At 32.2% G+C, this 72089-nt stretch overlaps 1 protein-coding gene across 1 annotated transcript; it reads right to left on the reverse strand.

The window, feature by feature from the left end:
- Window positions 1-13150: 13150 nt before the first annotated feature.
- LOC127710153 (uncharacterized) lies at window positions 13151-45659 on the reverse strand. The gene is made up of 10 exons (XM_052215931.1): window positions 45464-45659; window positions 36897-37068; window positions 35083-35228; window positions 34278-34395; window positions 32478-32536; window positions 28347-28463; window positions 27288-27374; window positions 25200-25269; window positions 23435-23521; window positions 13151-17552 (listed from the first exon to the last, which is right to left on the reverse strand). The coding sequence occupies exons 1-10, from the start codon at window positions 45620-45622 to the stop codon at window positions 17491-17493; spliced, it is 1077 nt and encodes a 358-aa protein (XP_052071891.1). The 5' UTR covers window positions 45623-45659; the 3' UTR covers window positions 13151-17490.
- Window positions 45660-72089: the final 26430 nt, after the last annotated feature.

Raw genomic sequence — 72089 nt, forward strand, 5'->3', positions numbered from 1 at the left:
AAGCAAGTAACTTATAAAATATTTGCTCGTTTTTTGTTCTAGCACTTAAAATTTCTTATTTCTCAATTAGTGCTTTCAGTGCTGTCTCCATTCTATATATTTTTCTGAATTCACATTTGGCACTTTTCATGTCGCTATATATCTGGTTATCTTGTGATATTGATTTTCCGATTGTTTTACATATTGCGAAAGCTTCGTTGCACCTTTTATCTGTCTTATGACCTTATTTTGTTTTTTTTACTTTGGGCGCTGCTACTATGACTGCATTTTTCATAACAGTATGTACTTGTGTCATAATTTTAGTAAGATGACCTGTTTGTAACTTAGTTGAAATTTCTGTCAGTAACTTGTTTACAATTTCTCATATAAATTGACATCAACAGTATTCCATTTAATTGTTTTTATTAAAATAGAAAATTTATAAATTTTGGTTTCTATGACTTGTGTCAACTTGATTTTTAGTCTGCAGGATATAGGATAATGATCAGAAACCAGAATCAACACGTGTCAATTTTAAGAAAACTGGCATTGTTTAGAAGACCTCTCAATCTAATAGGATGTAGTCAATGGAACATATTTTTCATGCTTATAATTTGTGAATGTTCCTCCTAAATATACTGCATACAGGCTATGGTCTTCCGTTAATGTTCTGACGGACTCATAGCGCATGTAGCGTTCTGATGTACTTATTTTGATTATGTTTTCTTTCACATCATCAAAATATGATGTGTAAAGTTATATAACGTACATAGTGAGTGCAATTGCAATCTAGAAATTCTATCAATTTCTCTAATCTATTATCCTTGTATATATATATACTACAACTAGTAAAGAATGTCTTTATCACATGTGTTTGTTAGTTCAATACATTGAATTATATTATTTGTACAGTATACTTTGGTAATTATGTGATCAATACCCATAATATATACCTCGGTTAATGGGTAGGTTGCAGCGGATCATCCAAATCAACTGATTTTCCAACACTATTAACATCACTATCATTTTAAAATGGCAATTGAGAGTCAAATAACCAATGTTTCTGCAACAATACATTATCATAACAAATAAGAATTTCAAAAAATAATGGATTACATTTTATTTTTTTTTTCACATTTATAAGATAAAATGTTTAAAACATTAAACACACGATTTATCGTTATTATTTTCTATTGGCACTACCTTTTGTTGTCTATAAGTCCTTTTTGGGAAACATCATTAATTTTGGCAATTCAGCAGGTCTATATACAAGTGGACAGTTTTGTACATGTTTCACTCTGTCTTGTGAAGTTGTAGTACCTGTAGTAGTCATATCTGAGTTATTCGGAGTAAGAGGAGACTGATGTTGGACTTGCTGCATTGCCTCTTGTGTTTTGTGTATAATATAGAGATTGCAGTGGTTGCGAAACATAATATTGAGGACATTGATGTGTGGCATTTATTGTTTAATTAGTATGATACTTTGTATTCATTACCGGAGGAATAGTCACAATATTACAAAACGTGACTCTTTTGTTCTATGTTTGTACTGGTATATACTTGTCCTTTTGTGTAGATCTCACCAGTATTACGGTTTGGGGTTGTATTATTAGTAATTGTTGATTGTACAGTCAAAGGCAGTTGTTCTCCATCACGTTGTGTAAATTTGAGCGTCCAATTCCTTCAAAATTTATTTCGTCATTCTTTCACGCATAGCTATTAATTATAAATTATCTATTTCTGTTACACAGTTATGATGGTAGCAGTTTCTTTCTTGTGAGTTGGTGTCTTCTGTGTATTGGATTCAGATACAGTATCTTCAAGGACAACTATTTTTCTGTTAAGTATTCTTATTGTGTTTTCCATTTCTGATCTTTTAGTTTCTTGCATAAAAATAGTGGATCGAAGGCAAATACTTTCAGCGTTGAGCTTCGGGTTAATTTCTCATTTTCCTTAATCTGATGCCATCTTCTTTTTTCAATTTTAACTCTAGCTGTCTTAAGTCTTTATATTTCAACTGTGTGTCATCAGTAAATTTGTTCTGATTAATACAAGTGTCGTCTGTTTTGTTATTCATTATTGTTCTTTGCTTAAACATTGTGCTGTCTTGGGTCTTGTTCAATGTACGAAACTTTTCTTTTCTTTCTTTTTAGGGTTATTACTGAATTGTGTGTGTGTTTTTTCTACAGGCATATTAGTGCCAGGACTGATTGATGAAGTTTCAGTTTGCTGTCCAAGCAATGTCTTCATGGTTGTATTGGTACTCAATATGCTAGTAAATTATTGATTACAGGTACTATCATTTTGAGGGTGTCTTTTTTGGTTGCTATTAAATTGTAAGTCTTCCTTGTTATATTTCCTTTTGTTCCCAGGTTTACTTTCTGTCTCGTAGTTCGAGTATTTCTTAACCTACTCCTTTTGTATTTTTAATCCATAGCGTGCTTGACATTTTTGCATCAAACAGTTTTAAGCAATGCACGTCAAATGTACTATAATATGTTTTTATTTGTATTGACGGTCCAAATTATATGTGTCGACACGAATGGCTCCGCTCGCAGAAAAAGCTTGAAACCATTTTTAGGAGTCGAAATTTTCAAAGTCCTAAGTTCAGAGCGGAACCAAACGTAATCTCAATCTATAACTCATCCATGTAGACTCACATACTAAAAGTCAGCTCAATATGTGGAGGCGTTTAGAAAATAAAGTCCGTATAACTGTTTGTTGCGGAATGACGGAATGACAGACAAGGGTAAAACTATATGACCCCGACCTAAGTGGGCGGGGCCATAAAATACTCATCAAAGAAACCAGACTTATAATTGTGTACGTCAGACGCGCGTTTCGACCACAAAAGACTCATCAGTGATGCTCGTATCAAAAAAGTTAAAAGGTCAAATCCAAATTTTACATTTACTGCTTTGATTGGATAGTCTTGGTGAGATACCGATCTCTATAGAACTGTCAGTAATCTTTGGACAAGATGTACATGTGTAGGAGCTGTTGCTGTTATTTTCAATATTGCTAATATTAGACTGTGCAAGACCTTCACACCTATAGTGAACCCACAGCTGACAGTTGTTACTCTGTACGGCTGTAGTGACTACAATTTATATTCCCTTTTCTACATTTAGCTTTTATATTGTTATTTGTAAATCTGCTATCCGCTATGTATTGCTGTGTTTTCTTTAAGTAATTTATTCATAGTACAAGTATTTATTATCTGGTTTATATTTTACATAAGTATTGCAAATCATGTGATGAATTGTGGGTACTTCATTTTCAATTTTTCAAAGTGAGGTACAGATTTTCCATTTATTAATAAGGAAGTTTTTGTTGTGTAAGCATGTAAAGTATAGGATTTACTGTTCTTCAGTTGAAAATTAAATGTTTTGTACTAATACACCTCTTCTATTATGTTCAGATTGTAATGTAATTTCTACCACAGTTAATGGATAATTTTGATGATAACTTGATAATGCAGAAACACATAACTCAAAGGTTGCTAAATCTAATGTGATGGTGAGACCATCACCAATCATTGTGTAACATATGTCGGTCCTTCTTGCCGAATCTAGCTTGTTTTGTAGTACTTATCAATATTAAGTGAATATGTTTTAGACTTAATTTGATTTTGTATTTCACCAGTATGATTGTTATTCTGGATAGAATCTAGATCAACAATTATTTGTTCACAGCATTTTGTAATTAAGGCCATTTTGTCATGTGGATGTATATATGGATATGCAGGTCTTATCTTTACAAAACTTTGAATTTTTCGTAATTAAAGAATTTCCTACCGAGGGAATAGATTACCTTGGCTGTATTTGGCAAACCCATTTGGAATTTTGGGTCCTCAATGCTCTGCAACTTCGTACTTTATTTGGCCTTTTAACTTTTTGGATTCGGGAATCACTGAGTCTTTTGTAGACGAAACACTTGTCTAGTTTACATAATTTTAACCCTTGTATCTATGATGAGTTTATTTCTTTGGTGTACCACCTTTAAAGTGTTGCAGTTCAGTGTAGCGAAACCTACAGTTACGGCACTAATGAAGCATAAAACTATGTGCTTCACGTGTGGACCATACAATTTACAAGTACATATATATTGATCATTCACCTTATAGTAATTAGCCACTTTGTACATATAAGTCTTTATATCATATCAAAAATGGTTAGATGTTAAAGTAAGTTGAGTTTTGAACCAGTATAGTGTGACTCAGTCCATGCTTACTATAGTTAGATCAGCATTATTAATGATTGCTTTATGTTATATGTTTTGCAGTATAGTATGGTGAGGCCCATGCGGACTATAGTTAGATCAGCATTATTAATGATTGCTGTGTTATATGTTTTGCAGTAGTGTGGTGAGGCCCATGCGGACTATAGTTATATCAGCATTATTAATGATTGCTGTATGTTATATGTTTTGCAGTATAGTGTGATGAGACCCATGCTTACTATAGTTAGATCAGCATTATTAATGATTGCTTTATGTTATATGTTTTGCAGTATAGTGTGGTGAGGCCCATGCTTACTATAGTTAGATCAGCATTATTAATGATTGCTGTGAATTATATGTTATGCAGTTTAGTGTGGTGAGGCCCATGCTTACTATAGTTAGATCAGCATTATTAAAGATTGCTGTATGTTATATGTTTTGCAGTATAGTATGGTGAGGCCCATGCTATCTATAGTTAGATCTGCATTATTAATGATTGCTGTGTTATATGTTTTGCAGTATAGTGTGGTGAGGCCCATGCTTACTATAGTTAGATCAGCATTATTAATGATTGCTGTATGTTATATGTTTTGCAGTATAGTGTGGTGAGGCCCATGTTTACTATAGTTAGATCAGCATTATTAATGATTGCTTTATGTTATATGTTTTGCAGTATAATGTGGTGAGGCCCATGCTTACTATAGTTAGATCAGCATTATTAATGATTGCTGTATGTTATATGTTTTGCAGTATAGTGTGGTGAGGCCCATGTTTACTATAGTTAGATCAGCATTATTAACGATTGCTGTATGTTATATGTTTTGCAGTATAGTATGGTGAGGCCCATGCGGACTATAGTTAGATCAGCATCATTAATGATTGCTGTGTTATATGTTTTGCAGTATAATGTGGTGAGGCCCATGCTTACTATAGTTAGATCAGCATTTTTAATGATTGCTGTATGTTATATGTTTTGCAGTATAGAGTGGTTAGGCCCATGCTTACTATAGTTAGATTAGCATTATTAAAGATTTCTGTATGTTATATGTTTTGCAGTATATTGTGTTTAGGCCCATGTTTACTTTAGTTAGATCAGCATTATTATTGATTGCTGTGTTATATGATTTGCAGTATAGTGTGGTGAGACCCCTGCTTACTAAAGTTAGATCAGCATTATTAATGATTGCTCTATGTTATATGTTTTGCAGTAGTGTGGCGAGGCCCATGCTTACTGTAGTAAGATCAGCATTATTAATGATTGCTGTACGTTATATGTTTTGCAGTATAGTGTGGTGAGGCCCATGTTTACTATAGTTAGATCAGCATTATTAATGATTGCTGTGTTATATGTTTTGCAGTATAATGTGATGAAACCCATGCTTACTATAGTTAGACCAGCATTATTAATGATTGCTGTATGTAATATGTTTTGCAGTATAGTATGGTGAGGCCCATGCTTACTATAGTTAGATCAGCATTATTAATGATTGCTGTGTTATATGTTATGCAGTTTAGTGTGGTGAGGCCCATGCTTACTATAGTTAGATCAGCATTATTAAAGATTGCTGTATGTTATATGTTTTGCAGTATAGTATGGTGAGGCCCATGCTATCTATAGTTAGATCTGCATTATTAATGATTGCTGTGTTATATGTTTTGCAGTATAGTGTGGTGAGGCCCATGCTTACTATAGTTAGATCAGCATTATTAATGATTGCTGTATGTTATATGTTTTGCAGTATAGTGTGGTGAGGCCCATGCTTACTATAGTTAGATCAGCATTATTAATGATTGCTTTATGTTATATGTTTTGCAGTATAATGTGGTGAGGCCCATGCTTACTATAGTTAGATCAGCATTATTAATGATTGCTGTATGTTATATGTTTTGCAGTATAGTGTGGTGAGGCCCATGTTTACTATAGTTAGATCAGCATTATTAACGATTGCTGTATGTTATATGTTTTGCAGTATAGTATGGTGAGGCCCATGCGGACTATAGTTAGATCAGCATCATTAATGATTGCTGTGTTATATGTTTTGCAGTATAATGTGGTGAGGCCCATGCTTACTATAGTTAGATCAGCATTTTTAATGATTGCTGTATGTTATATGTTTTGCAGTATAGAGTGGTGAGGCCCATGCTTACTATAGTTAGATTAGCATTATTAAAGATTTATGTATGTTATATGTTTTGCAGTATAGTGTGGTGAGGCCAATGCTATCTATAGTTAGATCAGCATTATTAATGATTGCTGTGTTATATGTTTTGAAGTATAGTGTGGTGAGGCCCATGCTTACTATAGTAAGATCAGCATTATTAATGATTTCTGTATGTTATATGTTTTGCAGTATAGTGTGGTGAGGCCCATGCTTACTATAGTTAGATCAGCATTATTAATGGTTGCTGTATGTTATATGTTTTGCAGTATATTGTGTTTAGGCCCATGTTTACTTTAGTTAGATCAGCATTATTATTGATTGCTGTGTTATATGATTTGCAGTATAGTGTGGTGAGACCCCTGCTTACTAAAGTTAGATCAGCATTATTAATGATTGCTCTATGTTATATGTTTTGCAGTAGTGTGGCGAGGCCCATGCTTACTGTAGTAAGATCAGCATTATTAATGATTGCTGTACGTTATATGTTTTGCAGTATAGTGTGGTGAGGCCCATGTTTACTATAGTTAGATCAGCATTATTAATGATTGCTGTGTTATATGTTTTGCAGTATAATGTGATGAGACCCATGCTTACTATAGTTAGACCAGCATTATTAATGATTGCTGTGTTATATGTTTTGCAGTATAGTGTGATGAGACCCATGCTTACTATAGTTAGATCAGCATTATTAATGATTGCTGTATGTAATATGTTTTGCAGTATAGTATGGTGAGGCCCATGCTTACTATAGTAAGATCAGCATTATTAATGATTGCTGTATGCTATATGTTTTGCAGTATAGTGTGGTGAGGCCCATGCTTACTATAGTTAGATCAGCATTATTAATGATTGCTTTATGTTATATGTTTTGCAGTATAATGTGGTGAGGCCCATGCTTACTATAGTTAGATCAGCATTATTAAAGATTGCTGTATGTTATATGTTTTGCAGTATAGTATGGTGAGGCCCATGCGGACTATAGTTAGATCAGCATCATTAATGATTGCTGTGTTATATGTTTTGCAGTATAGTGTGGTGAGGCCCATGTTTACTATAGTTAGATCAGCATTATTAAAGATGGCTGTATGTTATATGTTTTGCAGTATAGTATGGTGAGGCCCATGCGGACTATATTTAGATCAGCATCATTAATGATTGCTGTGTTATATGTTTTGCAGTATAATGTGGTGAGGCCCATGCTTACTATAGTTAGATCAGCATTATTAATGATTGCTGTATGTTATATGTTTTGCAGTATAGTGTGGTGAGGCCCATGCTTACTATAGTTAGATCAGCATTATTAAAGATTGCTGTATGTTATATGTTTTGCAGTATAGTATGGTGAGGCCCATGCTATCTTTAGTTAGATCAGCATTATTAATGATTGCTGTGTTATATGTTTTGCAGTATAGTGTGGTGAGGCCCATGCTTACTATAGTTAGATCAGCATTTTTAATGATTTCTGTATTTTATATGTTTTGCAGTATAGTGTGGTGAGGCCCATGCTTACTATAGTTAGATCAGCCATATTAATGATTGCTGTATGTTATATGTTTTGCAGTATATTGTGTTGAGGCCCATGTTTACTATAGTTAGATCAGCATTATTAATGATTGCTGTATGTTATATGTTTTGCAGTATAGTATGGTGAGGCCCATGCGGACTATATTTAGATCAGCATTATTAATGATTGCTGTGTTATATGTTTTGCAGTGTAGTGTGGTGAGGCCCATGCTTACTATAGTTAGATCAGCATTATTAATGATTGCTGTATGTTATATGTTTTGCAGTATAGTGTGGTGAGACCTATGCTTACTATAGTTAGATCAGCATTATTAATGATTGCTATATGTTATATGTTTTGCAGTAGTGTGGTGAGGCCCATGCTTATTGTAGTTAGATCAGCATTATTAATGATTGCTGTATGTTATATGTTTTGCAGTATATTGTGTTTAGGCCCATGTTTACTTTAGTTAGATCAGCATTATTAATGATTGCTGTATGTTATATGTTTTGCAGTAAAGTATGGTGAGGCCCATGCTTACTATAGTTAGATCAGCATTATTATTGATTGCTGTGTTATATGTTTTGCAGTATAATGTGGTGAGGCCCATGCTTACTATAGTTAGATCATCATTATTAATGATTGCTTTATGTTATATGTTTTGCAGTATAGTGTGGTGAGACCCCTGCTTACTATAGTTAGATCAGCATTATTAATGATTGCTATATGTTATATGTTCTGCAGTAGTGTGGCGAGGCCCATGCTTACTATAGTAAGATCAGCATTATTATTGATTGCTGTGTTATATGTTTTGCAGTATAATGTGGTGAGGCCCATGCTTACTATAGTAAGATCAGCATTATTAATGATTGCTGTACGTTATATGTTTTGCAGTATAGTGTGGTGAGGCCCATGTTTACTATAGTTAGACCAGCATTATTAATGATTGCTGTATGTTATATGTTTTGCAGTAAAGTATGGTGAGGCCCATGCTTACTATAGTTAGATCAGCATTATTATTGATTGCTGTGTTATATGTTTTGCAGTATAATGTGGTGTGGCCCATGCTTACTATAGTAAGATCAGCATTATTAATGATTGCTGTACGTTATATGTTTTGCAGTATAGTGTGGTGAGGCCCATGTTTACTATAGTTAGATCAGCATTATTAATGATTGCTGTATGTTATATGTTTTGCAGTATAGTATGGTGAGGCCCATGCGGACTATAGTTAGATCAGCATCATTAATGATTGCTGTGTTATATGTTTTGCAGTATAATGTGGTGAGGCCCATGCTCACTATAGTTAGATCAGCATTATAATGATTGCTGTGTTATATGTTTAGCAGTATAGTGTGGTGAGGCCCATGCGGACAATAGTTAGATCAGCATTATTAATGATTGCTGTATGCTATATGTTTTGCAGTATAGTGTGGTGAGGCCCATGCTTACTATAGTTAGATCAGCATTATAAATGATTGCTTTATGTTATATGTTTTGCAGTATAATGTGGTGAGGCCCATGTTTACTATAGTTAGATCAGCATTATTAATGATTGCTGTATGTTATATGTTTTGCAGTATAATGTGATGAGGCCCATGCTTACTATAGTTAGATCAGCATTATAAATGATTGCTTTATGTTATATGTTTTGCAGTATAATGTGATGAGACCCATGCTTACTATAGTTAGATCAGCATTATTAATGATTGCTGTATGTTATATGTTTTGCAGTATAATGTGATGAGGCCCATGCTTACTATAGTTAGATCAGCATTATTAAAGATTGCTGTATGTTATATGTTTTGCAGTATAGTATGGTGAGGCCCATGCTTACTATAGTTAGATCAGCATTATTAATGATTTCTGTGTTATATGTTTTGCAGTATAGTATGGTGAGGCCCATGCGGACTATATTTAGATCAGCATTATTAATGATTGCTGTGTTATATGTTTTGCAGTATAGTGTGGTGAGGCCCATGCTTACTATAGTTAGATCAGCATTATTAATGATTGCTTTATGTTATATGTTTTGCAGTATAGTGTGGTGAGACCCCTGCTTACTATAGTTAGATCAGCATTATTAATGATTGCTATATGTTATATGTTTTGCAGTAGTGTGGTGAGGCCCATGCTTATTGTAGTTAGATCAGCATTATTAATGATTGCTGTATGTTATATGTTTTGCAGTATAGTGTGGGGAGGCCCATGCTTACTATAGTTAGATCAGCATTATTAATTATTGCTTTATGTTATATGTTTTTCAGTATAATGTTGTGAGGCCCATGCTTGCTATAGTTAGATCAGCATTATTAATGATTGCTGTATGTTATATGTTTTGCAGTATAGTGTGGGGAGGCCCATGTTTACTATAGTTAGATCAGCATTAATAATGATTGCTGTATGTTATATGTTTTGCAGTATAGTGTGGTGAGGCCCATGCTTACTATAGTTAGATCAGCATTATTAATGATTGCTGTGTTATATGTTTTGCAGTATAGTGTGATGAGACCCATGCTTACTATAGTTAGATCAGCATTATTAATGATTGCTTTATGTTATATGTTTTGCAGTATAGTGTGGTGAGACCCCTGCTTACTATAGTAAGATCAGCATTATTAATGATTGCTATATGTTATATGTTTTGCAGTAGTGTGGTGAGGCCCATGTGGACTATAGTTAGATCAGCATTATTAATGATTGCTGTATGTTATATGTTTTGCAGTATAGTGTGATGAGACCCATGCTTACTATAGTTAGATCAGCATTATTAATGATTGCTGTATGTTATATGTTTTGCAGTATAGTGTGGTGAGGCCCATGCTTACTATAGTTAGATCAGCATTATTAATGATTGCTGTATGTTATATGTTTTGCAGTATAGTGTGGTGAGGCCCATGCTTACTATAGTTAGATCAGCATTATTAATGATTGCTGTATGTTATATGTTTTGCAGTATATTGTGTTGAGGCCCATGTTTACTATAGTTAGATCAGCATTATTAATGATTGCTGTGTTATATGTTTTGCAGTATAATGTGGTGAGGCCCATGCTATTTATAGTTAGATCAGCATTATTAATGATTGCTGTATGTTATATGTTTTGCAGTATAGTGTGGTGAGGCCCATGCTTACTATATTTAGATCAGCATTATTAATGATTGCTGTATGTTATATGTTTTGCAGTATAGTGTGGTGAGGCCCATGCTTACTATATTTAGATCAGCATCATTAATGATTGCTGTGTTATATGTTTTGCAGTATAGTGTGGTGAGGCCCATGTTTACTATAGTTAGATCAGCATTATTAATGATTGCTGTATGTTATATGTTTTGCAGTATAGTATGGTGAGGCCCATGCGGACTATATTTAGATCAGCATTATTAATGATTGCTGTATGTTATATGTTTTGCAGTATAGTGTGATGAGACCCATGCTTACTATAGTTAGATCAGCATTATTAATGATTGCTGTATGTTATATGTTTTGCAGAATAGTATGGTGAGGCCCATGCGGACTATAGTTAGATCAGCATTATTAATGATTGCTGTATGTTATATGTTTTGCAGTATAGTGTGGTGAGGCCCATGTTTACTATAGTTAGATCAGCATTATTAATGATTGCTGTATGTTATATGTTTTGCAGTATAGTATGGTGAGGCCCATGCGGACTATATTTAGATCAGCATTATTAATGATTGCTGTATGTTATATGTTTTGCAGTATAGTGTGATGAGACCCATGCTTACTATAGTTAGATCAGCATTATTAATGATTGCTGTATGTTATATGTTTTGCAGAATAGTATGGTGAGGCCCATGCGGACTATAGTAAGATCAGCATTATTAATGATTGCTGTATGTTATATGTTTTGCAGTATAGTGTGGTGAGACCCATGCTTACTATAGTTAGATCAGCATTATTAATGATTGCTATATGTTATATGTTTTGCAGTAGTGTGGTGAGGCCCATGCTTATTGTAGTTAGATCAGCATTATTAATGATTGCTTTATGTTATATGTTTTGCAGTATAGTGTGGTGAGACCCCTGCTTACTATAGTTAGATCAGCATTATTAATGATTGCTTTATGTTATATGTTTTGCAGTATAGTGTGGTGAGACCCCTGCTTACTATAGTTAGATCAGCATTATTAATGATTGCTTTATGTTATATGTTTTGCAGTATAGTGTGGTGAGACCCCTGCTTACTATAGTTAGATCAGCATTATAAATGATTGCTGTATTTTATATGTTTTGCAGTATAGTGTGGTGAGGCCCATGCTTACTATAGTTAGATCAGCATTATTAATGATTGCTGTATGTTATATGTTTTGCAGTATAATGTGGTGTGGCCCATGCTTACTATAGTTAGATCAGCATTATTAATGATTGCTGTATGTTATATGTTTTGCAGTATAATGTGATGAGACCCATGCTTACTATAGTTAGATCAGCATTATTAATGATTGCTTTATGTTATATGTTTTGCAGAATAGTATGGTGAGGCCCATGCGGACTATAGTAAGATCAGCATTATTAATGACTGCTGTATGTTATATGTTTTGCAGTATAGTGTGGTGAGGCCCATGTTTACTATAGTTAGATCAGCATTATTAATGATTGCTGTATGTTATATGTTTTGCAGTATAATGTGATGAGACCCATGCTTACTATAGTTAGATCAGCATTATTAATGATTGCTGTATGTTATATGTTTTGCAGTATAATGTGATGAAACCCATGCTTACTATCGTTTGATCAGCATTATTAATGATTGCTGTATGTTATATGTTTTGCAGTATAATGTGGTGAGGCCCATGCTATTTATAGTTAGATCAGCATTATTAATGATTGCTGTATGTTATATGTTTTGCAGTATAGTGTGATGAAACCCATGCTTACTGTATCCCAACAGTTGAAAGAATTGTTTCACATTTTGTTATCCATAAGCCTTTTTTATAACTCTTTTCGCTTAATATACGGTATGGGTTTAACTCTTTAAAGGCAGTATCTGAATATGGTGACCTGCCACTGTTCACATCTGTGTCCTTTGGTAATTTTTGCGGATAGTATCATCTTATTTTCATATGAATATCGTCAAAAATTGAACTTGAATTCATATTGAAGTCGGTTCTGATGCGTGACATCGTTTGGACCTGAGCTAGCCATACTTCCCTAAAATAATCACCAGATTTTTCAATAAAAATGGTGAATAAAAGCCCCATTAAAAAGAGAAAATCGTAAAATGAGCTTCTTTTCTACTTGCTTAAAATAAAAATGAAAGGTCTTTTTTAAATGTATTTTATTGTAAAAATATAAAGCATTTAAAATACAATATATAATAAGAATTTCTGTATATCTACAACAGAACATAAACATAATGACATTTTTCATTTGCTTATGATTGTTTTTTAAAAAATTTAAAAATCAAACCATAACCAAAGTCCATTATTATCACAAGAGATGTACAGAAAAAAAATAATCAAGAAAGCGGCTAAAATGGCTGCTGAGACATGTCATCATCATGATGACTAAGTTAAATGATTCCCTAGACATTCAAATAGTTGAATTTTAATGTTATGATACCTTCAAAAACAAATTCTTTATTTCTTATAACATCAACTGTCTAAATTCAAAATTTAATGGATATATTAGAAACACTTCGAAACTATTTATCAACATATATTCATTGATAGAGTTTCACTATCATTTAGTGCTTATGAAAATGTGCTCAGCTGCCATTTTGAAAGGGAACTGAATAGATGATTCAAGACTGAAATATATTGGTTGCAAAGTGATAGCAATACCTTATAAAGGCGTTCAAGACTGGTATTGTAAAAAATCATTCAAGTAAAGTTGTTTGGTACTCCTAATGCAGACAATATCACAGAAGTCAGTTTTATTGGCAAAATGGTATGCTTAGAAACCAATTCTATCACATACTCATAGATCAATGGGATCTCCAAGTCAATGTAATCTTCACAAATGAGATAAGGAAATCATTATCTCGTATTTCTTAATGTAATCTGTACAGGTAGTTGTAGACCAACTGTTTAGAACACTCAGTCACTGAGACCTTTAAAAGACTACTGCGGTGATACCTCAAAATTAATTAAATTATTATGTTAGGGGGCATTCTTCCTGCCTTAAATAACGATTGGTTAATAGACTTATTGTTTCTATATTCCAAATGAAACCAAAGTTCCAGACAGAATGTATCTCAATGACTGTGCCTTGAGACTTTGCCATTTTTGTTTCAAGTACTTTGACTGCGTAGGTATCCAAATATTCAACAATAAAATGTGGAAGAAATAGACAATTTTAATAACGATTCTTCAAAATATATAAATTTATAAAATAAAACAGATTCTACCAAAAATAAAACTTCCAATTTTGCCTACATTCTTCAAGGTTTTTCTCAAATATCATATTTGATTGTCATAGTTTAGGCTTAGTAAACCTCCATTTTTTAATGTTTTAGAATGCTTTAGGAAGATAAAGAACTCAAACAAGCTATTAGATAAAAATAAAAAACATGAAAGAAAATATTTACAACAATCATAATACTTTAGTCTATTAAAGTAAAATTTCTATAGGTTTCATGTACTGTAAATTCAGAAATTATTGCTAGGTTTTTATTAATGCAAATAATGCGACTGCATAAATACCATAATAATAAGAGCTTGCATTTTGATATCTAAAACACGTATCTGTATGCAGCTTTTCCTGAAATCGCAATAATTAATATCACAGTTTTGTCCATGCTTCAAAAATTGCAATAATGAATGCAGGCAATAATTTCTGAATTTACAGTATGCTGCAGACGAGGCTATACATTATCAACATTGACTGTTCAAATTATCAACTACTACAAATATTACTTCCTTGCTTTATATTATGCTTACACTATAGTAAGTACATTTAAATACTTTAGTAATCAACATTATGTAATATAAAATTTATAAACAAGTTACATAAATAATGGTTAGCTAAGGTGTGACAAAAACATTATTTCAGCTTTACTAAAGACAATAACTTAAGAATCCTAATACCTGAAATCTAAAACAGACTGAACCAAAGTTCAGTTGAAATAAAACAAATTAAACTGAAAGCAAATTTGTTTTAAACCATTAGGGATAAAACAATCTTTCTGTCCCTAATGAAATAAATCAATCAGGGTATAGAGTGTTAACACATCTGTGGTATTTGCTGTAGATTTTGCTTAAAAAAAAAATGAAATAAAACATATATCAGAATATTGTCTAAAAACAAATTTGTGCTAAAAAGGACATTATCACAGAATGATTTCTAATATTTATATATAAATAAATTAATCAATAAATAAATAAATGCAGATTAAAAAAAAAATATTAGTTACTTTAATAAATATATAGTAATCAACAGATAATATGTCAGAATTATTCCTTTTCTTAATTAATATATATAAATGTCAGTTCAGAATGAGGAAGAATACATACTGGTAGCATATTTAAGAATCCTTTCACCAATAAAACTTGATTTCAATCAAAATTCTACAAAATCTTTACTACCTGCTAACCTCTTGTTTTATATTTGATTGAAATCATCACTAAGGGTTTCCATTGCAATAAACTGACTTAGTCATATTTACAAAAGGGGGTACCCTCCTAAACTCCTGACTGGATTTTAATAAAATTTATATAGAATCTTTCTTCTATAATGCAAGCACATCTCCAATCTTATTTTCTATTTAATAATTTTTTTGGGTTTAATATAGAAAACATTGACTTAGCTTAATCTATAAAAGTGGCAGGCAATGGGTCAAGGCTTTTATATTCACAAATTTTTTACTAGTTCTATAACTTATTCTCAGTCTGAAAATGCAAGACATATTTGCTAACAGGAAGTAAACAAACAACAATCATTCAGTTATTTAACTATGCAGATACAATATTAAAACAAATTCACTGTTAGTAAAAGTTTTAAATGATAAGAAAATATAAAGAGTAAAACCTCTTTCTGCAATAAGCCTTTCTTCAAAACGTGATTATGTGATTTGCATCCATTTCAATCAAAACTTAGAATCTTCATTCAAATATTGCTGGCAAAGATCCTTAATGCATACATAAAGCACAGATAATATAAAGTATAAATACACATGAGGTGCTAACAAAACAATAATGATATTTGTTTCTATGTAATGTAATAAAATATCATAGATAGCATCTGAAACCTTACTATTCACCCTGCTTGCCAACATAAGTAAAAAGTTTAAAGATGATACATTGTATTTAAAAAAGAAAAAGAAAAAAAAAAGCAATAAGTTATATATATTTATTACAGTCAATTCTATGTAAATGCACTGGTTAATGTTTTCACTTGAAATCACCAAAATACATCATATTTCTAAGTTGTTGTGTTATTACAGTGTATATGGTTTCTAAATAGAAAAGATTTAAAATAAAACTACACAATGTGTACTTACAGAATGTATTAGTGGTATAATACATTTGTAATGGGCAGTCTGGGTGAATATGATTTATTTATTAGCTGATATTGGATTTGACTTAGCTTTCAGTAACTTGAGTATCCTTATTTCGGTGCTTTGTGTCTATTGTTTTTATGTTAGTTGTTTTGTGCCTCTTACCAATCTTTTGAGTTAAGCCAATTACAACTAATTTTTACAGTTTATTCTTACGTTGTGCTGTTACACCACTGTCCCAGCTATGGGGAAGGGTTGGGCGCTCACAAACATGTTTAACCCTGCCACATTCTTTACTATGTGCCTGTCTCAAGTCAGGAGCCTGTAGTTCAGTGGCTGTTGTTTGTTCATGTCTGTTATAATTGATTTTCGTAAATTGTTTTGTTATGAATTAGGCCGTTAGTTTCATATTTTTCCTGTCTGGCCTTTTATAGCCAACTATATGGTATGGGTTTTTCTCATTGTTGAAGACTATATGGTTGCTTTGGTTGATAGTTGACTCATTGGCAACCATACCACAGCTCCTTATTTTTATATAGGGTCATGATTCAAATTGGATTACCTCCCATTTACCAGACTACAACTCAATTAAAAAATAATGCAGTACATGAGTATATTTTTTTTGAGATACGTAAGATACTTGAGTATATATAACATATCAAGTCCTTTATTCCTGATTTGGTGGAGTCCAATCAATTACTAAATTTAATATGTCTTTGTGTCATTATATTTTCAGCATTAATCAAAAATTTAAAAGTTGCAAAATACCAGATTTCTTGTTTCACTGACATTTTCATGCATGGAATCTGCAATTTTTACAACAGATTTTTATTTCAAATTGAAGCTTGGCTACTTCTCCCTATACTTAGCATTGTATATTAAAATGTAATGTTATAAAATTAAACATTTAAAGTATTTAATACAGCTGAAACTCTTATACTACTAAAACAGAGTGCAATGTTCCTATTCAGAGATCAGCATTTTTAGCAATGAGGTAAATGCAACAAGTATTATCATGCATGGTTAACATTTTGTTAGAGTTGGATAATCTGAATATATGGCACATACTAAATAGAACACAGGCTGTATATATGCAATACAACGATTTCTTCAAGATTTAGTTTATTTTCTGTTCCAGACAGAAGCTGTCCCATAATGCAAAGTCTATCTTCTTATTCTTCTTCCTGTGATTAAACTTGTACGTTCTGTTGCTAAAACATCATATGCTAAAATGAGAATAATAGTTTGACAAGTAAAAGTGGAGTGCAATATTAAATTCAGAGAATTCTGTCTTAAGTATAATACATAGAATATAACTTTGATAAATAATCTTTTTCAGAGTTATATTATTAACAAAAAAATGAGTGGTATTATAAAATATCAACAGTTGTGTGAACCTAGAAGAATCAACTAATAAAAGTTTTATGACAACATGATTGAAGACATATGGGGTCATCAACCATAAAATTAAAAGGGATTAAAACAAGAGGCTCTCAAGAGCCTGAATCGCTCACCTGTATTTCAGAGGAGAAAATTTTTAAATGTTAGCAAACTTGATGAACAAATTGTGTAAAATTGTCTTTAAAGGGCAATAACTCCTTAAGGGGTCAATTGACAATTATGGTTATATTAACTTTTTTGTAGATCTTACTTTGCTGAACATTATTGCTGCTTACAGTTTATATATATCTATAATAATATTCAAAATAATAACAAAAAACTTCAAAATTTTGTTAAAACTACCAATTCAATGGCAGCAACCCAACAATGGGTTGTTCGATTCGTCTGAAAATTTCAGGGCCGATAGATCTTGACCAATTAAACAATTTCACCCCATGTCACATTTTCTCTTAAAGATTTAGTTTTTGAGATATAAGATAATAAAATGCTTCGCTGGGGCGCAGCTTGATACGACCGCAGAGGTCGAACCCTGAACAGTTGGGGCAAGTATGGACACAACATTCAAGCTTGATACAGCTCTGAATTTGGATTGTTATTAAATATTTGACACAGCATAGGTTTCTGACACAGAAAGAATGTGGTCTAAGAACTTGAATTTTTTTAATTTACCTATTATGGTCCAATGTCCAAAATCAAAATACATGGTTAGATTCAGCATATCAAAGAACCCCATATATTCAATTTTTGTTAAAATCAAACAAAGTTTAATTTTGGACCCCAACTTGGACAAACTTGAAAACTGGGCCCATAATCAAAAATCTAAACACATGTTTAGATTCAGCATATCAAAGAACCCCAAGAATTCAATTTTTGCTAAAATCAAACTAAGTTTAATTTTGGACCCTTTGGACCTTAATGTAGACCAATTTAAAAAACGGGACTTAAAATTAAAAATCTAAATACACGGTTAGATTTGGAATATCAAAGAACCCCAATAATTCAATTTTTGATGAAATCAAACAAAGTTTAATTTTGGACCCTTTTGACCTCAATACGAACCAATTTGATAGCGGGGCCCACAAATAAAAAAATCTAAATTCATGGTTAGATTCAGCATATCAAAGAACCCCATATATTCAATTTTTGTTGAAATCAAAAAAAGTTTAATTTTGGACCCCAACTTGGACCAACTTGAAAACTGGGCCCATAATCAAAAATCTAAACACATGTTTAGATTCAGCATATCAAAGAACCCCAAGAATTCAAATTTTGTTAAAATCAAACTAAGTTTAATTTTGGACCCTTTGGACCTCAATGACGACCAATTTAAAAAACGGGACCCAAATTAAAAATCTAAAAACACGGTTAGATTTGGCATATCAAAGAACCCCAATAATTCAATTTTCAATGAAATCAAACAAAGTTTAATTTTGGACCCTTTTGACCTCAATATGAACCAATTTGATAGCGGGGCCTACAAATAAAAAATCTAAATACATGGTTAGATTCAGCATATCAAAGAACCTCATATATTCAATTTTTGTTGAAATCAAACAAAGTTTAATTTTGGACCCCAATTTGGACCAACTTGAAAACTGGGCCCATAATCAAAAATCTAAATACATGTTTAGATTCAGCATATCAAAGAACCCCATATATTCAATTTTTGTTAAAATCAAACAAAGTTTAAATACTGGACCCTATCTTGGACCAACTTGTAAACTGGGCCCATAATCAAAAATCTAAACACATGTTTAGATTCAGCAAATCAAAGAACCCCAAGAATTCAATTTTTGTCAAAATCAAACTAAGTTTAATTTTGGACCCTTTGGACCTCAATGTAGACCAATTTAAAAAACAGGCCCCAAAATTAAAAACCTAAATACACGGTTGGATTTGGAATATCAAAGAACCCCAATAATTCAATTTTAGATGAAATCAAACAAAGTTTAATTTTGGACCCTTTTGACCTCAATATGAACCAATTAGATAACGGGGTCCACAAATAAAAAATCTAAATACATGGTTAGATTCAGCATATCAAAGAACCCCATATATTCAATTTTTGTTGAAATCAAACAAAGTTTAATTTTGGACCCCAATTTGGACCAACTTGAAAACTGGGCCAAAAATCAAAAATCTAAATACATGTTTAGATTCAGCATATCAAAGAACCTCATATATTCAATTTTTGCTAAAATCAAACAAAGTTTAATTTTGGACCCTTTGGACATTAATGTAGACCAATTTGAAAACTGGACCCAAAATTAAAAATCTAAATACACTGTTAGATTCGGCATAACAAATAAATAAATGTGATCAAAGATTTTACAAATCTAATGCGCCATACTGTGCAATTAAAGATTACTTCTTGAAATTTTTCAATATTTGAAATTTGAAAAATAAATAATATTTGAAGAATAATTCTTTTTAATTTCTGAAATCTGAAATGAGAAAAAATTGGCCCCCCACAATTTCTTTTTATCCCCCCCCCCCCCTTTTTCCCCCAAAAAAATTCTTTCCCTCAAGATATGGTCATAATCTCAATTCAAATTTCCAATGGAGTTGGCAACCATAATTACCCATTTAAATTTACCATAGTGCTAACTTAATCTATTTTATAATAGAATTAATAAAAATATAGTGTCAAATCTTTCATATGGATTTTTTTGTAAAAAAAAAAGATGAAAACATTTGCAGATATTTTTACTGGTCTTCCTTTATAAATATGCATTTCTTTAAACATAATTTAAAAGAAGTGTAAGGGAAGTAACCAAAACGTTGTATTTGGATTACCTCCCTTACACTGTTTTAGATTATCTTTATTGTTCATTAACCATTACTTTATACATAATTTAAAAGCAGTGTAAGGGAGATAATTTCAATGATGTATTTGATTTATCTCCCTTACACTGCTTTAAATTATGTTTTGTACTAAAGTATTTGTCCATTAACCAGGACAACCTTGTTTTTCCCCCTTTTTTCCCCCTAATTCCTAAACGGTTTGAGCCATAACCCCCCAAAGCAAATCCTAACCATCCCTTTGTGGTATGGAAACTTGTAGTATAATTTCAGAGAGATCCATACACCGTTCCACAGTTATTGTCTGGAAACTAGAAAATGCTCATTTTTGGCCCCTTTTTGGCCCCTAATTCCTTAACTGTTGGTACCATAACCCCCAAAATCAATCCCAACCTTCCTTTTGTGGTATTTAACCTTATGGTCAAATTTCAAAAAGATCCATTTACTTAAACTAAAGTTAGAGTGCGAAAACCAATATGTATTCGGACGACGACGACGACGGACGACGACGACGACGACGACGCCAACGTCATACCAATATACGACCACAAAATTTTTTTGCGGTCGTATAAAAACTGCATTTGACCCTTATGTTCTATTTTTAGCCATGGCAGCCATGTTTGTCGATGGATACAAACTTCGGATATAATTTATAAACAAGATACCCTAAGGAACATTTAGTTAAAGGTTGAAGGTAATTGGCCCAGTAGTTTCAGAGGAGAAGATTTTTAAATGTTAGCAAACTTGAACAAATTATGTAAAATTGTCTTTATAAGGGCAATAACTCCTTAAAGGATCAATGGATAATTATGGTTATATTAACTTTTTTGTAGATCTTACTTTGCTGAACATTATTGCTGCTTACAGTTTATATATATCTATAATAATATTCAAAATAATAACAAAAAAATGCAAAATTTTGTTAAAACTACCAATTCAGTGGCAGCAACCCAACAATGGGTTGTTCGATTCGTCTGAAAATTTCAGGGCCGATAGATCTTGACCAATTAAACAATTTCACCCCATGTCACATTTTCTCTTAAAGATTTAGTTTTTGAGATATAAGATAATAAAATGCTTCGCTGGGGCGCAGCTTGATACGACCGCAGAGGTCGAACCCTGAACAGTTGGGGCAAGTATGGACACAACATTCAAGCTTGATACAGCTCTGAATTTGGATTGTTATTAAATATTTGACACAGCATAGGTTTCTGACACAGAAAGAATGTGGTCTAAGAACTTGAATTTTTTTAATTTACCTATTATGGTCCAATGTCCAAAATCAAAATACATGGTTAGATTCAGCATATCAAAGAACCCCATATATTCAATTTTTGTTAAAATCAAACAAAGTTTAATTTTGGACCCCAACTTGGACAAACTTGAAAACTGGGCCCATAATCAAAAATCTAAACACATGTTTAGATTCAGCATATCAAAGAACCCCAAGAATTCAATTTTTGCTAAAATCAAACTAAGTTTAATTTTGGACCCTTTGGACCTTAATGTAGACCAATTTAAAAAACGGGACTTAAAATTAAAAATCTAAATACACGGTTAGATTTGGAATATCAAAGAACCCCAATAATTCAATTTTTGATGAAATCAAACAAAGTTTAATTTTGGACCCTTTTGACCTCAATACGAACCAATTTGATAGCGGGGCCCACAAATAAAAAAATCTAAATTCATGGTTAGATTCAGCATATCAAAGAACCCCATATATTCAATTTTTGTTGAAATCAAAAAAAGTTTAATTTTGGACCCCAACTTGGACCAACTTGAAAACTGGGCCCATAATCAAAAATCTAAACACATGTTTAGATTCAGCATATCAAAGAACCCCAAGAATTCAAATTTTGTTAAAATCAAACTAAGTTTAATTTTGGACCCTTTGGACCTCAATGACGACCAATTTAAAAAACGGGACCCAAATTAAAAATCTAAAAACACGGTTAGATTTGGCATATCAAAGAACCCCAATAATTCAATTTTCAATGAAATCAAACAAAGTTTAATTTTGGACCCTTTTGACCTCAATATGAACCAATTTGATAGCGGGGCCTACAAATAAAAAATCAGAGCTGATAGATCTTGACCAATTGAACAATTTCACCCCATGTCAGACTTGCTCTAAAAGCTTTAGTTTTTGAGATATAAGCCAAAAACTGCATTTGACCCCTATGTTCTATTTTTAGCCATGGTGGCCATGTTTGTTTATGGATCAAAACTTCGGATACAATTTATAAACTAGATACCCTAAGGAACATTTAGTTAAAGTTTGAAGGTATTTGGCCCAGTAGTTTCAGAGGAGAAGATTTTTTAAATAGTTTACGACGACAGATGACGACGACAGAAGACGGACGAGGACGGACGCCAAGTGATGGCATAAGCTCACATGGGGCCCTTTGGGCCCTGGTGAGCTAAAAATGTAACATTTCCTTAACATTTTATAGCAATTGGTCTCTAACATTATTTGTCAATTTAAAAAAAATTAAATCCCCACCTTTTAATCATTTGCTCTAAAAATGTAAAAAATCTAGAGGCTCTAAAGAGCCTGTGTCAACACCTTGGTCTATGTGCATATTTAACAAAGGACACTCTCCAACATTATAGACGAGAGTAGAATTCATGACAAAAATCTGTTTTTTTTTATCTTGTAATACTGATCATTAAATCTGTTTAGTTTCTCTCTATCTTCTTTAGTTTTTGCTCAAAACACAAAAGAGGGTAAAAACAAATCCTCATTTAAGGGCAATCACTCCTATAAAGAGTGACAGTCTATTAACTATATCGGCAAAATTTGACTTGTTAGTAGATCTTGCCTTGCTGATCATTTTTGGGATTTAAACTGCTTTTTTACTTGTGAAGGTCAGATTTCAATTTAACCAGTAAGTAACATTACCTCTTTCTTTCAAGCCTTTACCAAAATTTTTATACACCTTGTACAGCTCGACCATCAAAACAATCCACACAAATATTGCTAGCAGTGCTACAATGAATAACAAATTGAACATCATTCTTACTGATTTTTTTAAGTGTCTCAAATAATTATTTATACTTTTTCTGTATTAATGATTTATAAATGGCTCTTCTATAATAAGGAAAACAACTTTCTTTACCTTAAATCACTCAATCCAGTTGCAATAGACTCTTTAATGAACAGTCATATAAACCCCTCCATTATGGTTCTTATTGTTAGATGGAAGAAGTCTACAAAAGTCTTACTCATCTTAACAGGAAATGGCTTCATATATTCTTATTCAAATTGAACAAGATTACTATGCCATAGCGAATTTGTTCCCTTTACTGTGGAATATAGCTGCAATGAGTGAGCATACTGCAATAGAGCAATGATAGTCAAAGTCCAATAACTCCAGCAGAAATTGTCAAATCAAATTGACTGTTAATAAGTATGGTCCAATACACATGATTATAATTACTTACATAGAAGTGTTATCATTTATCAGGGAAAAGTTCAGATTTTGGCAATTAAACTAGAAAAAGATAGTACAAAAGCAGTGATAAGGTATCAATTTGATGACAGAAAAATAGACGCAATTACAAAACATCTTCTGAAAGTGTTACTGCATCTGGAAAATTTGAGATAATGAAATTTTTCTTGTTTTATCAAAACTAATTGCTCTTTCAGAACAAAAGAAAACATATTTATTTATTACTTCTATGTAAATCAGATGTAGTCGCCTCAAATCCTCGTGGCTGCCGCCCCTCAGATATGAGAAGCCTACATCTAATACATACAATTCTACTAAGTGTGAAATGTTTCAGCAAATAGTCTCAGATGAGTTGTGTTCAAAAGGTGTCATTGAGTTACAATAGTCCAAACATCCCATAGCTCTAGCAAAATAGTCAAATCAATAAGCATAGCTGTAAAGTGTGGTCAACTGGACATGATGAAAATTAGACCAAGTTTCTGCGACAAAGGGGAATGTCAGCTCCACCTCCCTTTTGCAAGGGACTCCCCTTTGGTTGGGCAGGATAGGTAGCCATTTTAAATAAATATATACGTTAAATCTGATGTCTCAATATGTTAAAGAACCCTTGCAACAACACTTTCAGGGTACTGTAGGTGACCTGTAGCAAGGCAAAATTTCTGCACCTATCCAGCATAACCTCTTTTTTCTACTGATACTCCAAATTTCACATCCCACAACTCTTGTGATTTTGCTTCTTAATGCCCATTAAAAATAATGATTGCCTTGCAGCCATCAACAAGGAAGTATTCAGCAATAAATTTTTTTTTCGTAAATCATTTTCTTATAAATTAAGACTAGTTTTCGTAATTGAATTGTTTCACATTTTTCATGTAGGGGCCATTTATAGCTGACTATACAATATGGGTTTTTCTCATTTTTGAAGGCTGTACGGTTGCCTATAATTGCTTAAATCCACTTCATTTGAACTTTGATGGATAGTTGTCTCATGGGCAATCATACCACATCTCCTTATTTTTATTTTCATTATGTTCCTTTACTTATAAAATGCAGCAATTTCTTTAAGATTATATTCCATTCCATTGAAAGCTGTAAGATTTTACATTCACAAATTTCTGTGAAGTATAGATAGAGAAATGTTTTAAGATACAGAGGCCAGTTACTCTTTGAAAAGAAAAATCACATTAATTTCTGAATTTACACCATTTAAATTACCTGCTGCTATTGTTGAATATACTATTGTGTGTCCTAATTCTTTGATACTTTCATGTATGTTCATATATTCCTGTAAAAAAACAATTAATTCAGGTTTAATGAAAACATACTTTTTAAAAAGTACAAGGAAAAAGCTGTTCACATTTCCTTTATAACAGCTGACATGTTTACAGCCACAAACTAATCAAAGGGCAATAACCCTACCAATATCTGAAATTTTCAGTTTTGAACATCTGATTTAGCCTGTATCCCCTATTTCTAACTCTTTTTTGTTTTTACTACGGTCAATATATTGGCATAAACAGTTTAGAAATTCCGTAATATGGATGGAACTTACTTTGTTTTCCATTATTTAACTGTTATCCGAGAAAAAATAGCTTACTTAAATTTATTCTCCATGAATTATTTGTCCAGTAGTCAAAGCCATGTCGTAAGGGAGTTATTCATCTCAAAGCAAAAAAAAGAAGTTGGTTTTAAAGAAAAAAAATGTTGCATGGGAAAACACAAAAGGAAAAATTTCAGAAAATACCAGTGTTTTCATAATAGCTCATATTACATCCATTTACAAACCTGAAATGTCAATCCTACCGCACTAGCTGTAACAATCTTAATAATATACACTACAAAATGCTCAGAGTCTGAAAAGACCATATTTTATGCCTGACCAGTAAGGTCGAGCACAGATTTTACTCGACAAGACTCGACATAATATCGACAGTACTTAACTGTACTCGACTTTACTTAATAAGTCTGATTGAGTACATAATGATTTTGGTATAGTCTGATTATGTTCTCAACCAGCCTTGACTCAGTTTCGACTCAGTCTTGACCTTGAAATTTAGTCTAGACTGGTCTGAATCAGCCCATCTAACTCAATTATATATTGATCTTACAAAATTCAAGGTTATTTGGTAGTTGGGTTCATTACTGTCAAATTAAAAGATTTAATTAATAGGTAAAAAAAGCTAGAATTTTCAGTTCTGATTAAATTCAGATAGTCAAGTTTAGATATTTCTATAACTTTTTCAAATCAACTTGGATTTTCTTCAAACTTTACAGCTATCTCAATTATAAATTGATCTTACAGAATGCCCGGTTGTTTGGTAGATTGGTGTATTGCTGTCAAATTTAAGGATTTAATTAATAGGTAAAAAAAAGCTAGAATTTTCAATTCGTACTAAATTCAGACAGTCACCTTTAAATTTTTTTATAACTTTTCCAAATCAACTTGGATTTTCATAAAACTATACAGCTATCTCAATTATATATTGATCTTACAAAATACCAGGTTATTTGGTAGTTTGTTTTATTGCTGTCAAATTTAAAGATTAAATTTAAAGGTATCTATCTGAATTAAGTCCAAACTGAAAATTCTAGCTTTTTTTTTACCTATTAATTTAATCCTTTATTTTTACAGCAATACACCAAACTACCAAACAACCTGGCATTCTGTAAGATCAATATATAATTGAGATAGCTGTATAGTTTTATGAAAATCCCAGATGATTTGGAAAAATTATAAAAACAACTTAAAGGTGACTATCTGAATTTAATCAGAACTGAACATTCTAGCTTTTTTTACCTATTAATTAAATCTTTTAATTTGACAGTAATGAACCCAACTACCAAATAACCTTGAATTTTGTAAGATCAATATATAATTGAGTTAGATGGGCTGATTCTACCAGTCTAGACTTAATTTAAAGGTTAAGACTGAGTCGAGACTGGTCAAGACAGTCGAGACTGAGTCAATACTGGTTGCGACTGGTCAAGAACATATTCAGACTATACCAAAATTATCAAGTATTCAACCAGACTTATTAAGTAAAGTCAAGACCAAATTCGAGTACAGTTAAGTACTATCGAGAATATGTAGAGTCTTGTCGAGTAAAGTACGTACTCGACCTTACTGGTCGAGCACAGAATATGGTCCTTTCAGACTCTGAGCAGTTCGTAGTGATAAACCTTGGCTTGGCCAACCCAAATAGAGCAAACACTTTACCACAATACTTACCGTGACAATCTTATTGATATAATATGTTGGTTTGGCTAACCCAAATATAGCAAACACTTTACCACAATACTTACTGTGACAATCTTATAGATATAATATGTTGGCTTGGCTAACCCAAATATAGCAAATACTATGGCACCCTTTGATAATTCTTTTCTCAACTGTAAAGAAATTAATTATTGTTATTATCAAATTTTACTATAGTAACCACTAATAAAATTATCAACAAATATATCCCCTTTTTTCCCACGAGAATGTAGGCAAAATAATTGTTTGTGATTGTGAAAGCAGTATTAAAAGATAACCCTTTTAAATTTGACTAGCTTTTGCAAGTTGAAGAAATAACTAATTGTTGTCTGGTAAAATTGGTGGCAATCACAAGACTGTTGCAGTTCTGATTTAGACATAGATAATTTTCTTCAACAAAAAAATCTCGAAAACAATTAACATGCAACAACATGAACAAAAGTTGTATTCCCTCAAATTTAGTTCAGTATGATTGCAGACCTCAGGATAATAAGCTTTTCCCAATTAAATCATTTTGGATATTAACTTTTGATGAATGTTATAAATGTATGATATGATTATAATGCTTCCATTCACTTCAAAGTTTTTGTCATTTAATTTTATCATGTATCATACTATTAACTCCATAGGTTAACATTTTGTGCCTGTACTAAGTCAAGATGTATGGCCCATGTGTTGCTTATTGTTGTTTTTATTTGTATGTCTATTTTCTCAGAAGAGTCAGATGTTGCTTGTTGATGTGTTATGTTTGTACTGTTGAGTATTGTTGGTAATTCTTGTTATTATTCTTATGTTTTAGAAATAATAAACTTTAGATACAAAATTACCAAACTGATATGATTGACAAAAACATTTAAATATAACAGTTTTTTTTTTATATATGCCTAAGGTGGCCAATGGATACCCATAGGTACCTTTGTATCCATTGGCCACCTTAAGTACCCATGGTTTGATATTTTGATAAATAAAATATCAAACCATGGGTACCTAGACCGCCTCAGGCATATATCCAAACACAGCCTTAATACCATCCCTGACCAGATTCCTAGCTACTTATTTGTTTAGTAATAGAATCAATGTTTTTTTACTGTATAAGTTGTGCTTACAACAAACCATCCAAGAATGTTCCATCCCAACGCATATGGAATACCAACTCCTAAAATTATCTCTTCCAGCAATTTAACTTTGGTCCCATTTCGTAAGATAAGAACTACAATGCTGGCCTAAAATAAATTAAATAATCTCAGTTCAAAAATAAATTTAAGACTATAACTAAACATATCATTCAATAACACTCTGTTTTCACTGTAAAGTTGCTCCTTGCTCAGATGTAAATTCAGATCACCTACTTAACATATAACTTACTAATTTTTTCTCCAAAATTGTTTCCAAACTATGAAATTAAAAACTTTCTGTTTAACAATGTTCAATAATTTTCATTGGTATTAATTTTGAAAGATAAACAATAAAAACTAAGATTAATGAAACATCAGTTTTAAACACAAACATTGTACTAACATATAAAGTCATTTCAAAATCACTAATAAATTAGCTATATATAGTGTCTAAAATGTACTTCTTAAAAGGACAAAACGTCATTGAAAAAAATTTAGATTACTTGTATGGGTCGATACAAATGCTGAGCTTCTTTATAAATTGGATACCTCTAAGGGGACAAATCATGTTGGGTAACATAATTGAAGAGATGAGTACAATAAGTAGGAATTAACTTAGAATTGAATGTAGATTTTGTAAGTTTTTAGCAGTATGGATGCACATTGTTCATAAAGTGTGGCAGAATATCTTTGCTTATCAATGTGCTACATCTTTTCCTTTTTTTTACAGGAAGAAACTTTGGGAAAACAATTTAGTGTTGATCTTTGATTATAATGCCTATGGTTATGGTCTTTAAAGATGGACAGGAATAAGCAAGAAATAATCAAAATAAAACACCACTATTTTTTCATCGATTTCTGATTTTTTATCAAAATTTGTGTTGGTATTCAGTCAGAGCTCAGACATAAATAAGTCTAAATCTGCTTTTGACTCATAGAGGTCTAAATTTGTAGGTTTCAACATTTGACTCCCTTTAATTTAAGACAAATTATGACTTCAATAAGTCAATAAATCAATTAGTGTTAAGCAAGAAATATTTGACCTGAATTAAAAAGTTGCAAATATTCACTCCTACAATTCGATAAGTTAGCAAAATTGGTCAACTTCAAGACCCAATCACATTTATAAAAAGATCAAGCATCTACATGAAATTATGACAACATTGAAAGACAATGCTTTGTTTTCTAAAGAAAAATATGCATGAGAGCCTAAAAAAACTGAGATAATGTTTATTTACTTTACAGTGCAACCATCTAAAACCACACAAAATGAGGAAAATAATCTTATGTTAAGTAAAAATTTTCAATTAGATAATTAAATATAGATAGCTCAGGTTCTTGTGAACTCTCAGCCAGGTTTATGATGTCATAGGTGGTGCACTTTGGCCACCAATTTAAATAAGTCTGAAAATGAAAACACATTTTTATAATAAATACATTTTTTGACTTCTGTAAGTCAAAAACAAAAAACTACTTGTTTATGTCTGAGCTCTAACTGGTATTCTAGTTTCCATTTATAACAACAATGTAGCAATATTGCTGGTTTGTCAAAGGCTTCACAAGAACTATTTGTTAAGTAGACACTTCAGTTGACAAGTCAAGGTTGTTTGGTTGAAAATATCATTTTGCTTTTATAGAAAACATTTCTAAGGCAATATTCCACTACAAACATACTGGATGTTGAGTGAGGTCATCAGATGTAATACAAGAGTGCACACGCTGAAATGTCTCGCCTTCTTTACTAATCATTGATATTATGTTGATAGTCCTAAATATAAAGCTTTACTACAACTATCACATACACTTAACATGATCCAAGAAAATGAGGTCAAGGTCATATAAACCAAACAAGAAATACATGTACACCTTACAATCATTCAATACACTAAATATAGTTGACCTATTGTTTATAGTTTCTAAGATACAGACTTAACCAAGAAAACTAAACATAGACCAATGAACCAAGAAAATGAGGTCAAGGTCAGATGAACAATGCCAGGCAGACATGTACTACAGCTTGCAATCCTTCCATACAACAAATACTGACAGGTACATCATAAAATATTTCCATACACCAAATATAGATGACCTATTGCATATAGTATTAGAAAAAAAGACCAAAACTCAAAAACTTAACTTTGACCACTGAACCATGAAAATGAGGTCAAGGTCAGATGACACCTGCCCGCTAGACATGTACACCTTACAATCATTCCATACACCAAATATAGTAGACCTATGGCATACTGTATAAGAAAAACAGACTAAAACACAAAAACTTAACTATAACCACTGAACCATGAAAATGAGGTCAAGGTCAGATGACACCTGCCAGTTGGACATGTACACCTTACAGTCCTTCCATACACCGAATATACTAGACCTATTGCTTATAGTATCTGAGATATGGACTTGACCACCAAAACTTAACCTTGTTCATTGATCCATGAAATGAGGTCGAGGTCAAGTGAAAACTGTGTGACGGGCATGAGGACCTTGCAAGGTACGCACATACCAAATATAGTTGAACTATTGCATATAGTATTAGAAAAAAAGACCAAAACTCAAAAAATTTACTTTGACCACAGAACCATGAAAATGAGGTCAAGGTCAGATGACACCTGCCCGCTAGACATGTACACCTTACAATCATTCCATACACCAAATATAGTAGACCTATGGCATACTGTATAAGAAAAACAGACTAAAACACAAAAACTTAACTATAACCACTGAACCATGAAAATGAGGTCAAGGTCAGATGACACCTGCCAGTTGGACATGTACACCTTACAGTCCTTCCATACATCGAATATACTAGACCTATTGCTTATAGTATCTGAGATATGGACTTGAACACCAAAACATAACCTTGTTCATTAATCCATGAAATGAGGTCGAGGTCAAGTGAAAACTGTGTGACGGGCATGAGGACCCCTGCAAGGTACGCACATACCAAATATAGTTGAACTATTGCATATAGTATTAGAAAAAAAGACCAAAACTCAAAAACTTAACTTTGACCACTGAACCATGAAAATGAGGTCAAGGTCAGATGACACCTGCCCGCTAGACATGTACACCTTACAATCATTCCATACACCAAATATAGTAGACCTATGGCATACAGTATAAGAAAAACAGACTAAAACACAAAAACTTAACTATAACCACTGAACCATGAAAATGAGGTCAAGGTCAGATGACACCTGCCAGTTGGACATGTACACCTTACAGTCCTTCCATACACCGAATATACTAGACCTATTGCTTATAGTATCTGAGATATGGACTTGACCACCAAAACTTAACCTTGTTCACTGATCCATGAAATGAGGTCGAGGTCAAGTGAAAACTGTCTGACGGGCATGAGGACCTTGCAAGGTACGCACATACCAAATATAGTTATCCTATTACTTATAATAAGAGAGAATCTAACATTACAAAAAATCTTAACTTTTTTTTCAAGTAGTCACTGAACCATGAAAATGAGGTCAAGGACATTGGACATGTGACTGACGGAAACTTCGTAACATGAGGCATCCGTATACAAAGTATGAAGCATCCAGACCTTCAACCTTCTAAAATATAAAGCTTTTAAGAAGTTAGCTAACGCCGCCGCCGCCGCCGGATCACTATCCCTATGTCGAGCTTTCTGCGACAAAAGTCGCAGGCTCGACAATAAAATAACCAAAAAATATAAGCAATATTTGAGCCAAAACAGTTCAATTCAAAGCAAACCTATCTTGAGTAATGGATTGTTCAAATACAAAACTTAAAACGGGACATTCAAAGGAGGAATTTCCTAACATTTGGTCCTAACAGGCCACATAACCACAGTAAAAATATCAAAATTGGGTTTCCTCATAATAAACAGTACCACCAGCAACATTCTGAATCAGAAAGCTTAATTAACACCAAATTGATTTCCACTGACCAAGCAGGAGAACACACAGCATATATACAGTGATAAAAAAGATCTTATAATGGCTCTTTTGTACAGTTGAGCAAAAAAAAAAAAAAAAAAAACAGGAAATATTATTAAATCTGTCAAAAATAAACAAGGAAATGGATGTCATTGATCTTTAAAATAGAATGTTAACTAGATTAGTTCATACTTACAGTTACTTGTACATCAAACTTTAGTAAACATGAAAATAATGATGCTTGGTTATATAAATCTGGAAAGGAAAAAAAGATGACTATTTTGTAATACATTGCTTAATATATATACTCCTAACATTTTTTTCTTAAAATAATTCTCTTCAAATATTTTATTTAACCATTTAATGTTTAGCCAATAAAGTCATGAAAGTTATGTAGTTTGTACTGACTTGATCAAAACTTTACAAACTAGTCCTAAACAATGGATAATAAATTGTTTTGTTATAAATTAGGCCTTCAGTTTTCTGGCTTGAATTGATTCACATTTTCATGTAGGGGCCTTTTATAGATAACTATAGGTTACGTGTTTTTCTCATTGTTGAGAGCTGTACGGTAATATAAAAATAAGAAGATATGGTATAATTGCCAATGAGACAACTCTCCACACAAGACCAAATGACAAAGAACTATAGGTCACCGTATGGCCTTCAACAATGAGCAAAACTAATACCACATAGTCAGCTATAAAAGGACCTGAAATGAAAATGTTAAACAATTCAAACGAGAAAACTAACTGCCTGATTTATGAACAAAATAATTAATGAAAAACAAATATGATATATAGCAACAAACGACAACCACTGAATTACAGGCTCCTGACTTGGAACAGGCACATACAGAATGTGGCGGGGTTAAACATGTTAGCGGGCACCCAACCCTCCCCCTAACCTGTGACAGCGGTGTAACAGTACAAAATATGAACAAACTATAAAAACTATAAAAATCAGTTGTTAAGGGCTTAACTCATCAAATCACAAAAACACAGACAGGATGTGGCAGGGTATTTAAACATCCCTACAACAAAAAAGACACTAACGACAGATTTGAGAGTACTCCCAGTTACTGACAGCCAGTTCAAAGCCAATAACAACTAACAATAACAAATCATGAATCTAAAAATAAAGTATCAATCAGCACACACATGACACATCCAGCATCCAATGGATTTAGTGAAAGACGTCATTAACAGTCAGAGAAAAACATAACCTTGTGCATTGCCATAATACAGGTATCGACAGATTGTAGAATCATGAATGTGCATATGTATATGTATATAACAATAATATTAGTTTGGTTTTAATTAACTGATAACAAAATTAATATCTATACCAATAAAAACAATATTTAAAGATCTAATTACAGTGTTGAACTGGTAGCCTTTCAGAATAAGTTTATTTAAAGGATCGATTAGTTTACCCGGATTGTATCTAAATTTCCTGGCTCGGTAAACAACATCTCTGTAAAAATTAGGATGTGCTATCCCATTTGAAATAAGTTTTCTACAGGTACAGCCAAACTTACAAACCAAATCTTTGTATGGAAGAATTTTAATATGGAAGAATTTAGTAAAGGATTTAAGTAATTTGTGGTAATGAAATCCCTGACTTAATAATTTACCAGTAATACATAGATTACGTTCATTGAAATCCAAAACGTCACTATGCCTATATATGCTAACATCCACTTCATTTGAACTCTGGTGGATAATTGTCTCATTGGCAACCATACGACATCTCCTCATTTTTATATATACAACCAATGGAGTAATATTATATTCATTTTAGTTTACGAGCAAAGAAATTAACCATTACCAATTATTATATTCTGAAATGGTGAATTAAAGAATGGCATTTGAACATTGATATTCACCATTTAAAAAAATTCAGCTTAAGGCATTGAACCCCGACTGACATTATTATAATACACATGAAAACTATTATTGTATAATACATTAATTTAACAAAAATAGGAACTTACATTGTAAGTATTCTGAAGCCCCAACAATCCTAAATTGAAGATACCCAAAATGTTTAGCCACTGACCAAGCTAATAAAATGTTTGGTGGTGCTAGAACACAGATCAGTATTAGACGAATCTAAAACACAAACAGAAACATCACTTTATTGGTATGTTGGGTAACAACAAAATAACTACTCCTTGTCAACAACTGATTTTTATTCTTTTATAAAAATAAAAAAGTTTCAAATTGATTTTTTAACTATTTAATTGTTTGATTTGTTTTTACATTATCAATAAACATCTACAAGGAATAACAATTAATCAGCAAATGATTATCTCAATCATTTTCTTCATAAATTTTTGATGTGTTAGTTCACAAGGTAACAAACAGTCTGCGGGAAGATATGTCACCCTATCCATGCTATCCATGCCATCTATCTGGACACATTAGTCCAACTGCCATTCAACAGTCTTTGCTCTCACTCCTCATTGGTGCATGCTTAGCAGAGAAGCAGCAAAAAAAAATTTTCAAATCTTTGGTTTGACTTGGCTGAACATTTAATCACCAACCTCCTGCAAGCAGACGGCCAGTAGTATATCTATGTTTCCCACACCACGTTACTCAAAGAAAAATAAAGGTTTAAAATTCAAATGATTACATTTCTTGAAATTCTACATTAATTTATTATATAGTGAAACATTGCATATTTATCAGATCTATATATGTTTCCCATTTTGTAAAGACATAAATCTAAAGTTAGATTAACAGTACCAAAATACTGACTGACAAGGTTATTATCTTTTCTTTATTATATTTACTTACAAGTTTTAATGTGGTTCTACTGTCTTTATTCAAAATGTATTCCACAATACAGTAAACCATTACTACCAAAACTGCTGCCATCAGGGCATACATCTCGTACACTCTCTCCCGTAATACACCATGGCAGGCATAAAACAAACAAAAACCTAAAATATACAGTATACATCACTACAGCATAAAACAAACAAAAACCTAATATACATCACCACGGCATAAAACAAACAAAAACCTAATATACATCTCCACATTCTACAAACAAATTGATAATATTTATTTGACTTGCATAATTCCAGTAGTGATTTTTGTTAAAGGTTATTTTTTGATAGACCTTGTTTACAAGACTACTTTTGTAACTAATACAAACAAGCATTCTGAGAGTATTGCATGGCAATACATAGTCCCTTATTATACCGCTTAAAAATTAATTGTACTGGAACAAAATGCTAACTTGATCTATAACTTGTCAAGGTGTAAACTATATAATAAATATCAAGTCAATATCTTCAAGCATGACGAAAAATAGGGTGGAAAACTGATTATTTAAGTGAATCCAAGGACCATAACTCTGCACAAAATCTTCAGACCAGAATAAAATTCGACCTTGATCTGTAACTTGTCATGATAAAACAATGTATCAATTATTAAATCAATATCTTCAAGCATGACGAAAAAAAAATGTGGAAAACTGAATATTTGAGTGAATTTTCAAAGTCCAAGGACCATAACTCTGCACAAAATTATCAGACCTGAACAAAATTCAAACATGATCTGTAACTTGTCATGATGAAACAATATACCAAATATCAAATCAATATCTTCAAGCACGAAGAAAAAAAGTGTGGAAAACTCATTTGCCGGACTGACAGATGGAGTGCAAACCTAAAGTCCCCTTCCACTTCGTCTGTAGGGGACTAATAACATACACATGCAGTACAAGTCAATGGAATGTACTGCACTTTGTGTCCCTATTGGAGATCCACAAAGGTATTTTTGTTTAAAATAAATGATAAGAATTAAGCATATTTTTGTGGAAGTTAATTGATGTGACAACTGGACTCTGGACAAATGGACTCTGATTCACAAATTAATTTGACACATGTTCATCCTGTAAGATAAAAAAAATTGGTCCAGTTATCACAGTTATAAACTTAGAAAAATGTAAAAGTTTAGTTCTTTATGATCAGGAATGATTCTAGTACTGCTGGTAAAAAAGGAACAAATCTATAGAAGTCAAAACAAAATAGATCTTTTGTAGCTAACTATACAGGATGTGTTTTGCTCATTGTTGAAGACCTGTAGTCGTTGAAATCCTTGTCTTTTGATCTTTGGTAGATATTTATCTCCTTGGCAATGTACCACATCACCTTATTTTCATATCTTATACTGTCCATATTTCTGTTTGGAAACTGAAGTAGAGAAGAATTCAATACAGTTTCAAGATACTTGTGTAAAGGAGAAGTATAACAACAGAAGAGCTATTTTTGGTATTAAAATATTGAACCTCTGAAACCTTTCATAGTTAATAGTTTTGAAGAATCAAGAATTGAGCCTACATATGATATATACATACCTTCTCCATTAGGCTTTTATTCATGTTTCAAATAAAGTTTATGAATACAATTTAAAAAGAAACAAATAAAACTGGTATTGATATGGTAAAATATTATTTTATGTATCATGGACAGATGGAAATTAACAACAAAAATCCTCTTCATAAGTAAAGTCATGAAATTTGTATTTTTACAGTATTTGTATAAAGCATTGTTGCCAGTACCTAAAGTGTATTGATCACATAATTTTACAAGTGTATTTACCTGAATTTAGCAGAAGTAAAATAATAAATGTAAAGTCTGGAGTGCCAGATTCACCATCTTCTACTAGTTTAACAAGCCTATACACAGTTAATCCAATAGCTGTCAGTATGTTCACTGTGGTGAAAATTAAGAACACCCATTCTTTTGCACTAAGTCCAGCAAATGTTTTTGTCTAAAAAAAAAATTTACAACTAAGCTGATTTATTCACATAATAGTGTTTAATTTACTCTTATCTGTAAAATTGACAAATTCAACATGGTTGAATTTCTGCTGACAAATGTCCATTTAGGTAAATGATAAGTAGGGAATATCCCCAGGGGCTAACTGGTAGGGCCCTGTGGATTATCATCAAGAACCAGTGGCAGTTTTATTTACAGAAAAGAATAGAATCAAGGTTTAGCAACTTGTAACCAAAAAATGTAATTTCTAAAATTCTAACAGAAGGGCATTGATACTCATGCCTGATCTTTCTTTCCCTATCTTTTTTTCCTCCCTTTTTTTTCCTAGACCTTAATCTCAAAACAAATTTTGGTCTAGGGCCTTTAAGAATTGGTCATGACTGGAAAATTGTATACCCAGACATATGTTATAAAATTATTTTTTGTAGTGTCAGTTTATAATTTTAAACCACGATTTGTCTTATTTGAACATCTCCAGGTGTCTCTGTCTCAGAAGTGTTTGCTCAAGCTAAAATGACCATCCTGACTAAATTTGTACATACAACAGCTCAGGTTCAATAGTAATTCTAATTGAAATGATGAAATTATATTTTCTATACAAATACACTTTTGATACAATTTTTTCAGTTTCTAATGGCATCAGTCGGTTGGTTTACGTTCCTATTCAAATTTTCTGAACTTAGATGGCTACTGAGTATTCATTGTGAGGTCATGTTAAAGGTCATTTGATTAGAGCAAGTTGAAAACAAGCATGGCATCCCAATTTTTATGGTGAGGAAGGAATCACGATTTTTCCTTAAATCTAATTTTAAAAACAACTCAAGGAATTTCGATTAAATAGTTATTTTACTAGCTGTTTTGATGCTTAATTCATGATTTTTGATTTTTTTCTGCAAAAGCTCAGTTCATATAAATATATAGCAATTCATACAACTTCCTATATATTTTCTGGGGACTGCTATTGTAAAACTATCTACAATATTTTGTTAAAAAACTACAAAAATAGAACAAAAATAAATGCTCCGCTGGGCGCAGCTTGATACGAACGCAGAGGTCGAACTCTGAACAGTTGGGGCAAGTATGGACACAACATTCAAGCTTGATACAGCACTGAATTTGGATTGTGATTAAATATATGACACAGCATAGGTTTCTGACACAGAATGAATGTGGTCTAAGAACTTAAAAAATTTTAATCTACAAATTCAAACCACATCATTATTATTTGCTTTTATATATAAATCAGAAATAACCAATTTAAAATGGAAAATTTTAAAGAAAAAAAAAAGGAAAAAAGGAAAAAAAAATCCCCCCCCCCATTTTTTGAACCCCCTTATGATTCATCACCCCAAACACTTGAACACAAGTTATTGTCTGGAAAGTAGAAAAATGCTTATTTTTGGCCCTTTATTCCTAAACGTTTTGGGCAATTACCCCCAAACACAATTCCAGCTTTTCCTTTGTGATATGGAACCTTGTAGTACAATTTCAGAAAGATCCATACACTTACACACAAGTTATTGTCCTGAATCTAGAAAAATGCTTGTTTTTTGCCCCTTTTTGGCCCCATATTCCTCAAATTTTGAGGCAATTATCCCCAAAATCAATCCCAGCCTTCCCCTTGTGGTATGGTACCTTGCAGTACAATTTCAGAGAGATTCATACACTTGAACACAAGTTATTGTCTGACAACTAGAAAAATGCTTATTTTTGGCCCCTTTTTGGACCCTTATTCCTAAACATTTTGGGCAATTACCCCCAAACACAATTCCAGCTTTTCCTTTGTGATATGGAACCTTGTAGTACAATTTCAGAAAGATCCATCCACTTACACACAAGTTATTGTTATGAAACTATAAAAATGCTTGTTTTTTGCCCCTTTTTTGGCCCCTAATTCCTAAAATTTTGAGGCAATTACCCCCAAAATCAATCCCAGCATTCCCTTTGTGATATGGAACCTTGTGGTACAATGTCAGAGAGATCCATACACTAACACACAAGTTAAGTCTGGTAGTTACAGAAATGCTTATTTTTGGCCCCTAATTCCTTAACTGTTGGTACCATAACCCCCAAAATCAATCCCAACCTTCCTTTTGTGGTATTGAACCTTATGGTAAAATTTCATAGAGATCCATTCACTTAAAGCAAAGTTAGAGTGTGAAAACCAATGTGTCTTCGGACAACGACGCCGACGTCATACCAATATACGACCTCAAAATTTTTTTGCGGTCGTATAAAAATCATCAATCAAGGACAATAACTTGGAAAAGGATTCAGTTGACAATTTTGGCCATACTGAGTTATTTGTAGATCTTGTTGTGCTTAACATCTTTGCTAACTACAATTTCTCTCCATCTATCATGTCTATAAAGATTTCTGCCAAAAATGAAAAAATGGATAAAGTCTATCTTTCAACGGCAATAACAACCATGTTGACTGTGAATCAGGGTGTGCGTTTGCCCAAAATCATGTTTGCCCCCTTACAAGTTCGCACCCAACATGTTCGCACCTTGGGTCCGTTTGCATTCTTTTTATTGGTTTTGTGTTGAATAATTTTTTAATCATGTTTTAGTTAGTGTGTTGCTATGAATAAGTTATTTTAATGTTTCAAAATAAAGTGACATTCTAAAAAAGTAAAACTGTTTCCTTTAGTGTTTTATTAATTATTTTACAAAATGAATAATAAATAAAAAATGATCCTGATGATCATGGCAAAGTTCATTCATCTAAGACTTGTAAAAGAAAGGAGGAAGATATCAAACTCTTCACAATGATTTTGCCATAACAACGAAAAACACAATAACTGAGCCACAAATCACATGATTTTTTAGGTGTTCATGGTGTAGCATGTCAGCTATAGGTATCTACAGAGCATTTATTTCCATGTGTAAAGAAGATTGAAGGTACCAACATATATATATATAAATTTTCACTTTTGTTCTCGTACTAGGAACAACAAAATTATTTAGTTTTACCTGTGTACATTATTTTATTTGGCGACATTTTGTCCAAGGTTATGGTTGTCTTTCTGATATTGTTTTACATCTAACCCCCTTGTTTTATTAATTTTGTATTTACATTGTGTAATAGATCAAATTTATTCGTTCAGTGTATGTTCACTGGTTTTTGTTAATATGTCTTTTGATTGAGTTAAGCCATTTCAATTGCTATTGTAAAGTGTGTCATTTTATGTTGTGATGTTACACTATTGTTTCAGGTAGGGTGAAGGTTGGCGCCTATTAAAATATTTAAAACCCCTGCATTTGTTTGCACCTTTCCTAAGTCAGGAACCTGATGTTCAGTGTTTGTCGTTTGTTGATGTGGTTAATAAGTGTTTCTCGTTTTTTTATATAGATTAGACCGTTGGTTTTCCTGTTTGAATGGTTTTGCACTAGTCATTTTTGGGGCCCTTTATAGCTTGCTGTTCGATGTGAGCCAAGGCTCAGTGTTGAAGGCCGTACTTTGACCTGTAATGGTTTACTTTTACAAATTGTGACTTGGATGGAGAGTTGTCTCATTGGCACTCATACCACATCTTCTTATATCTATCTGATGCTTATTTGGTGTTGTATTACACCTATCATTTACGATAGAGCATATATAGCATTTAGTTCCATCCATACAATGTATGTAAAGAAGCTTGAAGGTACACTATGAAGGTAAAGAAAAAATTAAGTTATATATTTGATTTATTATTATTCATTATGATATCATAGTATCATACATTCCAAAAAGTATTCAAAACAATTAATATTTAATCATCCAATCATTAAAGAAATATTTCATTTAACGTGTTTAAAAATTCCCGAATATTTATTCATGAAATTATAAATATTTTGACATATAAGGTAGCACAATACAAAAGCAACTAAATTGTATCAAAATTTCATTTTCAGCTGTTTTTATTACTTCTTAATATTCCAAAACCACAGAAGAAAAATTTATTTACATATCTTGGACTGTAAATGAGTTTTGATGATAATTAGTTTTATAAACAAGTACAGGTGTCTGACTGATACAAGATAAGAACATGTGGGCAGTACTTTGTGGTTTATCAATAGAATCATTTGATAGCTTTATGACCACTGACCAGAATAAAAATAACAGTTATGAAAGTGAGGTGGATTAGGGGTTAATGGAAAAATGAAGATAATGAATTCCAAATATTGGAGCTGCCAGGAGAAAAAAAACAAAACAATAATTTGGAGATATAGAGGGAATCAAAACATAAATACACAGATATTAAACAAATGTAATATGTACTTTGTGCATGTTGTGTAAAACACCATTTTGTCATTGTATACGATTATAATTCTAGAAATCCCCCATAAGGATCCTCTAGACTGACCAACTGATCATTTTGTGTCCACATGCATAACTTACTTTTTGTAACAATGAAAAAAACTAAATATATTATTTTATGTACTAAATGAATAAAATCCATATTAAAAAAAGTAAATGCAATGTGTAATTAAACTTCTGAGATCATTAATAGTAAAGGTTTATCATGGTGGGAGGAGTTTTGACCATATCAGTAGCAATTGACTTACAGCAAGGTCAATAATGATACAGTAGACTCCGGCAAATTGGATACCCAAAATGTCAGCTAAAAAATAACATCTCCCGCCAGATTTGATTTCTGATGCATAGGGTGTGCATTTTCTTTATATATTTAGAATTGCTGAAATGGAATGCTTTCTTACTGGTCAAAACCTAATTGATTTATGATTAAAGGCCAATCCTGAAGTATCCCCATGGTACATGTGTAAATTATATTGAAGTTACACTGAACTGCAGTCAAGTTTAGCGTTTGGTTATTCATTGATAACATTCTGGCGTATCACAAACAAACAACTTGTAACGTCTCATTTCATTGGCCGAAAAATTCAAATACGACAACAATCGTAGTGTGCACGTGAATTGACACAGGTGACCTACAATGGAATGTACTATGTTACTACGAACGTAAAAAGAATTGAATAAATGTTTTTTTTAATGCTGCGTCGTTGCCTGATTTTCAAGTAGTGGGGTCGAAATATTATTGTAAATATCAAAACAAAAGATTGAAATGTAACATTGGCGAGGATTTTTCTTTTGCACTGATGTGTGAAACTAAAAAGATAAAAAAATAAAAATACTTGTGAGTAATGATGTCGTTGTTTATAAGAAACAAAATAAATGTACTGTTTTGATTTTAATTGTCTTTTGATTTCATACTAAGATGAACCTACAGAAAGAATAGAGCTTTGCATAGCATTTTTGTGCCCGTGTTGTTTTATGCAAATACAAAAAAAAATGTACATATACACAATTGATTATGAATAAAATTGAATCATTAAAAGAAACATCCACATGTTCTTTTATAGTCTCTTAGTAGTTTTAACCTATTATAGTAAAATATATTTTTTTGTATATGCCGTGGTTAAAATGTAACAGTCACAATGTTATCAAGACGAAGTATTTAAAACATATTTCATTAGCGGATTCAGATGTAGGATACTGGTAGTACATCTAAAAAATATTTTGTTTTCCAAAAACTAAGTATAAGTTTATCGAGAAAGATACAATATTAATAGAAATACAATAAAATTAAAGGTACACAAATTTAGTATATAAAAATAAGGAGATGTGGTATGATTGCACATGATACTTGGTCTTCTATGTAAATATTTACAATATATAATGTGTGTCGGTTTTTCAATTGAGAACAGCAAAACAAATAATTATAAATTCACCAACTATATATCATCGGAGTAACATTTCCTTTCACTGCGCCAATGTTTTGCCATATCCATTTTTCTCTAAACAAAGCACTGTTACCTGCTCTGAATTTACTAAGAATTTCTGGATTTATTTTCAAAAGGAAGTAAACTGAATTAGAAAAAAAACACTATCCCAAGTTGAATCCCTAAAACCCAATTCTACCTGCCTTAAAAAGTTACTAGATTATGCAATGAAATTATGTACATGTATGTAAATGTAAGTTTTCATCTATAACTAGAATTCCTTTTTTTTTCTATTGCTATGTAGTTTCATATCTACAAAAAAGGTTAAGTATAATTGAGCCTAGTTTAAGGGTCGATGAGTTGGCTGTGATAAACTGGCGACGGAATATGAATAGTTTTAATTATCCAGAACTTTTGAGGGGTGACAGTTGGATTCAATATTTAGTCGTGAAAACCGTTTAGTCTTTGTATATAATAAATTCAAAAATTTAAATCAAAAAACCTTATTAAAACTATTGCACAAAATTATAGTATTAATAAATTTTACATGCGATAATGCACTTTATATAAGCTACATGTAGCATTGCCATGAGTATTAGTAATAAACTGTGTATTAAACTGTGTACGCGTGTTCTAATTTTGCAAGTGTGCTTTGGCGGCGGGGATTGAAAGTTTATGTGAGGTCAAAGGTTTGAATTGACCAATGACAACGATCGTTCCTTAGCGAGTTGGTCTAATAAAGTTTGTTTGACTGATTACATTGCACGGCCTTTCGCTAAGCTTGGCCGCAGTTAAGTGTAATGGGGTACAAGTAGGAAAATCCTTTTTTATTCAATTGTGACACATTCATTTTTGTCATGAAAATGTAGTTTTAAATGAATTTAGCTCCTAGATGGGTGCCCCTATATGCCTGATTTTCACACATGTTGTTCTTTGACCAGTTATCTTCAAAAGGGTGTCTCAGATTTCCAAAAACATCAATAGAACTAATTTTATACCCAATTAAATTTAGTGATCTCTTATGAATTGATGTTGCAAACTTCATTGAAGGTTTATGAGAGAATGAAATACAATAGGAAAAATATGAGACACCCTTTTGGAGGTCAAACTGTGTTATACAAGAATCTATAAAATATTTTGGGATGCTATGAATAGCTAAGAAGCTAATTTCATTCAAGTGTGGACATCACAGTATAGCAACTAATTACATAATAATTAATTATGTAATAATCATGTCATAATGAAATTATCACCATTTGAAAGATTAATCTTTCTTCTTTCTTTTGGTACCTCATTCAGTCAGGGGTACTACTTGTACAAGTAATTTTTATTTACTTGAAGAAGTAATTATAATATACTTATATAAGTAAATTTGTAGGATACTTATACAAGTGTATTTTATTAACTTGTATAAGTAAATTATTTTTTGCCCTAGCTATGTCCCTTAGACATTCAGATTTTTTTACTTATACAAGTAAAAAAGTCATCCTATCTTCTTTTCTTGAATTCTTAGAACTTCTTTGCTCTAACAGAATTTTGAATTGTCTGTCCTTTGCAGATGTCTTTACTATTCATTTAAGTGTAATTTCATGGACAATGAAAATCTCATTTGTCTGTTATCTTTAGAACACTGCTCATTTACAAGCCCCCAAGGAGCAATTTTTGAAGGCCTTGCGCAAATACTTAAGATCTTTGCTCAATCAGATTCTTTGTTGAATTAATGAGATGAAACATTGAACTCTTATCAAAAATTATGAGCTAACCTGAGAAAAATTGTTAAAGGCATGATTTTACATCTCAAAACTTGAGAATTTTTGTGGGATTGTAAAAAAAAATTTACTTATACAAGTAAATTTTTTTGAAAATTAAGGGGAGATTATTCAAACAATATAATTAACTTGTATAAGTATATTTTATTTACTTCTTCAAGTAAATAAAGATTACTTGTACAAGTAGTACTCCTGACTGTCATTTATAAAATTTAAAGCTGGATGAAAGAAATTACATCAGTTTAAAGTTGTCTGATTGGGGGTGAACAAATCTTTGTATTGTGCTACCTTAAATGATAAACATCTAAAAAACATAAAATAATTCAACCGGTATTTGAATATAAAAATAGGGGGCGAACGTGTAGGGTGAGAACGTGTATTGGGAGAAAAAAAACCAAAAAAAATCAAGTCAAAGGGAGTTCAAAGTAACTTTTAACATAATAAAAGCAAAATTTAGTTCAACATTTATCTTGTAAAGAGAATATATTAAAAGTAATACTTGTTATAAAAAAAAAATGGCAAAAATTACATGAAGCGTAATTATCAAAATAAACACTGAAAATGTGGATAAAAAAGCTGTTAAAAAATCTTCAGTTATGAGGTCCAAGCTCCAACTGAAAATGATCAAATCTCCAGTTGTAACTTGACTACTCTGTTTACATGTTAGCAAATTTACATGTTCTTGTATTTATAGTTTCACGTTGACTGGTTGATGTTTGGACATAATCAGATAATATATTGACTTGTTAGTTATACTATTCCCAGGTTGATGTGACCACGATTTCATGGTAAACTACAGGGTGGGGAAATTAACAACAGGATGTGATATATCTGTATATTTGATGAAGTGAAAGTGGCATAATTGCCGACAAGCATGTGATGATGAGTTCACCTGTCCTATTGGTGTTACCACCGTTGTCTTTGGTATATTTGTTATTCCATATTTAGAATAAGTATCAGATGAGTCAATGGAGTCTCTACTTCCACTAGCCGATCCACTACCATTTGCTGCTGCTTGGTCCATTCGTAAATTAGTTGTATCTACTTCCATCGTCTCCCATTTTTCAAGTTTTCGTCACATGACATGAAGCTATAAAAAGAACAAACTCTCTGGCCTTTTCTATAAAGCACATCATTCCGAAAATTCCCGCCATAATTTACGCTTGATACAATGACCACTCAGCTCTTAATCATGTCAGAGACATTTATACACAGTAGTCATTGGATATTGTAGATCATTCAAATAGTCTTGACCTTTTTATTAGTACAACAGAACAGCCAGTAGTCATTGGATATTGTAGATCATTCAAATAGTCTTGACCTTTTTATTAGTACAAAAGAACAGCCAGTAGTCATTGGATATTGTAGATCATTCCGGTAGTCTTGACCTATTTATTTATACAAAAAAAAACTGCCAGTAGTAATTGGATACTGTAGATCATTCAGGTAGTCGTGACCTATTAATTTGTACTGAAAAAACAGACACATATACGAATATCAATTATATGCTTACGAGACATGTTGCAATGTTAAACTTATTACGGTATGTGAATATCAAGACTTGCATAAAAAATATCACAATATTAGAGACAGTGGCGTCATTTTTCCTATTAAGTCTTTAAAAAACTACAAATAATGACAGATTCATATTCAATATTTCATGGCAGCAACAATAGTGATTTCGACAACACTATAGATAATGTACGTTCATTTAGGAAATTCATGCAAAGGTTCCACACATAATGTAATTCTAGGTCAATCAAAAATTAAACATTATAATTAAATTAAAACGGATATAAAATCAGTTTTCCACGAGACAAAATTCTACTGGCTACATATTTTTTTTTATGATAAAGTTGCTTTCTGATTTCTTTTTTTGACATGTTAAATGACTATTTTTGTTCCTGATTGAATACTATAGTAGAATGTAGGACAGAAAGTCACAGGACAAAAAGTCACGGACAAAAAGTAACGGACGAAAAGTCACAGGACAAAAAGTCACAATTCAGTTTTGAGATTATTTTTCTCTGCACAAAAAAACACTAATTTTTAAAAATAATTTTTTTATTTTTTATTGAACTATAATATATGAAGCAACTTTGTAATTAAAATTTATTCAATAAATATCAATGATGATCAAATAATTGTTATGATAACAAAATGTCAAAGTGGTTTGGCACTTAAATGGCTTCATGGTGCCAAGAAATATATTATTTGCATGATTAAAATTTAATAATTTTTCATTTATCAAGGCTTATGAACAATTTCCTGAACTTAAAAATGAATAAATGTAAAAAAAGAAATTATTTGAAGATCTTTCTCTTATATATTCAAACAATTGTCAATAAATTATTTGTGACTTTTTGTCCTATCCAATTTGTGACTTTATGTCCTGTGACTTTTTGTCCTGGGACTTTCTGTCCGTTTACCCTATTCATAGTATAGCCCAGTGTTTCTGTTAAAATAAAGTTCTGGTCATGGTTAAAATAATATGTCAGAATTTGTTTAGTTGTAAAAACAATTACCAAGTAATAATCCACTTAGAACTTCACCTCCGGCAAAATTCAGGTGATCGGAGGGCAATGAATTGCGTAATCGCACACCTGTGAATCCACAGTCACAACTCTAAGGAAATAATGACCGGAAAATCGGACACACATAATTTCACTGTGTTATTAAGAAGCAAACTTTAGCAAAGAAATGTTTCTTGTAATATCATGGTCATTACCAGATTTTACTTTTTAGATTAAAAGAAATGCCGAAAAAAAGAAAAAAAATATTTTCTCAATCAAATACATTAAAAAAAAAAAATATTTCAAGTAGTTTTTTAGAAAAAGAATTTATTTGATCTGAAATAAGTTTTGCTATTACTTTTCTTGATTAGCTATCGAGGTTATTCATCCCTGACTTGTCTACATGTTGTAGAATAATTATCGACGAGAATCTCATTCCGGGCCGCGGTTTTTAACGGGATTTCACGGAGTTGCCAATCTCTGTGTACATATAATAACAAATAATGTCTCTGATCATGCGGTTCACGGACGAGAATTGTAAATTCGCCAAAAAGGCAATCATAAAAACAGATAACAATGAAGACAGAACATAAGACATATTTACATATATATGAATTAAAAACCAATTATTTGTATCGCGACAGATATTACAGTGTAATTTACTTTCCTCTAAAGTAATTAAATTAATTGAGGAGAACATCTTTGAAATGGGTTTGTCATCTGTACCTTTAATAATAATAAATTGGGACAACTGTCATCTTCCTGACCTGGCGCAGAGTCATCACATTTTATTTTTGTTGTTGTTGAAGCTGATTGAGAAGGTTGGTTTTGGGAGAACAGCAGGGGCGTGTTTTATTGGTCTCTTGTGTACATCTCTAGAATGTCTTCTGGTGAAGAGTCCAAAAAAATGAATCTGGACCTCTTCTGGAGATATTCTGTAGAAGAAGCAATAAAACACAAATTCAAATTGCCGTCGAATATAGCAAGAACATCTTGTCTATCATTTTTTTCTAATTAATCAAGCTGGATTATTTTTGTATCGCTAAAAGATATCGCAGAGTTCTCAAAATCTTTTTCCCTGGTGGTCCTTGAAGAAAATCTACTAGTCCTAACTATTATTTCTATTGCAAAATACTATTATTTTGCCGGTCCTTGCAAAATGTCAATGGACTAAACTTTCAGACCACCACTTTTCGAGAATCTTAATTGTATATGTATACTGTGAAGGTATACAAGTTCATGGCGTTTCTCAGACTGTTTATAACTAAATCCGTTGGTTGTATACTGATTGATTCTTTAGTCTGGGAAAACATGATTCATTTATTAGTTGTAATTGGCTTTGAACAAGCTTTCAGTAACTGCAAATACTCTTATTTTGGCTTTGTGTCTATTGCATTAATGCTAGTTGTTTTTTGTGTCTCGTACCGATCTTTTGAGTTAATGCAATTGCATCTGATTTTTACAATTTTTTCTTATGTTGTACTGTTACACCACTGTCCCAGTTTAGGGGGGGAAAAGGGGTGGGGGGTTGAGAGCTATCACAAACATGTTTAACCCTGTCATATTCCTTATGTGTCTGTCCCGGAGTCACTGGAAACTTGTCGTTGGTTCATGTCTGCCGACTCATATTTGATTTTTTGTAAATTGTTTTGTTATATATAATTATATACATAGGCCGTTAGTTTTTTCGTTTGAATTGTTTCACATTTTTCATGTCGGGGACTTTTATAGCCGACTATCCGGTATGGGTTTTTGTCATTGTTGAAGGCCGTATGATTGCCTATAATTCCTTACATCCACTTCATTTGAACTCCAGTGATAGTTGCCTCGATCTTTGCCACGCAATCATACCACATCTCATTATTTTTATATTATATACCTGACTTTTAAACTCATGTTTTCTTGAACATGCATGAAATATTTGTCACTGGACGTTGAAAATAAGCAACCAATAATCAATCAATTTAAACTCGTGTTAAATAAGGGGAAAACCATTGATTTTATTAAATGGGGGTTTTGAATATGAATATGGTGACCTGGTAAGTGCTGAAAAAATAGGCGTGCTTAGCGGCAGATTAAAATGAATAATAAATCCACAAAAGATCCTCCTGCCCCCTCCCCCTCCACAAAATATCAAATAGTCGTCCCCTTACTGTTATTCTGTGTAGTTCTTATATTTATCCAGCTTAACGTCCCTACATGGATGGCCTACTAAGGCTGCCATACCATAAAAAAGTTTATCACACAGCTTACATTCTATTATATCTGCATTCATAAATCTATTAATGTCATTTAGACTAAACGACGCCATGTTTGTTATGTTCCTCTGCCGTCTAAACTACCTATTTAAAAGGAAGAGGTAGAAGAGAGACTGAAGATCTTCCCAATGCAAAAAAACAGAAATGGACCTCTTCTGGCTCACTACCGAAGAACAAAAAAACACGCCCCAGCTAAGAATCTATGTAAATTTATTTAAAATGATGCAACGCAATTGAAATCCTAAGTAGCAATTAGCAGATTGCAAACTCAGGGTATTTTATGACACGGGTGAAATAAGGGGTCACAAAATGCCATATTACCAAAAACAGTCAATTGACCCCTTAAGAATGCTGCCCTTAAATGAGGGGCCTGATGGGTTATTTTCGTTCTTCGTGATCGGCGCATTATCGCTATCGTGATCCGTTTTTCTACAGATTTTTTTTTTTTATCTTTTCGTGATCCGTGATCATGGAAATTTATTGACAAAAAACTCGTGAATCGTGACGAGACCCCCCCCCTCTTAAATGACGATTTTTGACATGTTTTTAGGGTTTGTCATAATATTTAAAACCATGTTAGTTATACAGAAAGTGCAATCAGCACACAAAAATGATTAGCATATCATGATCTTCATCAATACAAATATAAGTCAAACTACCAAATGACTACTTATAGGAGTAATTGCCCTTAATGACAATTTCAACTTGTGACATGTTATTTTGAAACTATAACCAACAGACAGAAATTACACAGAAAGAAGAGAAAAACAGAAAAGTTCAGCTATACAACATATGTAAAATGCCGAATAACTTATTTGTGATTGTAATAGTCAATAGACTCCTTATATCACACCCGGTTTTTTGATGGTGTTCGTGCTCAGTCTTTTTTTTTCAATGTTGTGTTTTAAAGACTTCTGTTTGTCTTTTCCTCGTTTTTCTCTTTTTTCTTCCTTGACATTGTATGTTCAACTTATGCATTTGATTGTCCCTAGAGGTTTAGTATCTTCGACTTCCATTTATAGGAGTTATTGTACTGAAATGGGATTGTTGACAAATTTAAATGTTTCTGCATACTAACTTGCAAAATAATATAAAATCGATATCAATTGTATTGGCAAAAATGATCAGCAATACATGATCTTCCAAAAATGTTATACAAATGAAGCCACCGATTGACTACTACAAAACTGCTTATTGATTGAAACTATCAATTGACACCTTGCAGGAGGGATCGCCTCCAAATAATATTTTTAATAACCAATTAAAACGCATAAGAACGATATGTTCACGTGTCTCCAACATTTGATATTTAAACATTTTTAAACACCGGCAAATAATTTCTTACTGTAGAAACGTGAATTGTTTGTAACAAGGATTAATGAAATTTTCCTATATCTAGATTTACGTTGAATCCAGTATAAATTAATTTCGTCATACATCGTGAATTGAACAAATGGTCTGACTGAAGAAACAGTCAAAATTTGTAAGACAAAGATTTCATGAAAAAACACTTAAATTCTTCAACTGTGATTTACAAGAAAGGAAAGTAGCCTGTCGATACATAATATCAGTTCATTTATCAGTCTATCAGAATGACAATTGAATATTTAAAGAAAAACCAATGGACAAAATGCATTATAAAATCATGAAATTAAGCAGAAAAAATATTCGTGAAAACGGCAAGTTATATATTAAACAAAAAAATAAGCACAATAACAATGCACTGAAAAAGAGGGACGAAAGATACCAGGGGGACAGTCAAACTCACAGATCGAAAACAAACTGACAACGCCATGGCCAAAAATAAAAAGACAAACAGACAAATAATAGTACAGATGACACAACATAGAAAACTAAAGGCTACTAGTAATATACAGCAAATTATAGACGTTAATCATTCTAAGTCGAGTAATGTAACACACAGATGTTCAAATACCTTTAAAAACGGTATAATACAGGCATTCTATAAAAAAAAAGATATGCATATCATTAGCCAACAGAATGTTGGAATAAAGAAACATGTAGCAAAATTAATAATAAATGAAAACGAAAAAGAAAAAAAAAACTAATCAGTTTTCAAATCTTTTAGTAAATTTAAAATTGATATATCCCTGGACACACTGCTATTGTGTTGGTGTTTTCTATGTTTTTTTCCCGACAATTGTAAAGCTCTGTGGCACAATCAAATGGGGAGGCTCACGGTAGGAGGCCGGAAACAACAACAGGAAAAAAAAACCAAACTAGAATATTAAGAAACAAATATGAATACTAAATTATGCTTAGAATTAACAACAGGTTTCGATTGTGTTTGCATTCCAATTCTTTCAATGCCTCTATGTCCAACCTATTGGGATGTTCAATATCCAAACATTATTGAAAATTTAACTGTTGTAAATTATATCAGGCCTAAATTACATATCTCGTATCCAGATTTTACAGTCTGAAATAAAATTACTTCATCATAATATTAAATGTCCAATTGACAATGTCAATATGCTCACGATACATATTGATACCCCAGGTCAAATAAACAACCGCAAGACAAATGTATATCCTTCGTTACCTTCTAACTTATACTAATAATTATTTTTCTATTCCTCAGATTTCCCAGAGTTACAAGACGTAGAAAACTTTTCGCCGTCACAAATTTGGAATAAACTTTCAAATAATCGTTTTGACATAAAGTACTGTCAAAGTATTGAACATTTATTGTCATTCGATTTCGATCCTTTTGACTCTTCAAGTCTACAGTCACTTTGTTTAGACACAATTTCTAATAATCCCAGTATATATATTCCTGACTTACCCCCATTTATTTATCTTCATATTGATTACTTTCAGGAATTGAAAAACTCAAACATTAGAAACGCAAATAGCTATTATCATGCACTAACATGGAAATCCTTTGTAAAATAAAAAAATTAAAAAAAAAGATTGGGCCATTCATGGTAGACTCCCCCTTACATTGTAAGATAGTCCCCAAATTGCCTATAATAAATTCAAGCGCGCGAATAGAAACATTGTTTTATTATTGTGTGTTTATTTTTTGCGTTAGTATATTTAGATTGGTGGAACAATCTCTTTTTCAAAGGGAGAGCGATTATTGTAATAGAAAAATGCAGTTTATCTTATTCCATACAGTTTATTAATTAATGTATGTAAGATCTACTGTATAAAATATTTTATATAAAACACAGTAGATCTTACATACATTAATAAATAAACTGTATGGAATAAGATAAACTGCATTTTTCTATGCTAACAGCTGCTAACTATATCTACGTAGATGTTTTGTGTGCGTCATTGACGTGCTTCTTGTGTTTTCTGTTCTACCACTCTTATTGGTTGTTGATACGTGGTCCCTCTTTTTCTTTGTTCACTTTGGCATGTCCAAATTTACGTGTCTTTCTCCAGATGCCACAATGATAGTGGAAGTAGCAGCTTTTCAAAGTGACGTACGTTATCAAATGTTTGTTGGACAAAATTTGGGTTTATGTCTCAATGTCGGTTAATAACATGTTCACCTGCGGTTCTAGTTGGAGATGTTTTTTTTTGGCAAGCAATCTGTAGCAACTACACTGTTTGTAAGACTTGGTTTGAGTAGCACCGTTTGTAAGACTTAGTTTGAGTAGCACTGTTTGTAAGACTTGATTTGAGTAGCACTGTTTGTAAGACTTGGTTTGAGTAGCAACTACACTCTTTGTAAGACTTGGTTTGAATTAATATCGTATTTATTATATTGTTATTGTAAATATTAATTTATAATTACTTAAAGAAAAATCAATTGTCTCAAGATTAAAAAACAATATAATTATATTGTTGAAAAATTGAGCTTTTAGAAAAAAAATCATATTTTTTTCCAGTAACTTTTTTGGATTATAATCAAAAGATGAACATATTTAAAATGTCGCAATTGTTATACTTAATCTCATTCATATTTTCTGAATTTATCTATCATTTGACATAAATTATGAAAAAATATGTTTTACTTCATATACAGGCCGCACTTTGTACTATCCCAAAAACCATCCCATTCAAAAAAAAAAAAAAAAATAAAAAAAAAAAAAAAAAAAAAAAAAAAAACAAGAAGAAAAAAAAAAAAGAAAAAGAATTGAAAATAACATTTTATGCATTTGCAAAACAATTCAAACCAAGACCACCTATTGTTTGACACTTGATGGACAAATGTGAGTTTAATATTTTTAAAAGAAGACAAACTATACAAATGTTAAAGTCACATCCCAAAATGTCAATTGACTTTTTATTTCACTTATTGCATTTTAGCGATGATTTTTATGTACTATTGCTGTTTTTAATATTCTTTGAAAGACAACAATAAAAAGTAAAAATTTTAACGAGCAAAACAGATAAACAGAAACGACTGATATTTACTAATCATTCCATTGGTCTTTGATAGTATGATGACTGCCATGCGGAGTGTCAATTGATTTTGAAAGAGAAATGACTTTGCACAATTTTGTAAATACGATTTGGATGCTGTGCTCTTTACACAAAAATGCTCTAACGGATGTAAAAGGGAGAACGACTGAAATCGACACTACTTAAGTTTACGGTCACCATCACGAATTGGTTGACCAACTCAACTCAACTCACTAGCGACATGTTTTTGCGGTCTTAGATATTTAGATACCAATTAAGTCGTCTGATCTTTAATTTTACCGATTGTGCCCTATTCCCTATTGTGCACTACTCCCAATTATAGTAACATAAACGGTACCAATTTTTCTGCACCAGATACGCATTTCGACAGTCGATGTCTCTCCAGTGATGCTCGAGGCCAACAAACTTGAAAATCCAAAGCGTTCATTTTGACTGAGTGGGGATTCGCATGGCGGGTGATGCAAGCATAAAAGGAAACGCTTACTCTGTCGATGCCCCCGGTCTCTATCCTTTTTGAGTTAATGCAATTTTCTCAGTTGTTGATTTGTATGTTACCTTGATTTGTCTCTTCCTTATCTATTTACAAGATAAACTACTGTCGTCTTTATCTACATTTATATATATACAACTATTGCTATTTCATTTTCATTATACAGATAGTACTTTGAAAATACACATAATGAATTTTTCGTCACTCACCCTGCTGATCTTTCATTTACATCAGTACATATTGTATCAATTCATTGCTAGACAGTTCGCTATTTTCCTGTAAGACTTATCCCGGTTCAATTGCTGGATACACTGACAAGGCAGACTCTACATTATATTAACCATCCCTTATCAGTGTTGTTGTGGTGTTAAGGAAATCTATCCTTTATACTTAAATTAAGCTTCATAACACCGGAACGATGTGATTCCTTTAAGGTTTATGAACGGTTGTAAAATGTAAATGTGTATATCTCTCGTCCCATACTTTTAAATCTCGAATCCCTTGCTTTACCTATTGTGCTTTGCCTGAAGTCTATTTGTTGATATATGAATTGGTTTGAAGTGTATTTCCCAGGTTGTTGTTAATTGTTTATATCGTTGCTTTTGACTGTGATTATCCTTTTTCAGCCAAATGCCAGGGTAAGTTAGTGGATAATTATGGCCGTTTTCCTAGAATTATTTATATTTTTCATAATCCTTTTGAAAGGTTTACATGTAAGAAAAATGAATCAAACATATGCAAGACTGCAAGCCTCGGACGTTTCACTCCTTGTGTAGGATTTCTAGTCATCTCATACTCGGACAAGCCTCGTTAGAAACTGAAAATATCACCCTTGGGTATTTTAGATTCATGTTGCTAGATTCTTGATATTTTCACCTCATCTTGTTAAAATCTTTTACCATTTATTAAATGGATAGCTCTTCTTTTTCCTTGAGGTATTATGGATGCGGAATTGAATTTCCCACACCGTACTTGTAATAAATTCCTTTGAATCCTTTTTAACTTGGCATCGCAATTTTGTTGACTATTGTTTATAGCAAGCAGTTCTTCATTCGCCAATTCTGCCCTATAACGTTTTGATGTACACGCTACGCGGATGTAATCAAATTCTTGGTTTATGTACAAATAAAACTTTTGAAAACATTTACCATTGTCAGTAAATCCTTTACAAGCGTCACTGATGAGTCTTTTGTAGACGAAACGCGAGTCTGGTGTACACAATTATAAGCCTGGTACCATTGATGAAGTTCTTTTACACTCATATTAAACCATTCCTTATAGAATTCATCACATTTGAATTTTTCGATATTCAATAGATTATGACTTAGCAATAAAAACATTGTGGTATTCACGTTATCCAAGACACCAACTTTATCAGGTAGTTGTTAGAAGTCATCATATTTAAACTAAATTTATCGGAATGTTAGTTGAATTCATCTTATCTGATGAGTAAGTGAAAGTTACATTATTTAAGACACCAAAAACTATCGGCTAGTTGATGGAAGTTACCTTATGTAAGAAACTAAATTTATCGGGCTGTTAGTGGTAGTCCTTTTATTTAAGAAACTGGCATATCGAATAGTTAGTGGAAAGTACCATATTTAAGACACCATTATTATAGGCTTGTTGCTATAAGTCACCTTATCTAAGACACTAAATTTATCGGGGTGTTAGTCAAAGTCATCTTATTTAAGACACCAGCATGATATCGGGTAGTTCGTGGATGTTACCTTATCTAATATACCAATGTTAAAGGCTAGTTGCTGGAAGTCATATTATCTAAGAAAGCAATGTTATCGGGTAGTCACTTGAAGTAACACAGTTTAAATGTAAATTTTTAAATAAGAATTAGACGATTAGTCAGAATGAAATTTTTATAAAGCAGTCAAAGGTTTCATTAGGACGTTCTTTAGATTTTTATGCAGACAATATATACACTAACATACCCGATTCTGGAGATGATTTATTAATGTCTTAATGATATTTAGTCATTTTGAAAATTTACGAAAATAGAGTTGAATAGACAAATGATCTTTTCATGACGATTTGACATTAGGAAAACTTGGATATTTCAAAATCTCCCAGAAATAAATACTTGTTGTTTCAAAAATTAATGTACGTCTTATTGTATCTTGCTGCACCCTTTCATTATATGAATGGAAAATAGTTGATGGTTTAATGCCAGAGAACAAAGGACACAATAACAAAAAAAGTTTGAGACCAAATTGTGATCACTATATGTCTATTTTCTGTCTCATTATCGCTCACATCACATTTCCTTTTATTCTTTTACATATTTACTTGAAGCGTAGCCTAAGATTATTAAACGTGTTGTTTTCAATTTTATATGGTTGAACAAACAACTTCACTTGTAACTAAATCATTCCAATTTTCCAATATTAAATTTTTCTTTGTCAAAGTAAAAACAAAAATTGTGTTAATTGTGTATAATGTTAACACGCCATAGATGAAAAGCTATGCGGGAGTGTGTCAGGTATCGTTACTTTTTCGATAAACCTCGATTTGTGGGACAGAAACTACCCACCTAAGGATGTACATTAGATAACAGAAGTTATATTGTCGCCATCACGAGTTGATAAAATACTATTATATAAGGGTATCATTAACGGTTGAGTACATGTATTTCCCTGTAGTTTTCATTCTCCAATAGGATTAAATTCCTAACAACTCTATAATTGAAAAAAAAAGATATAATATGAGCAGGTTTTTTTTTTCGTTACGTAAGCCTACCTTTAGATTTTAGTGTTTTCATTTGTTTGTATTTGTTTCATTGAACCTGAAATAATTGATTCCATTTAAATTTGCTTTATGTCTTGATTTTCTACTAGAAATAGACAGAAAGTGTCGGTTGAGATAGAATAAAAAAAATAATTTTAATATTTTAATTTTTAGCTTCTCACATTTTGTAGCAAAGTTACATCGGCCCCAACATATTGAAAACATTAGTCCAGATGATACAATACTCTAGATCTTGCGCTTCATATACGAATGTTCTTGATAAAGGTGCTGCGGCTAAAAAGTACAAGGCATTTATATGGAGATGAAGTCCTGTATGACCTTTTATAGCTTACTACACTGTATGGGTTTTGCTCATTGTTGTAGGTCGTACAGTCCTAATGTTTTGGAACACCAAAACTTTTAAATGGGGTTCTTGTTTGAATTGTTTAAATTTCTATTTCGTACTTTTTGATAGTTTATATTTCAATTTCTCTGTTTCTCGAATCAATCATTGTTCAATCCTTTTTCATGAGAAATTGTATTTAGATTTCAAGCTTTCACATACGGTCATTTTTTCGGGTTAGCAAATTTACGTGTTCTAACGATTTATCATTTTGCGATATCTTTTAACTTTGTAGCTATTTACTTTTTTTATGAATAAAATGATATTTAAGTTTAAACAACAACGCAACATCAATCAAACAATAACGTGTATACAAATTATATGTTTGCACGTACCCGCGTCGTTTTTAACGTTTATGTTATCAGTGTATGTTTTGTTGTCTGCTTGCATTATTTGAAAATTACATTTCTGACAAAGTCTAAATCTGAACTTTGGTATATTATATACAGTGAAACAGTGAAAAGGAAAATTGGGCAAATGGTAACACGTAACATGTTTGACAGCTGTATGAAACTTTTTATTTAAATACGTTATCAATAGAATATTCTAAAATATAAGTACATAAAAATGTCATTTTCGTGTTGATCAGCTAAAAAATATAAAAAAAAAACTATTGCTTCAAATAAATAGCTATAGAGATCACTGTTAAATGTAAAAGGTCTCTGAATTCACGTTTATTCTGACAAGTTCAGGTAAGTGCACACGAAGATGGGACTTCATACATAATGAAAAATAGGTGCGTCTACAAGTGTAACATCCTTTCCATACATCATTCTTCATGCGAATTCAAAGTCACTTCCATTTGTAATTGTAAAAACGATATTACTGCTTTCATCCAAATTGAACTTGTTTCTGCTTTTCAAGTATGATACACTCATGTTTTTGCAAACCTTGAATTTATTACAATTCATACTGATGAAATAGACACTATTTAGAAAGATATAAAAATATTTTCCGCAATAATGCAGTCCATTGTTTGACACAAAAGTCTCTTAACTTGAAAGAGTTCATTTTGTTCACAATAGTCTATTGCCGTTCTTCCCGATGCGTCCTTTGTCATGATGTAAGCACCCTTTTGCAATAAAACTCCACAAATGTAAGAATTTCGTTTTTATTTGCAGTTGACTGACATGCGGTCATCAGTAAAGTAGACTTTGAAGAGTTCTTAAAGTTAACATCACTGTAAATAATCAATTGTTCTTGAACCTGTGCAAAATTACCATCAATTACCAAGTCAAATAACTCCTGAAAATCTTCCTCAAATTTAGACATAACAAACTGATTTTTCTTTATACATTTTCTTACTACTTTAATAATGGTGGAAAGCAAAGCCATGATAATTTAACACTATTAACGGTGCAGCGTCTTCTTTTATATACTAGTTGTGAGATTCAGGTGCTATTATCAAATGTCAAAATTATATCAATCGAGCAACCTTTAGAAAGGTTAAGTTGTTTTTCCAATATTTTTAAGTGCGAAATCATGAATATAATATATATTAAAAACCAAACTGTATAAAACCACGGTATCCCGTCAAACAATGTCTAGGCCAATTGAACAGGAAATATAAATCGAACACTTTAATGTATTAAACCCAATACCACTACAATTAAACAACGTAAGAAACTGTGTAATGTTTGCTACAAAAGAAAAACAAATTGAAACACGACAAAAAAAATCATCACAGATACCCGGACAATAATTTTGTACGTACGACATACGTTTCATCTACAAAAGATTCATAATTAGTGACGCTCGAAATTTTTTTTTTTAATGCTAATAAACAGTTAATAGGCAAAAAAGCACGTTGAAGACAAAAAGCGTGTTTGTAATAAGTTATCAGAATTGAATTAAGGTAAAACATTGTATTTTCATTAGTGACTAAAAATACAAATGTACCTTTTACAGTAGGGAAAGATACAATCTCACAAAACATGTTTAACCCCGCCGCATTTTTGCGCCTGTCCCAAGTCAGAAGCCTCTGGCCTTTGTTAGTCTTGTATGTTTTTTTAATTTTAGTTCCTTTATATGTTTTGGAGTTTAGTGTGACGTCCATTTACACTGAACCAGTACACAATTTTATTTAGGGGCCAGATGAGGACCACCTCCGGGTGCGGGTATTATTCGCTGCGTTGAAGACCCATTGGTGGCCTTCGGCTGTTATCTGCTCTTTGGTCGGGTTGTTGTCTCTTTGACAAATTCCTCATTTCCATTCTCAATTTTAATTAATGTGTCAAAATATTTACTCATTTTTATCACACATATAAGGAGTATGACTTAATGGGAAAAGATAATTGTTAAAAAAAGGTTTGCATTGTGCCCTTTACACTTCTCCGTAGACAGAAAGAAGACTTCTGGATTCGACAATTGGGAACTGCGACACAATATGGTTGCAATGGCAAAATTGATGGTATAGGTATTCTATCTAGTCCTTCCTGTAGCTCAGTGAATGTGATGAACATTTTCAACTCTACTCCTCGACATAGACACAGTCATGGTCATCGTCATTATACATCACCTACTATCCATGATGTCTCTATTAATGACCTGCTGCCATTTATACAACAGCCGTTAGGTATTCATCACATTCATTACCCTTTTCAAAACTTTATTCTCTGTACAACTTATGTTTGGAAACCACTGTTACAAACCCTCATTCAAACCAATACAATCTTACAGCTATTATTTCGGATATTGCAAGTTAAAACCTTTTCAAACCAGTTCGCATTGGAAAAGATGAAAAAGAGAAAAGATCCTTTTCTTAAACTTTCCTTTGCCAACAAAGGACTCGATGCCATCAACTTGAGCAATATCCTTCATCATAAATTAGTTCTCTCGAAAATACCTCCCTATTTAAAAGATCAGTCTGTACCTATCATTTTTTTTAATACTTATACCAAACCAATTGAAACTAAAATTTCAATTACAAACACGTATTGCAGGATCTCAATATTGACGACTTCAAGTCTAAACCTCCTGACTACACTCTGTGCTAGTTCTCCATTCATATTTAATCCGGCTGACCACGTTATTACTGGTGACCTAAACATTGTCAATAACACTTCTCTGCGAAATGTGTTATCCAAAGGCCTGAAATATCGTGAGCCTAAATCCATCAATTGGAAACACAACTTCATAATACTTATGGATTCAATCGGGGATAATGCCAGGCAATGGGTTAAACGCGAGAAAGAAGACGTAGATATTCTTTCGGAATTGATTAAGGCTGTGAGGTCGTTAATACAAAGCAGAATTACGAAACTGAATGGGTCTATTAATACCCATGCTACATCAATCTTTAAAGACCCAAATTTTGCTAAACACTTGTCCTACCTCCATGACAAATATGCTGTTGTCCCCGCAGATAAAGCCCCAAACAACATCGTTTTTGTGTGTAAATCACATTACATAAACTGCTTGATAAATGATGAGCCATTGACAATTCACTTGGAAACTGAACATATACCCCCACGACACTTACTAAAGAGGAAATCCTGGATAATCATAGGTCTGTTCTATGTTCCTTTGGAATTTCAACTAAAGATGATGAAATGGATCTTCCATTACTGTATTTGATACCTAAACTACATAAGTGTCCTAACAAACAACGGTATAATGCTGGTTCTTCCAAGTACTCCACGAAACCTTTTTCTAAATTATTAACATCAATTTTATTAGCAATCAAAGCCGGGCTTCAAAGTTATTATGAAACTACCTATTCTAGAGGTGGCGTGAATCAGATGTGGATTCTGAAAAATTCCAAAGATCTTTTAGAGTACATACAATCTAAGACTCTTTCATCTTGCAATACTATTAAAACATTTGATTTTTCTACACTTTACACAAGTATTCCCCATTCCAAACTAAAAGACAAATTGAAAGAGTTAGTCCTGCTTTGTTTCATTAAAAAATAATGGCCAACGTAGATACAAGTATCTGGTCTTAGGGTGGGATAAATCCTTCTTTGTAAAAATTCACTCTGATTCTAACAAAAAATTATCTGAAACTGACATTGTCAAGATGCTTGAATTATTGATTGACAACATATTTGTTACGTTGGGAGGACGTGTTTATCAACCAACAATCAGCATTCCCATGCATGGGAACTATCAAATTCCTAACAACTCTATAATTGAAAAAAAAAGATATAATATGACCAGGTTTTTTTTTCGTTACGTAAGCCTACCTTTAGATTTTAGTGTTTTCATTTGTTTGTATTTGTTTCATTGAACCTGAAATAATTGATTCCATTTAAATTTGCTTTATGTCTTGATTTTCTACTAGAAATAGACAGAAAGTGTCGGTTGAGATAGAATAAAAAAAATAATTTTAATATTTTAATTTTGAGCTTCTCACATTTTGTAGCAAAGTTACATCGGCCCCAACATATTGAAAACATTAGTCCAGATGATACAATACTCTAGATCTTGCGCTTCATATACGAATGTTCTTGATAAAGGTGCTGCGGCTAAAAAGTACAAGGCATTTATATGGAGATGAAGTCCTGTATGACCTTTTATAACTTACTACACTGTATGGGTTTTGCTCATTGTTGTAGGTCGTACAGTCCTAATGTTTGGGAACACCAAAATTTTTAAATGGTTTTTGATAGTTTATATTTCAATTTCTCTGTTTCTCGAATCACGCATTGTTCAATCCTTTTTCATGAGAAATTGTATTTAAACTTCAAGCTTTCACATACGGTCATTTTTTCGGGTTAGCAAATATACGTGTTCTAACGATTTATCATTTTGCGAATCTTTTAACTTTGTAGCTATTTACTTTTTTTTATGAATAAAATGATATTTAAGTTTAAACAACAACGCAACATCAATCAAACAATAACGTGTAAATAAATTATATGTTTGCACGTACCCGCGTCGTTTTTAACGTTTATGTTATCAGTGTATGTTTTGTTGTCTGCTTGCATTATTTGAAAATTACATTTCTGACAAAGTCTAAATCTGAACTTTGGTATATTATATACAGTGAAACAGTGAAAAGGAAAATTGGGCAAATGGTAACACGTAACATGTTTGACAGCTGTATGAAACTTTTTATTTAAATACGTTATCAATAGAATATTCTAAAATATAAGTACATGAAAATGTCATTTTCGTGTTGATCAGCTAAAAAATATAAAAAAAAAAACTATTGCTTCAAATAAATAGCTATAGAGATCACTGTTAAATGTAAAAGGTCTCTGAATTCACGTTTATTCTGACAAGTTCAGGTAAGTGCACACGAAGATGGGACTTCATACATTATGAAAAATAGGTGCGTCTACAAGTGTAACATCCTTTCCATACATCATTCTTCATGCGAATTCAAAGTCACTTCCATTTGTAATTGTAAAAACGATATTACTGCTTTCATCCAAACTGAACTTGTTTCTGCTTTGTAAGTATGATACACTCATGTTTTTGCAAACCTTGAATTTATTAAAATTCATACTGATGAAATAGACACTATTTAGAAAGATATAAAAATATTTTCCGCAATAATGCAGTCCATTGTTTGACACAAAAGTCTCTTAACTTGAAAGAGTTCATTTTGTTCACAATAGTCTATTGCCGTTCTTCCCGATGCGTCCTTTGTCATGATGTAAGCACCCTTTTGCAATAAAAACTCTACAAATGTAAGAATTTCGTTTTTATTTGCAGTTGACTGACATGCGGTCATCAGTAAAGTAGACTTTGAAGAGTTCTTAAAGTTAATATCACTGTAAATAATCAATTGTTCTTGAACCTGTGCAAAATTACCATCAATTACCAAGTCAAATAACTCCTGAAAATCTTCCTCAAATTTAGACATAACAAACTGATTTTTCTTTATACATTTTCTTACTACTTTAATAATGGTGGAAAGCAAAGCCATGATTATTTAACACTATTAACGGTGCAGCGTCTTCTTTTATATACTAGTTGTGAGATTCAGGTGCTATTATCAAATGTCAAAATGATATCAATCGAGCAACTTTTAGAAAGGTTAAGTTGTTTTTCCAATATTTTTCAGTGCGAAATCATGAATATAATTTATATTAAAAACCAAACTGTATAAAACCACGGTATCCCGGCAAACAATGTCAGCGCCAATTGAACAGGAAATATAAATCGAACACTTTAATGTATTAAACCCAATACCACTACAATCAAACAACGTAAGAAACTGTGTAATGTTTGCTACAAAAGAAAAACAAATTGAAACACGACAAAAAAACCATCACAGATACCCGGACTATAATTTTGTACATACGACACACGTTTCATCTACAAAAGACTCATAAGTGACGCTCGAAATTTTTTTTTTACATGTTAAGAAACAGTTAAAAGGCAAAAAAAATTGCTAATAGGCAACAAAAGCACGTTGAAGACAAAAAACGTGTTTGTAATAAGTTCTCAGAATTGAATTAAGGTAAAACATTGTATTTTCATTAGTGACTAAAAATACAAATGTACCTTTTACAGCAGGGAAAGATACAATCTCACAAAACATGTTTAACCCCGCCGCATTTTTGCTCCTGTCCCAAGTCAGAAGCCTCTGGCCTTTGTTAGTCTTGTATGTTTTTTAATTTAGTTCCTTTATAAGTTTTGGAGTTTAGTGTGACGTCCATTTACACTGAACTAGTACACAATTTTATTAAGGGGCCAGATGAGGACCACCTCCGGGTGCGGTTTTTCTCGCTGCGATGAAGACCCATTGGTGGCCTTCGGCTGTTATCTGCTCTTTGGTCGGGTTGTTGTCTCTTTGACATATTCCTCATTTCCATTCTCAATTTTAATTAATGTGTCAAAATATTTACTTATTTTTATCACACATATAAGGAGTATGACTTAATAGGAAAAGATAATTGTAAAAAAAAAAGTTCGCATTGTGCCCTTTACACTTCTCCGTAGACAGAAAGAAGACTTCTGGATTCGACAATTGGGAACTGCGACACCATATGGTTGCAATGACAAAATTGATGGTATAGGTATTCTATCTAGTCCTATCTGTAACTCGGTGAATGTGATGAACATTTTCAACTCTACTCCTCGACATAGACACAGTCATGGTCATCGTCATTATACATCATCTACTCTCCATGATGTCGCTATTAATGAACTGCTGCCATTTATACAAAAGCCGTTAGGTATTCATCACATTGATTATCCTTTTCAAAACTTTATTCTCTGTACAACTTATGTTTGGAAACCACTGTTACAAACCCTCATTCAAACCAATACAATCTTACAGCTATTATTTCAGATATTGCAAGTCAAAACCTTTTCAAACCAGTTTGCATTGGAAAAGATGAAAAAGTGAAAAGGTCATTTTCTTAAACTTTCCTTTGCCAACAAAGGACTCGATGCCATCAACTTGAGCAATATCCTTCATCATAAATTAGTTCACTCGAAAATACCTCCCTATTTAAAAGATCAGTCTGTACCTATCATTTTTTTTTTATACCTATACCAAACCAATTGCAACTAGAATTTCAATTACAAACAAGTATTGCAGGATCTCAATATTGACGACTTCAAGTATAAACCTGCTGACCGCACTCTGTGCTAGTTCTCCATTCATATATAATCCGGCTGACCACGTTATTACTGGTGACCTAAACATTGTCAATAACACTTCTCTGCGAAATGTGTTATTGAAAGGCCCGAAATATCGCGAGCCTAAATCCATCATTGGAAACACAACTTCATAATACTTATGGATTCAATCGGGGATAATGCCAGGAAATGGGTTAAACGCGAGAAAGAAGACGTAGATATTCTTTCGGTATGGATTCAGGCTGTGAGGTCGTTAATACAAATCAGAATTAAGAAACTGAATGGGTCTATTAATACCCATGCTACATCAATCTTTAAAGACCCAAATTTTGCTAAACACTTGTCCTACCTCCATGACAAATATGCTGTTGTCCCCGCAGATAAAGCCCCAAACAACATGTTTTTTGTGTGTAAATCACATTACATAAACTGCTTGATAAATGAATGAGGCATTGACAATTCACTTGGAAACTCAACATATACCCCCACGACACTTACTAAAGAAGAAATCCTGGATAATCATAGGTCTGTTCTATGTTCCTTTGGAATTTCAACTAAAGATGATGAAATGGATCTTCCATTACTGTATTTGATACCTATACTACATAAGTGTCCTAACAAACAACGGTATAATGCTGGTTCTTCCAAGTACTCCACGAAACTTTTTTCTAAATTATTAACATCAATTTTATCAGCAATCAAAGCCGGGCTTCAAAGCAAAGGTGAAGCTACCTATTCTAGAGGTGGCGTGAATCAGATGTGGATTCTGAAAAATTCCAAAGATCTTTTAGAGTACATACAATCTAAGACTCTTTCAGCTTGCAATACTATTAAAACATTTGATTATTCTACACTTTACACAAGTATTCCCCATTCCAAACTAAAAGACAAATTGAAAGAGTTAGTCCTGCTTTGTTTCATAAAAAATAATGGCCAAAGTAGATACAAGTATCTGGTCTTAGGGTGGGATAAATCCTTCTTTGTAAAAATTCACTCTGATTCTAACAAAAAAATTTCTGAAACTGACATTATCAAGATGCTTGAATTATTGATTGACAACATATTTGTTACGTTTGGAGGACGTGTTTTTCAACCAACAATCAGCATTCTCATGGGAACTAACTGTGCCCCTCTTCTTGCCGACTTGTTTCTTTATTCATTTGAGGCTAACTTCATACAGGAACTTCTTATGAATAAAGAAAAGAAGTTAGTAGTATCCTTTAACTTTACTTTCCGCTACATAGATGATGTTCTCTTACTAATAATTCAAAATTTGGTGACTATGTTGAACGCATCTATCCCATCGAACTTGAGATAAGGATACAACAGATACAGTCTGCTTTATATCTTGACTTACATCTAGAAGTTGACAATGAGGGTCGGTCGGTTGAAAACAAAACTTTATAACAAAAGAGATGATTTCAGCTTCCAAATTGTGAACTTTCCATTTTCCGACCTGTTTTTGTTTGTACTTTTTCGGAAGAGTTTGGTGTCAGTGGTTAGTGTATTCTTTTGTACTGTCCAAAATTTCGGCTAAGTATCTGTTACCCTTTTCATGTACTATACTTTTCCTATATCGTTTTTAACTACTGATGGCAAATCTTTTAAAATTTTAAATGTGATATTTAAAGGGACATCAGCTACGATTTAGATATGATTTTTGTTTTGTTTAAAACATTATTTATACAAAGTATTGAAATAATATTTGGCTATTAGCGACAGTGTGGTTCGCTGATGTTTTATTTGCTTGTCAGTCAATAACTTTAACCTCATTTGAATCTGTATTCATGCGACCTTTGATTAACCTTTACACACAAGTCATGAGAAAATGATTTACATTTAAATCTATATGATTTAATTTGAAAGGAGATCAAACAGAAATCAGAAAATTGTCTTTATACTAATGCACCTGATTACCTGTCCATTTGTTTTATATTTACCTATATGGACCCTCAATGCTCTTCAACCTTATATTTGTTTGGCCTTCTAACTATTTTGATCTGAGCGTCACTGATGAGTCTTATGTAGACGAAACGGGCGTCTGGCGAATCAAATTATAAGCCTGGTACCTTTGATAACTAATTATATTTATAATTATAACGGGGTTACATTTCCATTGTCCTTTGTAGTTCTGAATTAAGTTTTAGTATAAGTTTTATCAAATTTTAGAATATGAATTAATTCGGTGGATTTAAATTTGACAGCTAATGCCCCTTTTAATCAAACATTTATTGAACACTATAAACCAAAAAGGAGAAAGTCGATTTGTTTTCAGAAATTAATAGTTACAAATCCTCTGATATTTTACGTTTATCAATGTCGTCCGCTTGACAATTAGTGCTATACTAAATGTATTTGTTTGCTGTTAAAGTTTGAGCATGTTGTTGATTATTCATTTTCCAGGTCCTTCGCGCGTCTTTCAAAACATGAAAAATACCTGGCTTATAAGTTTGTACGCCAGACGCACGCTTCATAAAAGTAATATTTAAACATAACATTCATTTGACACCACAGACCAACAGGTAGAGGTCAATATACTTTAAGCAATAACCAGTAACAAATCCTGTAATGATTAATGCTTGTCATTGTCATCACCTTGTCGCTTAATGTTGTACTTGTCTGTAAAGAATCCTTTGTACGAAGAATTGTTTGATGTACATATTTGAGCGTTTTAGCTCTTAAAAGAACATCTATACTCTTGTTTAAAGGAGACCATAAAAATTAATTAATGATTGATTTAATTTTTTAATAGATTGTATGATCTGTAATGAATGTATTCTGGATAAACTTCGCATTTATTTTTATTTACAATTTATTGTTTTCAATCTTTCAACATGCGAATACTGGGTATCAGAATATTTTCAGGATATTGAAATAACATTCTCCCATTGAATCTTTATCTTATCCGCCGCATCAAGTACTAGTTCATACATCTTACACATTTGTTTAAATAATTGTATCAATTCATCGCTAGACAGTTCGCTTTTTTCCTGTAAGACCTATCCCGGTTCAATTGCTAGACACAGAGAAATACCAGACTCTACATTATGTTTTCCACCTCTTATAAGTGTTGTTGTGGTGTTAAGGAAATCACCCCTTCCTACTTAAATTAAGCCTCGTAACACCGGCACGATGTGATTCCTTTAAGGTCTATGAACAGTTGGGACATGTAAATGTGTATATCTCTCGTTCCATACTTTTAAATCTCGAATCCTTGTTTTACCCATTGTGCTTTGCCTGAAGCCTATTTGTTGATATATGATTTGGTTTGAAGTGTATTTCTCAGGTTGTTGTTAATTGTTTACATCGTTGCTTTTGACTGTGATTATCCTTTTTCAGCCAAATGCCTGGGTAAGTTAGCGGATATGGCTGTTTTCTTAGAATTAATTATATTTTTCATAATCCATTTGAAAGGTTTACATGTAAGAAAAATGAATCCGACATATGCAAGACTGCAAGACTCGGACATTTCAGACTCCTTAGAAACTGAAAATATCACCCTTGGGTATTCATGTTGCTAGATTCTTGATATTTTCGCCTCATCTTGTTAAACTCTTTTACCATTTATTAAATAGATAGCTCTTCAATTTTCTTTGAGGTATTATGGATGCGGAATTAAATTTCCCTCTCCGTACTTGTAATAAGTATTATATTCCTTTGAATCCTTTTTTAACTTGCCATCACAATTTTGTTGACTATTGTTTATAGCAAGCAGTTCGTCATTTGCCAATTCTGCCCTATAACGTGTTGATGTACACGCCACGTGGATGTAATCAAATTCATGGTTTATGTTCAAGTAAAACTTTTGAAAACATTTACCATTGTCGAATAATCCTTTACTAGCGTCACTGATGAGTCTTTTGTAGACGAAAAACGCGTCTGGTGTACACAGTTATAAGCCTGGTATCATTGATGAAGTTCTTTTACACTCATATTAAACCATTCTTTATATAATTCATCACATGTGAATTTTTTGATATTCAATAGATTAGGTCTTAGCAATAAAAACATTGTGGTAGTCACGTTGTCCAAGACCCCAACTTTATCAGTTAGTTGTTAGAAGTCATCATATAAAAACTAAATTTATCGGAATGTTAGTTGAATTCATCTTATTTGATGAGTAAGTGGAAGTTACCTTATTTAAGACACCAAAACTATCGGCTAGTTGATGAAAGTCCCCTTATGTAAGACACTACATTCATCGGGCTGTTAGTGGTAGTCCTGTTATTTAAGAAACTGGCATATCAAATAGTTAGTGGAAAGTACCATATTTAAGACACCATTATTATAGGAAAGTTGCTGAAGGTCACCTTATCTAAGACACTAAATTTATCGGGGTGTTAGTCAAAGTCATCTTATTAAAGACACCAGCATGATATCGGATAGTTCGTGGATGTAACCGTATCTTATATACCAATGTTAAAGGCTAGTTGCTGGAAGTCATTTTATCTAAAAAAGCAATGTTATCGGGTAGTCACTTGAAGTGACACATTTTAAATGTAAACTTTTAAATAAGAATTAGACGATTAGTCAGAATGAATTTTTTATAAAGCAGTGAAAGGTCTAATTTGGACATTCTTTATATTTTCATGCAGACAATATATTCACTAACATACCCGATTCTCAAGACGATTTATCAATGTCTAAATGATATTTAGTCATTTTGAAAATTTATGAAAATAGAGTTGAATAGACAAATGATTTTAGCATGAGGTTTTGACATTAGGAAAACTTGGATATTTCAAAATCTCCCAGAAATAAATACTTGTTGTTTCAAAAATTAATGTTCGTCTTATTGTATCTTGCTGCACGCTTTCATTATATGAATGGAAAATAGTTGTAGGTTAATGCCAGAGTACAAAGGACACAATAACAAAAAAAGTTTGAGACCAAATTGTGATCACTATATGTCTATTTTCTGTCTCATTATGGCTCACATCACATTTCCTTTTATTCATATACATATTTACTTGTAGCGTAGTCTAAGTTTATGGTTGAACAAACAACTTTACTTGTAACCAAATCATTCCAGTTTTCCAATATTAATTTTTTTTTTGTCAAAGTAAAAACAAAATTGTGTTAATTGTGTATAATGTTAGATGAAAAGCTATGCAGGAGTGTGTCAGGTATCGTTACTTCTTCGATAAACCTCGATTTGTGGGACAGAAACTACCCACCTAAGGATCTACATTAGATAACAGAAGTTTTATTGTCGCCATCACGATAAAATACTATTATATAAGGGTATCATTAACGGTTGAGTACATGTATTTCCCTGTAGTTTTCATTCCCCAATATGATTAAATTCCTAACAACTCTATAATTGAAAAAAAAAAGATATAATATGACCAGGTTTTTTTTTCGTTACGTAAGCCTACCTTTAGATTTTAGTGTTTTCATTTGTTTGTATTTGTTTCATTGAACCTGAAATAATTGATTCCAGTTAAATCTGCTTCATTTCTTGATTTTCTACTAGAAATAGACAGAAAGTGTCGGTTGAGATAGAAGAAAAAAAATAATTTTAATATTTTAATTTTGAGCTTCTCACATTTTGTAGCAAAATTACATCGGCCACAACATATTGAAAACATTAGTCCAGATGATACAATACTCTAGATCTTACGCTTCTTATACGAATTTTCTTGATAAAGGTGTTGCGGCTAAAAAGTACAATGCATTTGTATGGAGATGAAGTCCTGTATGGCCTTTTATAGCTTACTACACTGTATGGGTTTTGCTCATTGTTGTAGGTCGTACAGTCCTAATGTTTTGGAACACCAACATTTTTAAATGGGGTTCTTGTTTGAATTGTTTAAATTTCTATTTCGTACTTTTTGATAGTTTAAATTTCAATTTCTCTGTTTCTCGAATCACGCATTGTTCGATCCTTTTTCATGAGAAATTGTATTTAGATTTGAAGCTTTCACATACGGTCATTTTTTCGGGTTAGCAAATTTACGTGTTCTAACGATTTATCATTTTGCGATATCTTTTAACTTTGTAGCTATTTACTTTTTTTATGAATAAAATGATATTTAAGTTTAAACAACAACGAAACATCAATCAAACAATAACGTGTAAACAAATTATATGTGTGCACGTACCCGCGTCGTTTTTAACATTTATGTTATCAGTGTATGTTTTGTTGTCTGCTTGCATTATTTGAAAATTACATTTCTGACAAAGTCTAAATCTGAACTTTGGTATATTATATACAGTGAAACAGTGAAAAGGAAAATTGGGCATATGGTAACATGGAAGAAAGTAACACGTAATATGTTTGACAGCTGTATGAAACTTTTTATTTAAATAGAATATTATAAAATATAAGTACATAAAAATGTCATTTTCGTGTTGATCAGCTAAAACATATAAGAATAAACTATTGCTTCATTTAAATAGCTATAGAGATCACTGTTAAATGTAAAAGGTCTCTGAATTCACGTTTATTCTGACAAGTTCAGGTAAGTGCACACGAAGATGGGACTCCATACATAATGAAACATAGGTTCGTCTACAAGTGTAACATCCTTTCCATACATCATTCTTCATGCGAATTCAAAGTCAAGTCCCTTTGTAATTGTCCAAACGATATTACTGCTTTCATCCAAATTGAACTTGTTTCTGCTTTTCAAGTATGATACACTCATGTTTTTGCAAACCTTGAATTTATTAAAATTCATACTGATGAAATAGACACTATATATACAGAAAGATATAAAAATATTTTCCGCAATAATGCAGTCCATTGTTTGACACAAAAGTCTCTTAACTTGAAAGAGTTCATTTTGTTCACAATAGTCTATTGCCGTTCTTCCCGATGCGTCCTTTGTCATGATGTAAGCACCCTTTTGCAATAAAAACTCTACAAATGTAAGAATTTCGTTTTTATTTGCAGTTGACTGACATGCGGTCATCAGTAAAGTAGATTTTGAAGAGTTCTTAAAGTTAACATCACTGTAAATAATCAATTGATCTTGAACCTGTGCAAAATTACCATCAATTACCAAGTCAAATAACTCCTGAAAATCTTCCTCAAATTTAGACATGACAAACTGATTTTTCTTTATACATTTTCTTACTACTTTAATAATGGTGGAAAGCAAAGCCATGATTATTTAACACTATTAACGGTGCAGCGTCTTCTTTTATATACTAGTTGTGACATTCAGG

This window comes from Mytilus californianus, unplaced genomic scaffold (genome assembly GCF_021869535.1).
Source record: "Mytilus californianus isolate M0D057914Y unplaced genomic scaffold, xbMytCali1.0.p SCAF_1, whole genome shotgun sequence".
Classification (NCBI taxonomy): Eukaryota; Metazoa; Mollusca; class Bivalvia; order Mytilida; family Mytilidae; genus Mytilus; species Mytilus californianus.

What these genes read in the sequence shown, in the direction of transcription:
- LOC127710153 (XM_052215931.1), bottom strand. Translation starts at nt 45,622, where the DNA reads ATGGAAGTAGATACAACTAATTTACGAATGGACCAAGCAGCAGCAAAT. An exon ending in TGGTAACACCAATAGGACAG is followed by an intron (nt 37,069 to 45,463) that starts GTGAACTCATCA and finishes TTTTTTTTTTAG; the next exon opens with ACAAAAACATTTGCTGGACT. An exon ending in GGCTTCAGAATACTTACAAT is followed by an intron (nt 32,537 to 34,277) that starts GTAAGTTCCTAT and finishes TTTCCTTTCCAG; the next exon opens with ATTTATATAACCAAGCATCA.